Raw genomic sequence first — 72,089 nt, forward strand, 5'->3', positions numbered from 1 at the left:
GGAAGCAAGGATCTCCAAGTGGACTCAAGAACTGAAGTTTAACTGAAGAGGGAGAGGACACAAGGCAGCTTTAGGTCAGTCTCAAGCTGACTCATCCTTTCTCCAAATCTCCTATATATAGAGCTCTTCTATGAGGTCTAGAGGAGGCTGGAATTTTGTGCAAAGCAAGGAAGTGCTATTGGTTTACAGTTAGAGCTATTGGGTGATTGCTTTTATAGAGGAGAAGAGGAGATTTCTTGCTGCTGGGGAGGTGCTGCTGGATTGGAGCCATTTATGGTTGTAACCTTCTCAGAACCTTTTTCTTCTATCAATAAAGCTTTTGATGTTCTCCTATATACTTGTATTGCAATGATGTATTGTTTTTATCTGTATATTTGATTCATTCTAATCCATGCATCAGTTATGAGTACATGTTTCTTGTAGTTTCCCTCTCTTGTTTTTGCAGGATCTTTGTGTAGCTGGGCCGGCAAAGGGAGCAAGGAGCTGGGAACAAGAGGCAAAGAGAGAATACAGGATCGACAAAAGCGAAAGACATCGGTTGGTCAATCTTTTCTTCCTTCTCTGTACTTTCATAAAGGAAAAATATCAAAGCTTTACTTTCAGTTGTTGCTAAGGAACTATCACCCTTAGAGTAGGGATAGGGTCATTCCGAGTCGGATACTTTTCCCCACAACAGCGGAGCCGGATAGAATCATCAAGCCATGAGTTGGATGAGCACCAAAGGTGATAGGTCATGACATGGGCTTGAGGGTCTTCACCAGCTTTGCCATCAAATTTCGGGCAATCACCGGGTATCTTAGTTGGAACTGGTGGCCAATATGGATTGTGAAGAATGGGATCATTTGTCAACTTGGACACATCTGGGAGTTGCAATGTCGCTAAGAAAGGCAACTGAGGATTAAAGGACATTTGTGGCTGTGGAAGAGAGGTAGTACCAGGGTTCCAACCAGGTGGTGGTTGCCCCCATGGACTTTGTCCGGATGGACCTGGCCCATAAGGGTTCTGCCCATAGGGATTTTTCCCATAGGGGTTCTGTCCATATGGATTCTATCCATAAGGATTCTGTCCATAAGCAGACAGTTGACCCTGGGTCTGCCCCCCAGCACCCCATGGATTAGCAACTTGACCTGCAGGTGCAACATACTGTTGTTGATAATTCTGGTAAGGAGTGACCTGTATTTGTTGATCATTTTGATAAGGGGTAAATTGAGTTTGCCCCTGGGGTTGCTGGTAGCCATACGTTTGCTGAGCTCCATACTGAGCCTGATAAGAAGGTTACGCTTGGTAAGAAGGTTGGGGTCGTGGCCCACCTTGCATTTGATAACCAATTTGAGTCTGGGGCCCAGAAGGATGTCCTTGAACAGGTTGAGCTTGGATCATCTGGCTGGAAGGTTGGCCTGGTTGGATTTGGGATGGACCCGTTTGCCCAGAAGGATGAGCTTGCTAGGTACCAGGTTGTCCTTGAGCAACCGAGGGTTGTCCTTGCGGAACAGATGGTTGAGCGGGCTGGACGGCCGGTTGACCTTGAGGTTGGCCAGCCTGTCCAGAGGGATGACTAGGCTGGGCAGTGGGTTGGCCCTGCTGTGCAGAAGGCTGACCCGCTTGCCCAGAAGGATGAATAGACTGGGCAGTGGGTTGACCCTACTGTACGTAAGGCTGCCCCCCTTGCCCAAAAGGGTACCCCTGTTGGACTGCCGGTTGACCTTGTGGAATATAAGTTTGTCCAGTTTGTCCAGAGGGATAACCCTGCTGGATACCAGGTTGACCTTGTTGGATGTAAGGTTGTCCTGGTTGTCCAGACGGGTAACCTTGCTGGGTACCAGGTTGCCCCGGGTAACCAGAAGGTTGAGTCAGATAAGTAAAAGATGGACCACCAGCGGCCAAAGGTTGTCCCTGATAGGGTTGTCCTTGTAGGCCCCCAGGTTTTCCTGGGTGAGACTGGCCATAATATTGCTTCCCTTGGGGGGTTTGCACATAAGATGGCTGGCCTTGGTTAGGCGGTCCCTGAAGCTGCGTAGGCCTTACTTGGCCCCCATGGAAAGTGGTGGCGTTCCAAGTAACGGATAATGGTACCGAAACCTCAACAATAGGTTGAGTAGGCAAGGGTTGAGAAAGCTGAAGGTATTGACCAGCAGAATCGTAATAATAGAATGGACCTTGCGCATTCGGATCCTGAACAGCTTGTCCATAGGCATCATATGGCCCCCCTCCTGGGACGGGACCAGAAGAGGGTGGTGCACTTTGTGCAGGATGGATAACTTTAGGTGTGTGTGCCGGCTGGCCGCTACTCACTTGACCGTGAGGGGGACCAACACTAGTGTTCAACGCTGAAGACACTGTAACGGCACTAACAACCGGAGTTGAATGTGCTATACAAACAGTTGGATTTGTCGGAACTGAAGTGACAGGTGTAGTGTGGACTTGTGAAATAAAAGATCCCGTGGTGGGAGTGATGTGGGGGTCCCACATACTCGAAGCAGGGATCCTGGCACCTACCCTATCCCTCAATGACTGGTAGCGTGGGGGGAGCGGAGAAGTAGATGGAATGGGAGTGTCGATATTCGACAACACAGGTGTCTCGCTTACTCTAGGAGATGTCTCATCCATGTGAGAGGTAGACATTGGAGACGAAACACCAGGGGGGGTAAAAGGAATATCGTCCTCTTCAGGCTCCCAGAAGGGGTTCCAATTGATTTCATAATCCTCGTCGCCCAGGGCACGAGAGTTGATCGGTTGGATACTCGGGATAACAGGAAGAGTATCACTCACAACCGGTACCTCAGGAGCAACGGAAGACGGAGACCCTTGATCAGTTGGAACGGGAGTCGATGGTTCAGCCAGGATGATAAACTTCAAACAGGACCTAAGGGAATCTAACGATAAAGGACCCTACTCAAACTAACGCACACAAGATCTAACCAGGTAATGTTAATCGCGGCCAAATAAATTTTAAGACGCAAGGACACAACTTGACCTTTTCATGTTTTAGGAGTCAAGAAAAGGACAAAAAGGTGACTCTAGTCGCCTTCGAATGTTTTGTGAGCCCGAAGTGACAAATTGCTCAAGTGAGCCTTTTCTTTTAAGGAGTCCGAAAAGGACCAAAAGTGACTACTCTGGAGAGACTAGGCAAAGGGTTTACCAAACAAATTCGTAAAACTGCATATACACCTTGGCAGTCATATGAAAACCAAGGACTTCCCGTACGACAGTCAATCTTCCCGAATGCTGTGTTCGATGTGTTACGGCTTGTAAGGCGGCAGACACGGCTTCCTGTGGATAAAGGATGATAACCTAGTGGGGTCTCCCCTATATACGTGACGGTACGTGGGAGCTCAAGTCCGTGCTAGACCACTATCGAGTCACAAAAGGAGGAATCACCCAACCGTAGTGTGAAACAACAGTGACTAGGTTTAACGACGCCGGAGCACGTCTCTAGCCTAGACCTCTAATCAGTGAGCGTTATGTTCCAATGTGTTTTTAAGTTCATTCAGTTCATTTTATGGTTGATCTTTAGTTAAGTTTCAATTTCCAAGTCCTACCGTATGCAATCTCTCACAATTCCCTAAATGCAAACTATATGCCAAAGAATATCATTTTGTTTGATGAATACTAACTACGAGAGAGTTGAGAATTTTTTAAACAAAATGACCACAAACAATCAAGAACCACTCTAATGCAGCTAATGACAAATAAACGAAACTTTTTTTTTGTTTTAAATCACTAATCAATGAAAAGCTTCTAATTTCAATTAACTAATTCAACGCAAAAGAGATTGTTTGTTTTATTTTCAATGGCAAAGTGCACTAAACAAATTTTGAGAGATAGTAACACCGAGCAAAAGAGACAAATTTCACTCAATGAGAACACAATCGAATCCCCAAAACACGAAAACCGTCCTTCAGATCAAGAAGAGAACACAAAGACCTCTACGAGCTATGTAATCTAAGCCCAAACGAAGTCAAGCGACATCCAAGCGGAAAAAGGAGCAAATCACTTGAATATCAATAAAAGGCTTTGACAACTACTGATCAAGTGCAAAAAGGTAATCACAAAGTCGACTGGACGATCAAAGAACCCAAGACTCCTACGGAAGGCTCGATGCACAAAGCCACTAGATGCCCTAGGGCTAAAATGTGAAATCGATAGAAAGAGGCAAACACCCGAAGGATGGAGGGCTAAAACCAGTCAAACAAGGATCAAACACACTCCAGTAATTGAAAAAGACGTGGCAAGATACAAATCCAAGCTCAGAGGGCTTGAAAACAAGCAAACTGGAAAAGTTGACAGGCCTGGCGTGACTGTCAGGCTGCAACTCGCGCTTTTATGGGATTGGCGCGGGTTGTCTTTGAGCAACTTGTGCCAATTGGCGCGACTGTAAGGCTAAAAAGCGCGCTAATCGAGTTTGCTAAGTCAAAAACAAAAACAAGCAACCCAGGGCTTGAAAACAGTATCTAGGCAAACCAGGAAGCAAGAGACAGCAAGAAATCCAACCCAGAAAGCTATCTAAGCAATCAAAATAAGAGAAACCAAAGAGGCAAGACAAACTCCAAGTTGTTTAGTCCGTAAACCAAACCGGAGATTGACTGAAGTGGCATTGATCTACTTCGCTAATGCAGAGCAATAGCATTTCGAAGGCTACCTGGCCGTGCTTCAGGCTTCGTCTAAAGTTTACAAATCAAACAACAAGGTTCCCCAGTGGAGTCGCCAAATTTTTGTGGAGGTAAATCCTCTCTGCGGACAGAGACGATCCCTACTAGCCCAGACCGGGTCTAGCAACAATCACACAATGCTATCACACAAGTTCCTAATTGCAAATAACAAGTGGATGGTGAGAACCTACTTGGATTCCAACGCTAGTGTTCGTAGAAGAGATGTCGCCCTCGTTCCTTTGCCTCGGCCGGTCACGATCCCCACGATCTCTGTGATTGGGCACCTGCACATGCAAAGAACAACACGAATACAAGCATAAAATCTAGTAGATGCAATTATATATCAGTCAGAAAAGATATAACTCAACATCAAACATAAGACAATGAGAGTGGAACCATAATGATAGTCATCTATTATTAATAAATAACAAAGAAGAATACAACCATTGTTCTGACATCAAATCCTCCTTTGGCTGGGTAGTCAGCTACACAAGTCTTGCAAAGCTTGTTGGGATGAGGAACAAGCCTCTCTCTCTTTGGGTGACAAGAATCTCCTTACTTAGATTTGGCCTTATGGGTGCAAAGAAGGCTCTTGCAGCTTCAAACTCTCTATCACTATGCTGGAATTACTGACTAGAACTATTGTAACTAGAATTACTTGCTTTTATAGATAGAGAGGAAAGAGATAGGATCAACCACATTATTCATGGGATTGGCTTTATCACTTAGAAACTTCCATGAAATGTGGCAAACCACTTTCCCTTCTATGGAGATTCGAAGCCAAACCATCCTAGCTCAACATATATTCAGTTGGTGAATGGGTTGAAGAGAACCTTCGGGAGCTTGTTGGTTAAAAACTTTACTCAATTCGGTTGGCGCGAGTGCGACTCTGGGACAGAGCGCCAATGGCGCGCCCTTGTTAGAGGATTTCCCTCATTGGTGCGGGCAGTGAACTGTGGACCCGCGCTAGTGCAAAAAGAGCTGTTTTCATGGATATTTTGCAGGAGATGTCTTCAGGGCATATGAAGCTCATACTTAGAGGAATATGATGCAAATGGTTTCAGGTCATGTCACTTCTCACAGGTCTCGGAATGAGTCCTCCAGTGTGCGGGTGAGGGGTAACAGGGACAGTGACAAATTGCTGTGTAACACTTTTCACTGAATTAATGAAGAATAGCAGCTATAAAGGTCAAGTGTTAAAGATTTTGAATATAGATCCCTTGTTTGATATGGTTAATGTGGAAGATGACCAAACCGAGCTTATCTTTGGTCCGGAATTAGAAGGCTAATCTGAGGATAGTGATGTAGCTCCTTTTTACATCAGCCTTAGATTGCATGATTATGTCTTGCACAACGCCATGTTTGATTCAGGAGCATCTCATAACTTGATGCCAAAGGCAATTATGGAAAAATTGGTTTTAGACATCACTCGCAAGTATCATGATTTTTATTCCTTTGATTCTAGTAGGGTTAGATGTATTGGTCTCATTAAGGATTTGGTTGTGACTTTAGATTAGATTCCAACAAAGAATGTTCTCATGGATCTGGTTGTGGCCAACATTCCCCCTAGATTTGGCATGGTTTTATCTAGATCGTGGGGCGCAAAATTCAAAGGGACATTGCAATTAGATTTCTCCTATGCCACTATTCTCATGTTTGGTCAGTTGAGGAAATTATATCAGGAGAAAAAGATGAAGTATATGATCACAAGCAAGGAGAAACTTTTGAATCATCCAATTAATTATGTACATACAAATTTAGAATCTTTTGTTCTTTATTCTGACAGTGGTTTTAATGATGTGAATAGTCAATTAGTTGAAGTGGAAGATATTCTGGATATAACAGAAAATTTCAGAGCCGTACTTGATCAAGAGAGACAAAGGCTTGATAGTACCGCTGAACAGTCAACATTCTGCCAGCAGCAGAAAATTGATGGACAACAGCCAAAGGTAGAAGAGTAGGCAAAATTTAAGCACTTGGAAGACGAAGTAGGCTTGTGGAGTATGGAATTTGATGGAGCAGTAGGTAAGGATGGTGCGGGAATTGGTATTTGGATACACAGCCTGGTTTTCCTACCAAATAAAGTCTCGAGTAATGTAAGTGTCTGTTCATATAAATTGACATTTGATTGTTCCAATAATGAAGCTGAATATGAGGCACTAATTGCTAGGTTGAAAATCCTCAAGAAGTTGAATGCAAAGAGAATTTCAGTTTATGGCGACTCCGAATTAGTAATCAAACAAGTCAAGGGTGAATACCAAGCCAAACATCCTCGAATGCGGGCTTACCATAATGCAGTTTTAGATATTCTGAAGTTGTTTCCAGATTATACTTTGACATGTGTCCCTCATGTACAAAATGATATTGCAGATTCCCTTGCTATAGATGCAAGTAACTTAAAGATTTCGATGAATTCAAACAATAAGTTTGAAATTCATGTGAAGCATCGCCCAACTATCCCTGATAATCAAAGATATTGGCAAGTGTTTCAGGATGACAAAGAGATTGAAAAATTTCTACAAAATGAAGGCAAATATAAAGACACTTCTATCGATGGTGAGCAAGATGATGGCGAACCAGACATAGAGGTAAATCAGATGGAAGTCTTACAGCTGAAGGACAATGTCATTCCTAAAGGCCTAATACCTTTAGAGGAATTATTTGATCAAGATGATGTAGCCCGAAAACCAAGCTTGGTGCTGACCGAGAAGGGAGTTGAGGATGTGAATATCGGAACAACAGAAAATCCAAAGATGGTGAAGTTGTCAAAAGCATTACCTCCTCAGGTAAAAGAAAAATACATTAGTTTATTGTCTTCATTTTCTGATGTATTTGCATGGGACTATACAGATTTGAAGGAGTACGATAAAAGTATAATTCAGCATATCATTCCAATCAAGCCAAACCAAAAGCCATTCCGCCAGAAGTTGAGAAGGATAAATCCGAAGTTGTTGCCATCAATAGAAAAAGAGCTGAATCGACTGTACAAGGCTGGTACAATCGTTTCGATAAGATTTTCAAATTGGATCTCCAATTTGGTGCCCGTGCGGAAGAAGACAGGTGAGATTAGATTGTGCATTGATTTCAGAAATTTGAATAAGGTGTCCTTGAAAGATAATTATCCATTGCCAAAAATGGACCACATACTCCAAAGAGTAGTTGGGGCATCTTGTATGTCGCTGCTCGATGGGTATTCTGGCTACAATCAAATTTTGGTTCATGAGGATGATAGGGACAAAACCATATTCACAACTCCATGGGGGACATTTCATTATGCCAAGATGCCGTTCGGATTAAAGAATGCTGGTGAAACATTTCAGCGCGCCATGGACATCGCCTTCGCAAATGAAAAATATGTGTTTCTAGTAGTATATCGTGATGATTTGACTGTCTTTTCAAATTCAAATGAGGAGCATCTTTACCATCTAAAAATTGTTTTTCAGTGTTGTAGAAAATATGGAATATCACTCAATCCCAAAAAGAGCTTGTTTGCCATGGACAAGGGGAAGCTTCTCGGTCACATAATATCCAAGGAGGGCATCCGCATTGATCCTGCTCGAGTGGAAGCCATTCAAAAAATTGATTTTGCTTGTAGTAAAAAGGAGATCCAAGAATTTAACGGTAAGATGAACTTCTTACGTCGTTTTGTGCCAAATATAGCTGAACACTTGAGGGAAATTACAAACATGTTGAAAAAAGATAGTGTGGTTAAGTGGACCGAAGAAGCCATAAATTCTTTCAACCTGGTAAAGGTGGCTCTTTCTTCAGCGTCAATTTTAATCAGCCCGGATTATTCCCAGGATTTCATATTGTTTTCATTCGCTTCTGATCATACTACGGCAGCAATTCTAATGCAGAAAAGAGACCAGCTTGAAAAGGCAATTGCTTTTTTTAGTAGGACAATAAGAGACGCAGCGTTAAAATATAACATTATTGAGAAGCAAGCTATTGCCTTGGTGAAAGCTTTGAAAGAATTTCGGGTATATATTCTGCATTCTCATATTTTTGCTTATGTCCCTAATGCAGCCGTCAAAGATTTTTTGGTACAAACAGATCCTGAAGGGAAACGAGGCAAGTGGATCGCAACTTTATTAGAATATGACTTGGAGATTAAGCCAACAAAGTTAACCAAGGGGCAGGGTCTAGAGAAATTGATGGTGGAGTCTAATTTGCATGCCTTGGACATAAATCTGATTGCTGCTATGTCCAAAGAAGATGAAGATAATTCGCTTGTTCAGGTATCTGAAATTTTTCTCCATTCTCTTTGGTATTAAGATATTGTATATGTGCTTCAGCACCTTTCACTGCCACAAGGGATGGCTAAAAATAAAGGTAGAACTTTGAAACTAAAGGCTGCTAAAATTTTTATTATGAACAATGTACTTTATTGGAAATATATCGGAGGTATTTTGCTGAGTTGTTTGGTTGAGGAGGAATCAAAACAAGGTAATGGATGATTTTCACAAGGGAGACTGTGGAGGTCACCTATTTTGGAAGACGATGGCTAACAAAATTTTGAGAGCGTGGTATTATTGGCCTACCCTCTTTGCTGATGTGTATAAAACTATCACAAGCTGTCATGAATGCCAAATTTTTTAGGGAAGGAGAAAGTTGCAGCCTCTACCTCTCAAGCCAGTCAAAGTTAGTGCTCCATTTCAGCAGCGGGGCCTAGATTTTATTGGTGAGATTCATCCTACCTCTTCAGCTCAGCACAAGTGGATCTTAACAGCGACAGATTATTTCAAAAAATGGATTGAGGCGATTCCCACTCGACAGGCCACCGACTTGGTAATAATTCAGTTTCATGAAAATAATATTTTGTCACGTTTTGGCTGTCCTAACAAATTGATTACAGATAACACAACAACTTTCAAGTCCAAAAGGATGATTGAATTTTGTAGCAAATACAAAATTACCTTGGGGCATTCCACTACATACTATCCGCAAGGTAACGGATTGGTGGAATCTTCAAACAAATCATTGGTCAACATCATTAAAAAGCTGTTGGAAACAAACAAAAAGAGCTGGCATAAAAAAATGGTTAATGCACTATGGGTGGATATAGTAAGTCAGAAGAAGTCAATGGGCATGTCTCCCTTCGAGATTGTATATGGTGTTGACACGGTGTTTCCGACATCTCTCGCAGTCCTAGTTGTTAAACTTCTACATGAAGCTGGCAGTGAGGAAGATCATTTATAGCGAAGAATAAGCCAAATGATCCATTTACAACAGACAAGAGAGGAAGTTTTTCAGAATACCTTCAGGTTGCAAGAGAGAATTAAGAAGATTTATGATCGGAAGGCAAAGGCAGACAAATTTCAGATTGAAGACATAGTGCTAAAGTGGGATGCTATAAACGAGGACAAAGGCAAGCATGGCAAGTTCGAGAATCTGTGGAAGCGACCATATAGGATTGCTGCATATCGGGGTCAAAATGCCTTTCTACTGAAAGAAATGAACGGGGAAGATTGTCCAGGAGGGCCGGTCAATGGTCGGCTTCTGAAACGGTATTATCTCTGAGATATTTTCTGCTGTCACATATGTCAATGTACATATCATTTTATTTATCTCATTGCAAAGTGTGCACTGATGTCATTCATTCAGTTTGGGGCCCGAAGTGAAGGCTATAAATCTGAATGTCTGATCTCAGTTTTTGGGTTGTTTAGTGTCAGTTGTTTGAGTTTGTTTTGAGTCAGTTTTCAGTCTTTATAATTGAGCTAGTTTTGAGTCAACATATTGGTATTAGTTTGCGGAAGTTATTGATTTCTTTGCCCAATGGATAAGGCACTGATCTGCTTTCCAGAGATCTATGGTTTTTGGCATCTCCCTGGAGCTACCATCCCCATTGGAGCCAATGTTAGTGTCGGTATCTTCATCCCTCCATCAGTGATCAAATTTCTCTTTTTGCATGCATATTAGGTGTCTCATCTGATCAGCTGCATTCCATTAGGTCATGGATCAACTGCTGGTGGTAGTTCTTTGTCAATTTCCCTCATGCATATCATCTGCTGGCCTATTTTCACATGTACAGGTCATCTGCTGTCATTTTTATTTCATTCCATTTGCAAAAGTCATTTTAGGGTGTTTAGGTCTCATTAGGTTTAGGTTTTGCCACCATGGTCTTCAAAAACTCAATAAGAGGTTAGCAACCACATGAGGAGGTCAATAAGTTCATAAAATCACAAATTTCACTAATTATTTGCTCCACAAAGGGTTTTTACCTCAAAACTCTATTTTGAGGTGAAAACAAAGTTTTTCTATTTCATGTACAAATTTTATGTAATTTTAATGTTGTCATATGTAATAAAGCTTCAGCTACAGCCCTTCGGCACCTTGCCAACTCCAACACTCTAGTCACTGCAAAAAAACAAAAACATCCAAGCATCAGTTCATCAAATGATAAAAAGAAAGAGCCAAACTGCAAAAAACAAAGTTTTTAAAGCAAAGTGAAAAGGAACTTTAGAAAAATAGGTTTCTAAATGAAAAATTAAATTCAACATGGATATAAAGTTCTCCTTGGTGTTTGAAAACTTCATTTTGTGCAAAAGAGAGAGCAAGAGGAAGAAAATCACATTTTGAGGAGAAAGAGGGAAATTTACAGCAAAATTTCAAATTTTTGTCGGCACGACGCACCTGCCTGGCGCTACACACTGGGTGCAGGTTTTACAAAGGAAATTGAACGGGTGCTACACATAGAAAGTTCGCTATGCACCTGGGCGTTGGCATGGCACATCTGTTGGCTGAGTTACAAACACATTGCATTGATTTCTCAAGCCTCCAAATCTACAATTGACCTCTTTAAAAGTAAGTTCACCCTCTTATATGGTATAGCAATGGATTTTTTCATCCATTAAGGTGATTTGAATGTTGAAAAAATGAAACCCTAGTTGCCTCAAAGTTGTCTTGCCAATTGTCTAGGGTTTTTGTTGTTTTGCTGTTTTATCTCCCTTGTCATTATTTTGCCACATCCCATGCCCCTGCACTAATTTTCCCTTATCCCTTCCTCTATCCCTCTGCCATTAACACTCACCTTACTCCCTATCATCAAACCCTAAGCCCTATACATATTTCCTACCATTCCCTAAACCCTAATCCTCATTTCCTAAAACCTATACATTCCCTAAAACCCTATTAACCCTACTGCCATCATTAAAACCCTCATTCACAGTCCTACTATCAGTCAACCCTTTTATCCCCAAAAAGAAAACAACAATCACCCTATACTTGAGAAAATCTCTTCATATTCATCATTCTTCACCCCACATTTGCAAGTATGGAAACAAATTCAGCATATGAGAGGGATGATGAAACTGTCAGTGATTCTTCCCAAGAGGTTCATGCACCATGAAAACCACATAAGGGAGGAAAACACATTCGAGAGGAGCCCACCACTCTCACAGAGTTACTAGCTTGCCCTCTCGTAGTAACATGTTTTAAACATTAGTCTTGCTACCAGTTTTGTGAGATGGTTAAGAGGGTGAAATATCACCATGAACTTGCTAGGTTATTTGTTCTTCATCTTCACAATGGCTATGTGAACCTAGCTGTTGTCTCCTTCACTTTGACACCTGAAACTATTGTAGTAGCAACAGGCATTCCTAATGTGGGAGAACAGTGGAATAAAGGACAACATGTGGGCAAAGAGCATTATGAGCCTTACATCAAGGCTAGTTATCAAAGTAAAATCAGTAGGGTCTTTCCTTTCAGATACCTACAAGACACCTATGCTCCACTCATAAAACTTATTATTAAATATTTCACCTGTGAAGGGGGGTTTTCTCGTTTGTACACTTACCATGTTAGATTACTGATGCACTTTACAAAAGTGAGGATGATGAACCTCTCTTATTTCATATGTAGAAATATTTAGAAAATGACTACATATGTGCAAAGGAAACCTCTTCCTCAACAGTTTAATAGCATTTACCATTTTTCATTGATCAAAATTGCTGTGTTGCATCAGCTAAGCTTGCTGAATATTTCATGGGATACCTTCATTTCACATGAGGTTTTCAAAAGCCCTCAGGTGACCTCATCAGTGCTTTAAGAGGAAGGAGGGCCTTCAAATCAGCCAGAGGTTCATGAGACTGAAACAACATGTGTGCCAGTGTTTGTCACTTACGAAAAATGCACAAGGATACTATTTTCAGCTGCTAAACGAGTATTATCTCCACCAGGGGTGGAAGGGGTATCGTTTCCTTCACCATACCACAGGAAAATGCTATCTTCACGTGGAGTGAAAGGGGCTTTTCCTTCTTCTTTAGCTGTACAGGTACTGGATAAAGGAAAGCAATCATTGCTTGATGAAGGGCCTTCTGAAGGTTAGGACAGAGATTTTGTTTTGATTCAGGAGGAAGACACTGATTTGAGTTCCCAAAACTCAAGACTCAAGGAGGTCATTAAAGAGAAAGAAACTGACATCCATGCCTTATCACTTGACCTTGAGACAGCTAAGTGGATTATTAATTTCCTTGAGTAACAAAACAAACAATTGGAGGATAAACAAACAATCATGGAGCTGCAAACCATAAGGGAAAACAAGCAAGTAGCAAAAAGAAGGAAAGTCAAATTGACACCCCTTGAGCAAGAGATTAATGCTGACCGGGAATCATGGCTAGAGAGGGTAAATATTCACTTGGAGAAGTTGCTTGAGAAATCCAACAAGGAGAAGAAGATGTTGCGCCACATGGCTTATGACTATTTGGCTTGGAACAAAATTTGTAAAACAAGGATAAGAAGCCTAAAAGCCAAGTTAAAGAGAACTTTGAGGAGCAAGAAAGAGCAAGATAAGCTCAAGATCTTCGTTGAATATTCATTGGCCCAACATAGCACCTAACACAGATCACTCATGCCAAATTTCAAGAAATTTGGTGAAATTTTTGGCATTTTTGAAATTTTCAGGTAAAAAATAGGTTTTTCCGATGGGGACCTCCATTTGAAGAAAAATTTGCATTTTTGGATTCATCATGAAAAGTTATGTTTGCTTAGAAATGGCTGTGAAGTTTTAACAAGTTTTGGACCTCCAAAATGGCCAAAAACATCCAAAAAATGCCCTTGCTGCCACTTTTTGGTCACATAGGAAGCAGTCTTGGGAGATTGCATTTTCGGAGGGGCAAATGGACTCCAAATCAAAAAATTCAAGTTGTTCCAGAAAGTAGATGCATAGGGCTTTCCAATGAGCTATCCTGCACCTGATTTGGACTTCAAGAAACCTTCCAAAAGTGGCTTGGAAAAAACGCTACGCACAGGATGAAAAATTGCCAATTTTGCCTATTTGCTCAGAATTTTGGCTAGTTTTCTTCCAGTTTGACTTTTTCTCTCTTATGGTCAAATTCATGATGTGATATGATGTAAATAGATGTACTATGATGTAAAAATGAAAAAAATTGACTTAAGGAGGTAGATACATCAGTTGTAGGTGGTTTTGAGCTGTCATGAATTGATTTCCTATGTTTTAGAGGCAAGCTATTCCACTGCCTACTTTTGTGTTCTTAGTTTAGATCTTGTTTAAACAGCTCCTTGACTCATGGATTTGACCCCTGATGGATAGCACAGGTGGTTTGGATGTCTATATCATATGTTCTTTCAGTAATTTGTCAAAGTTGGACTCTTGTGGATGTTTTGAGCACTATTGTACATCACTTCTGCAGTTTGGCAAGGAAATAGACCAGGGTTTGCAACATTTTGTGGGATTCTTGTGGCAAGGTGAATTAGTATTGTTTTTTCCTTTGTGATTCAAGTTATCATATGTTTATGTGTGCCACTATCTCTCTCTTTTCTACTTAACTAAATGAATCAAGTTTAAAGGTGGAATTCGTTGATGTTTCAATGCTTTGCCTTAGGGTTTATTTAGCGTTACATGTTTTCTACTATTTGAAGAGGACTCATGACACCTTCATGCCCTTTCCAACTCTTCACCAGTCTTAAGACTCTCCATTACACCTAATTCTAGGTACTAAAACACTTTCCTACCTCGCCCCACAGAAACATCTGCAAAACTGAGTTCATTCCCTGGACCCAAAATTTCCTTCCACATCTGATCCAACAAACAACCATAAAATTCAATCAAACTCCTCTGAGCATATACCTAGCCTAAAACTAGCATTTACATCAGTCATCTCTTGCATTATTTTACATATTTCCTGATATTGACAAGGAGAGAGCCCTTTCCCGACCTGGTAGGGCTAGCTACCAGGTTAAGCGTGGTTTGATGTTACCCTAGACCTGCCTTTCTCAACCTGAGGTAGATTCAGGTAATAAAATATTGGCGACTCCACTGGGGAAATGAAAATTTTGTTTGTTTGTTATTGTTGTTTGTTTTATAAACTATAGACAGAGCTTAAAGTTAGCCAGGTAGCCTTCGAACTGCTCTTACTCTGCAAGTGCATAATAGATGAATGTTGCTTCAGTCAATCTCTGGTTTAGTTTATGAACTGAACATCTAGTTTCCAAACGTTCTAAATGCCCCAATACATTAAAAAATTGTAGACTTTTGGATGATGAGTTTAAAATTTGATAGGCTAACACATTTGTAATGTCTATTTGATTTTTGAGCATAATTCATCACACTGGCTTCCAGATGATACACCAGGGCCAATCCTGATCCTGATCCCCCTCCCGTGTATGAAAACCCAAATCTTATTCCAAGAATTCTCTGACAAGAAAGTTCTGTCATACCGATTTTCAGATCTCATTCATGTCCAGTTGTTTTTGAATACCTTAAAGATCTCGAGTTTGATGAATATTTTGAACTATCGTTGTTTGAAACTAAATTTGAAAGTGCAGTTGGTTCTACTGTTCTAAATACGGAGTTTGTCAAAGGTCTTGAAACTGAAAGGGTAAATAGATCAATTGATTATTACATTTTGAATCTTCAAACTTCCATTGTGGCTAAAAATATTCCCGAGTTCTTAGAATTTGCATCCGCTACTCTTGGTTCATTTGCTGTTGTATTTAGTTCATAAATTCTTATCGAAACTCCTTTGATCCCCACCATATTTGATCAGAGACCCACTATCTCTTTTTCCCCATCAACCCCTTCAACACCTCAAACATCTCACATTTCTTCCCCTCCTTCTACACCTCATACACCCATTACATCGACTGCTATTGTTGTTCCAACTCCTCCTACATCCCCAAGGCCAGTTTCAAATCCACCTAGAGCAATGGCTGCCCGATATGCACCTCTCGTTTTGCCACAAAACTTGGATGCTATGCCTACTGATTACCAAAGTAAAATTCCATTGTTTGATGCTACCCAAGGTATCACAGCGCAACAGCATGTTGATAGGATGAACGATTTCTTTGACCTTCATGAGATAGATGAAGAAAATGTGACCATGAGATTATTTGTGCAAACTTTTGGAGGCAAAGTGCGAAAGTGGTTCAGAGCATTGCCGGCTGGGACTATTAATTCATTGGTGGTTCTTCATAGGCAATTTCTGGATCGTTGGAAGGTAAAAAAAATCCACTCCAAATTCTCTCCGAGTATGAAAACATAAAGAGGAATGTTTGTGAGAGTGTCCAGGATTACTGCATTAGATTCAATACTGTTTATAAAGCAATTCCAGCTGATATAAAGCCACCAATGGGGCTGGCTTTGATAAAATTTCCCGATGGCTTTGATCCCGACATGGCATATCAATTGAGAGAAAGAGACCTGGCTACCTTGGAGGATATGCAGAAAATTGTAGTGAGTGTAGAGGCAAATTTGCTAGCTAAGAGAGCTAGAACCAAAACCGAGAAGAAGGTGACCATAAAGGAAGAAGCTTCTTCTTCAGATCATTTGCTTCGTAATATTGAAAAGATGTTTGATAAATTAACTATTGCAGATAAGCCCAAAACACAGATCAAAATCCAAATTTTCGTGGTCAGCAGCAACCATAGTTCACGATTAAACAACGGGAGTAAAGGGCGCAAGATCAATTAGCTCAGCAGCAAGTCAAAACGCCATTACAGCAGAACTATGTCCATGGCACTGAATTAGATGATGATGATAATCTGATTGGAGAGGAGAATCACTTTTTTACACCAAATGGTTTGCCAATTTATATCACGGAGGATGAGGAGTATTCAGTAAGTCTAGTTGTGCAAAAAGATGAAGATTTTATCTTAGCAAATGAAACAGTCATAGAAGAAGAATCTGATGAATATCAGAGGGGATACATGAATGAATTGACAGCACAGCAAAGACAGTATTCACTCAGGAGTAGGGATGTACCAATCAATCCAGTTCAAAAGCAAAAGGAAGCAACACCATCAAAGAATGATTCTCCAAATGTTCAGAAAAAAAGGAGAGGAGGCAGCAGATCCTACTTCCAGAAAAGCACAATCAGCAAATGACAAGTCAAATCAGCTAAGTGCAGCGAAGGAAAAGACCAAAAAGAATGATGCTCCGCTCAAAGAGGTAGAGAAAACTACAGCCTTTAGCTTAGAGAATGAGATTGCTAAGTTAAAAGTGTCGATACCTTTGACTGAATTAATGAAGAATAGCAGCTATAAAGGTCAATTGTCAAAGATTTTGAATATAGATCCCTTGTCTGATATGGTTAATGTGGAAGATGACCAACCCGAGCTTATCTTTGGTCTAGCACTAGAAGGCCAATCTGAGGATAGTGATGTAGCTCTTTTTTACATCAGCTTTAGATTGCATGATTATGTCTTGCACAACGCCATGTTTGGTTCAGGAGCATCTCATAACCTGATGCCAAAGGAAATTATGGAAAAATTGGGTTTAGACATCACTCGCAAGTATCATAATCTTTATTCCTTTGATTCCGGCAGGGTCAGATGTATTGGTCTAATTAAGGATTTGGTTGTGACTTTAGATCAGATTCCAGCAAAGAATGTTCTCATGGATGTGGTTATGGCCGACATTCCCCCTAGATTTGGTATGGTTTTATTTAGACTGTGGGCTGCAAAACTCAAAGGGACATTGCAGTTAGATTTCTCCTATGCCACTATTCCCATGTTTGGTCAGTTGAGGAAATTATATCGAGAGAAAAAGATGAAGTATATGATCACACGCAAGGAGAAACCTTCGAATCATCCAATTAATTATGTGCATACATATTTAGAATCTTTTGTTCTTTATTCTGACAGTGGTCTTAATGATGTGAATAGTCAATTAGTCGAAGTGGAAGATATTCCGGAGATAACAGAAAATTTCAAATCCGTACTTGATCAAGAGAGACAAAGGCTTGACAGTACTGCTGAACAGTCAACATTCTGCCAGCAACAGAAAATTAATGGATAGCAGCCAAAGGTAGAAGAGTAGGCAGAATTTTAGCACTTGGAAGACGAAGCAGGTTGTGGAGTATGGACTTTGATGGAGCAGTAGGTAAGGATGGTGCGGGAATTGGTATTTGGATACGTAGCCTGGTTTTCCTACCAAATAAAGTCCCGAGTAATGTAAGATTTTGTTCGTATAAATTGGCATTTGATTGTTCCAATAATGAAGCTAAATATGAGGCACTAATTGCTGGTTTGAAAATCCTCAAGAAGTTGAATGAAAAAAGAATTTCAGTTTATGGCAACTCTGAATTAGTAATCAAACAAGTTAAGGGTGAATACCAAGCCAAACATCCTCGAATGCGGGCTTATCGTAATGCAGTTTTAGATATTCTGAAGTTGTTTCCAGATTATACTTTGACATGTGTCCCTCGTGTACAAAATGTTATTGCAGATTCCCTTGCTACAGCTGCAAGTAACTTAAAGATCCTGATGAATTCAAACAATAAGTTTGAAATTCATGTGAAGCATCGCCAAGTTGTCCCTGATAAGCAAAGATATTGGCAGGTGTTTCAGGATGACAAAGAGATTGAAAAAATTCTACAAAATGAAGGAAAATATAAAGACACTTCTATCGACAATGAGCAAGATGATGGCGAACCAGACATAGAGGTAAATTAGATGGAAGTCTTACAACTGAAGGATAATGTCATTCCTAAAGGCCTAATACCTTTAGAGGAATGATTTGATCAAGATGATGTAGCCCGGAAACCAAGCTTGGTGCCGACTGAGAAGGGAGTTGAGGATGTGAATATCGGAACAACAGAAAATCCAAAGATGGTGAAGTTGTCAAAGGCATTACCTCCTAAGGTAAAAGAAAAATACATTAATTTATTGTCTTCATTTTCTGATGTATTTCCATGGGACTATATAGATTTGAAGGAGTACGACAAAAGTATAATTCAGCATATCATTCCAATCAAGCCAAACCAAAAGCCATTCCGCCAGAAGTTGAGAAGGATAAATCCGAAGTTGCTGCCATCAATAGAAAAAGAGGTGAATCAATTGTACAAGGTTGGTATAATCGTTCCGATAAGATTTTTAGATTGCATCTCCAATTTGGTGCCCGTGCAGAAGAAGACAGGTGAAATTAGATTGTGCATTGATTTCAGAAATTTGAATAAGGTGTCCTTGAAAGATAATTATCCATTGCCTAAAGTGGACCACATACTCCAAAAAGTAGTTGTGGCATCTCGTATGTCGCTGCTCGATGGGTATTCCGGCTACAATCAAGTTTTGGTTCATGAGGATGACAGGGACAAAAAAACATTCACCACTCCATGGGGGAAATTTCATTATGCTAAGATGTCGTTCGGATTAAAGAATGTTGGTGCAACATTTCAGCGCACCATGGACATCGCCTTCGCAAATGAAAAAGATGTGTTTCTAGTAGTATATCTTGATGATTTGACTGTCTTTTCAAATTCAGATGAGGAGCATATTTACCATCTGAAAATTGTTTTTCACCGTTGCAAAAAATATGGAATATCACTCAATCCCAAAAAGAGCTTGTTTGCCATGGACGAGGGGAAGATTCTTGGTAACATAATATCCAAGGAGGGCATCCGCATTGATCCTGCTCGAGTAGAATCCATTCAGAAAATTGATTTTCCTCGTAGTAAAAAGGAGATCCAAGCATTTAACATTAAGATGAACTTCTTACGTCGTTTTGTGCCAAATATAGCTGAACACTTGAGGGAAATTACAAACATGTTGAAGAAAGATAGTGTGGTTAAGTGAACCGAAGAAGCCATAAAGTGTTTCAACCTGGTAAAGTTGGCTCTTTCTTCAGCGCCAATTTTAATCAGCCTGGATTATTCCAAGGATTTCATATTGCTTTCATTCGCTTCTGATCATACTATGCCAGTAGTTCTAATGCATAAAAGAGACCAGCTTGAAAAAGCAATTGCTTTTTTCAGCAGGACAATAAGAGACGTAGCCTTAAAATATAACATTATTGAGAAGCAAGCTATTGCCTTGGTGAAAGCTTTGAAAGACTTTCGGGTATATATTTTTCATTCTCATATTCTTGCTTATGTCCCTAACGTAGCCGTCAAAGATGTTTTGGTACAAATAGATCCAAAAGGGAGACGAGGCAAGTGGATCGTAGCTTTGTTAGAATATGACTTGGAGATTAAGCCAACAAAGCTAATCATGCGGTAGGGTCTAGCAAAATTGATGGCGAAGTCTAATTTGTGTGCCTTGGACATAAATATGATTACTGCTATGTCCGAAGAAGATGAAGATAGTTCGCTTGTTTAGGTATTTGAAATTTTTCTCCATTCTCCTTGGTATTCAGATATTGTATACGTGCTTTAGCACCTTTCACCGCCACTAGGGATGGCTAAAAATAAAGGTAGAACTCTGAAACTAAAGGCTGCTAAATTTTGTATTATGAACAATGCACTTTATTGGAAAGATCCTGGAGGTATTTTGCTGAATTGTTTGGTTGAGGAGGAAGCAAAACAGGTCATGGATGATTTTCACAAGGGAGACTGTGGAGGTCACCTATTTTGGAAGATGACGGCTAACAAAATTTTGAGAGCGGGGTATTATTGGCCTACCCTCTTTGCTGATGTGTATAAAACTGTCACAAGCTATCATGAATGCCAAATTTTTCAGGGAAGGAGAAAATTGCAGCCTCTACCTCTCAAGCCAGTCAAAGTTAGTGCTCCATTTCCACAATGGGGCCTAGATTTTATTGGCAAGATTCATCCTACCTCTTTAGCTCAGCACAAGTGGATCTTAACAGTGACAGATTATTTCACAAAATGGATTGAGGCGATTCCTACTCGGCAGGCCACCGACTTGGTAATAATTCAGTTTCTTGAAAATAATATTTTGTCACATTTTGGGTGTCCTAACAAATTGATTACAGATAACACAACAACTTTCAAGTCCAAAAGGATGATTGACTTTTGTAGCAAATACAAAATTACCTTGGGACATTCCACTACATACTATCCGCAAGGTAACGGATTGGTGGAATCTTCAAACAAATCATTGTTCAACATCATTAAAAAGCTGCTGGAAACAAACAAAAAGAGCTCGCATAAAAAATTGGTTAATGCACTATGGGTGGATAGAGTAAGTCAGAAGAAGTCAATAGGCATGTCTCCCTTCGAGATTGTATATGGTGTTGACATGGTGTTTCCGACATCTCTCACAGTCCTAGTTGTTAAACTTCTACATGAAGCTGGCAGCGAGGAAGATCATTTACATCGAAGAATAAGCCAAATGATCCATTTATAGCAGACGAGAGAGGAAGTTTTTCAGAATACCTTCAGGTTGCAAGAGAGAATTAAGAAGATTTATGATCGGAAGGCAAAGGCAGAAAAATTTCAGATTGAAGACATAGTGCTAAAGTGGGACGCTAGAAACGAGGACAAAGGCAAGCATGGCAAGTTCGAGAATCTGTGGAAGGGACCATACAGAATTGCTGCATATCAGGGTCAAAATGCCTTTCTATTGAAAGAAATGAACGGGGAAGATTATCCAAGAGGGCCGGTCAATGGTCGGCTTCTGAAACAGTATTATCTCTGAGATATTTTCTGCTGTCACATATGTCATTGTACATATCATTTTATTTATCTCATTGCAAAGTGTGCACTGATGTCATTCATTGAGTTTGGGGTCCGAAGTGAAGGCTATAAAGCTGAATGTCAATCTCAGTTTTTGGGTTGTTTAGTGTCAGTTGTTTGAGTCTGTTTTGAGTTAGTTTTCAGTCTTTATAATTGAGCTAGTTTTGAGTCAACATATTGGTTTTAGTTTGCGGAAGTTATTGACTCCTTTGCCCAATGGATAAGGCATTGATCTGCTTTTCGGAGATCTATGGTTCTTGGCACCTCCTAGGAGCTACCATCCCCATTGGAGCCAATGTTAGTGTTGGTATCTTCATCCCTCCATCAGTGATCAAATTTCTCTTTTTGCATGCATATTAGGTGTCTCATCCAATCAGCTCCATTCCATTAGGTCATGGATCAACTGATGGTGGTAGTTCTTTGTCAATTTCCCTCATGCATATCATCTGCTGGCCTATTTTCACATGTAAAGGTCATCTGCTGTCATTTTTATCTCATTCCATTTGCAAAAGTCATTTTAGGGTTTTTAGGTCTCATTAGGTCTAGGGTTTGCCACCATGGTCTTCAAAAACTCAATAATAGGTCAGCATCCACATGAGGAGGTCAATAAGTTCATAAAATCACAAATTTCACTGATGATTTACTCCATAAAGGGTTTTTACCTCAAAACTCTGTTTTGAGGTGAAAACAGAGTTTTTCTATTTCATGTACAAATTTGATGTAATTTTAATGTTTTCATATGTAATAAGGCTTTAGCTACAGCCTTTGGTCACCTGCCAACTCCAGCACTCTAGCCACTACAAAGAAACAAAAACATCCAAGCATCAGTTCATCAAATGATAAAAAGAAAGAGCCAAACTGCCAAAAAACAGAGTTTTTAAAGCAAAGTGAAAAGGAACTTTAGAAAAATGGGCTTCTAAATGAAAAACTAAAGTCAACATGGATATAAAGTTCTCCTTGGTGTTTAAGAACTTCATTTTGTGCAAAAGAGAGAGAAAGAGGAAGAAAATCGCGTTTTGAGGAGAAAGAGGGAAATTTACAGCAAAATTTCAAATTTTTGCCCGCGTGACGCACCTGCTTGGCATTACGCACTGGGTGTAGGTTTTACAAAAGAAATTGAATGGGAGCTACGCACAGAAAGTGCGCTACGCACCTGGGCGTTTGCGTGACACATCTGTTGGCTGAGTTACAAAACACATTGCATTGATTTCTCAAGCCTCCAAATTTACAATTGACCTCTCTACAAGTAAGTTCACCCTCTCATGTGGTCTAGCAATGGATTTTTTCATCTATTAAGTTGATTTGAATGTTGAAAAAATGAAACCCTAGTTGCCTCAAAGTTGTCTTGCCAATTGTCTAGGGTTTTTGTTGTTTTGCTGTTTTATCTCCCTTGTCATTATTTTCCCACATCCCATGCCCCTGCACTAATTTTTCCTTATCCCTTCCTCTGTCCTTCTCCCATTAACACTCACCTTACCCCCTATCACCAGACCCTAAGCCCTATACAGATTTCCTACCATTCCCTAAACCCTAATCCTCATTTCATAAAACCTATACATTCCCTAAAACCCTATTAACCCTGTTGCCATCATTAAAACCCTCATTCACAGTCCTACTATCAGTCAACCCTTTTATCCCCAAAAAGAAAACAACAATCACCATATACTTGAGAAAATCTCTTCATATTCATCATTCTTCACTCCACATTTGCAAGTTTGGAAACATATTCAGCATATGAAAGGGATGATGAAATTGTCAGTGATTCTTCCCAAGAGGTTCATGCACCAAGAAAACCACATAAGGGCGGAAAACACATCCGGGAGTAGCGCACCACTCTCATAGAGTTACTAGCTTTCTCTCTTGCAGTAACATGTTTTAAACATCAGTCTTGCTACCAGTTTTGTGAGATGGTTGAGAGGGTGAAATATAATCATGAACTTGCTAGGTTATTTGTTCTTCATCTTCACAATGGCCATGTGAACCTAGCTGGTGTCTCCTTCACTTTGACACCTGAAACTATTGCAGCAGCAACAAGCATTCCTAATGTGGGAGAACAGTGGAATAAAGGACAACATGTGGGCAAAGAGCATTATGAGCCTTACATCAAGGCTAGTTATCAAAGGCAAATCAGTAGGGTCTTTCCTTTCATATACCTACAAGACACCTATGCTCCACTCTTGAAACTTATTATTAAATATTTCACCTGTGAAGGGAGGTTTTTTCGTTTGTACATTTACCATGTTAGATTGCTGATGCACTTTACAAGAGTGAGGATGATGAACCTCCCCTATTTCATATGCAGAAATATTGAGAAAATGGCTACATATGTGCAAAGGAAACCTCTTCCTCAGCAGTTTAGTAGCATTTACCATTTTTCATTGATCAAAACTGTTGTGTTGCATCAGCTAAGCTTGATGAATATTTCATGGGATATCTTCATTTCACATGAGGTTTTCAAAAGCCCTTAGGTGACCTCACCAGTGCTTCAAGAGGAAGGAGGGCCTTCAAATCAGCCAGAGGTTCATGAGACTGAAACAATAGGTGTGCCAGTGTTTTTCACTTATGAAAAAGGCACAAGGAGGCTATTTGCAGCTGCCAAACGAGTATTATCTCCACCAGGGGTGGAAGGGGTCTCATTTCCTTCACTAGACCACAGGCAAATGCTATCTTCACCTGGGGTGAAAGGGGCTTTGCCTTCTTCTTCAGCAATACAGGTACCAGATAAAGGAAAACAATCATTGCTTGATGAAGGGCCTTCTGAAGGTCAAGACAGAGATTTTGTTTTGATTCAGAAGGAGGACACTGATTTGAGTTCCCAAAACTCAAGACTCAAGGAGGTTATTAAAGAGAAAGAAGCTGATATCCATGCCTTATCACTTGACCTTGAGAGGGCTAAGTGGATTATTAATTTCCTTGAGCAACAAAACAAACAATTGGAGGATAAACAAGCAATCATGGAGCTGCAAACCATAAGGGAAAACAAGCAAGCAACAAAAGGAAGGAAAGTCAAATTGACACCCCTTGAGCAAGAGATTAATGCTGACCGGGAATCATGGCTAGAGAGGGTAAATATTCACTTGGAGAAGTTGCTTGAGAAAGCCAATAAGGAGAAGAAGATGTTGCGCCACATGGCTTATCACTATTTGGCCCGGAACAAAATTTGTAAAACAAGGATAAGAAGCCTAAAAGTCAAGTTAAGGAGAACTTTGAGGAGCAAGAAAGAGAAAGATAAGCTCAAGATCTTAGCTGAAGCTTCATTGGCCCAGCATAGCACCTAACACAGATCACTCATGCCAAATTTCAAGAAATTTGGTGAAATTTTTGGCATTTTTTAATTTTTCAGGTAAAAAACAGGTTTTTCCGGTAGGTGCGTAGCGCCACCGATGCTATGATTTTGATGGGAACCTCCATTTGAACAAAAATTTGCATTTTTGGATTCATCATGAAAGGTTATATGTGCTTAGAAATTGCTGTGAAGTTTTAACAAGTTTTGGACCTCCAAAAGGGCCAAAAACATCGTAAAAATGCCCTTTCTGCCACTTTTTGGCCACACAGGAAGCAGTCTTGGGAGATTGTATTTTTGGAGGGGCAAATAGACTCCAAATCAAAAAATTCAAGTTGTTCCAGAAAGTAGACTCATAGGGATTTCCAATGAGCTATCCGGCACCTAATTTGGACTTCAAGAATCCTTCCAAAAGTGGTCTGGAAAAAATGCTACGGACAGAAAAAATGGCGCTACGCACAGGATGAAAAATTGCCAATTTTGCCTGTTTGCTCAAAATTTCTCCTAGTTTTCTTCCAGTTTGACTTTTTCTCTCTTATGGTAAAATTCATGATGTGATATGATGTAAATAGATGTACTATGATGTAAATATGATAAAAATTGACTTAAGGAGGTAGATACATCAATTGTAGGTGGTTTTGAGCTATCATGAATTGGTTTCCTAAGTTTTAGAGGCAAGTTGTTCCACTGCCTACTTTTGTGTTCCTAGTTTAGATCTTGTTGAAACAACTCCTTGACTCATGGATTAGACCCCTGATGGATAAAATAGGTGGTTTGGATGTCTATATCATATGTTTTTCAGTCATTTGTCAAAGTTGGACTCGTGTGGATGCTTTGAGCACTATTGTACATTACTTTTGCAGTTTGGTAAGGAAATAGACCAGGGTTTGCAGCATTTTGTGGGATTCTTGTGGCAAGGTGAATTAGTATTGTTTTTTCCTCTGTAATTCAAGTTATCATATGTTTATGTGTGCCATTATCTCTCTCTTTTCTGCTTTTTCTAAATGAATCAAGTTTAAAGGTAGAATTCATTGATGTTTCAGTACTCTGCCTTAGGGTTTATTTAGCTTTACATGTTTTCTACTATTTGAAGATGACTCATGACACCTTCATGCCCTCTAAAACTCCTCACCAGTCTTAAGACTCTCCATTACACCTAATTCTAAGTACTAAAACACTTGCCTACCTTGCCCCATAGAAACCTCTACAAAACTGAGTTCATTCCCTGGACCCAAAATTGCCTTCCACATTTGATCCAACAAAAAACCATAAAATTCAATAAAACTCCTCTGAGCATATACCTAGCCTAAAATTAGTATTTACATCAGTCATCTCTTGCATTATTTTCCATATTTCCCGATATTGACAAGGAGAGAGCCCTCTCCTGACCTGATAGGGCTAGCTACCAGGTTAAGCATGGTTTGATGTTACCCTAGACCTGCCTTTCTCACCTTGAGGTAGATTTAGGCCCTAACACACCCAAAATAGGAAATGGTGACGGTCAACGAATGCCACCATATAAACACATCAATAGTGACGACCCTCAAAGGTCCATAACCATAAATCGTTGTTGTTGATATGAAATGGTGACAGTCGTTGTCCATCATTATAGTCATTATTCGTGATGGACATTGAATGTCACCACAATACCTATACTTCTAGAAATGTGGTGATGGTCAATGAACGTCAACATATATATGCACCAATAGTGAAGGCTATTAAAGATCCATCACAGATGGTGACGGTCACTATCCATCATTATAATCAATATTCGTGATGGACCTTGAATGTCACCATAACACCTATACTTTTTTGCGATGCCACCTTTGGTGACGTTTAGTTTTTGGTGACTGAGGCTATGGTCCATCACCATTGCTCATATGCAATGGTGACGATTGCTATCCATCGTTATAAATTATTATTGGTGACGAACTTTGAATGTCACTACAACACCTATACTTTTGGTGACGCCACCTTTAGTGACGTTCACTTTTTGGTGATGGAAGTTATAGTCCATCGCCATTGCTCATATGAAATGGCGATGGTCGTTATTCATCATTATAAATCATTATTGGTGATGGACTTTGTATGTCACTATAACACCTATACTTTTGGTGACGCCACCTATGGTGACGTTCAGTTTGTGGTGACGAATGCCCTTTTGACGGTCACCAATGAGCTTATGGTGACATTTTTCGCCCCTCACCAATGTCCTTTTTTCTTGTAGTGGCTGATACCAAGGTTGCATGATAAAGGAACACTCCAACCTCCACTGACTCAAAAGCTGTAAATGATGAGGTCTGAGCCGTGCGAAGAGGACCCAAATGTAAACATAATGCTCCAAAGCAGTATCACGACAGGAGATGACAAGGGCAAGCAACCCGAAGAGAGTGCTTGGGTTCACAAGGCTCCTACAAAGGAACCAGAGTTCAATTTGGAGCATGCGAAGGAGACATTCATGGAAGCTAAGAAGAGCTTGACGGAGGCCTCCACTTCAGGTAGTAAAGACAAACTAGAACCGGAGATGGACCCATCAATGCTCACTACCTTTCTAGAGTCATGCATGAAGTTGCTGCGCGACAGCAAGGCTGTCAAGGGACTGCAAGAACTCATCACTAGATGTGCTGGATCAGGGGAAACACGTGTAGTTCGAAAGCTTAGGAAGCACACAATGCGAACAATAAGGGAGATGACATTGACTACGCAAATCGGGGCATATGAAATGGATCAAGTGATTCTGGATTTAGGATCGGACGCGAACGTACTACCAAAACAGACATGGGAGCACATGGGCAGGCCCACGTTGAAATGGTCTCCTATTTAATTGAGAATGGCGAACCAAAAAAAGATCCTACTGATGGGAAGATTGTAGGGAATAATGGTAGATATCGAAAGTGCGAGTGCGCTTGTAGATTTCGAAGTGATAGAGATTGTCAATGACAACAATCCCTATCTTGCGCTACTAGGAATAGATTGGGCCACTGACATGAATGGAGTGATAAATCTAAAGAAGTGCAAGATGATTTTTGAGAAAAAGTCACTACGCATAGTGGTACCTTTAGACCCTGCGGAAGGATCACGCTACATAGAGCCAGTGCATGACGACGAAAGTGACGACAACCGAGACTGTATCTACAAAATCACCGTGCGGGAGCAGGACTGGGTGAATCCAATAGTGAATGGTAGGTTTTCATGGGAGCGTGAAAGCTCCTGCACCTCAGATTCAGATGAGGAAATAGAACAATGGCAGAACCGATTACACAAGGTAACCATGCTCAATTGCAACATGATGGTAAGATCATTGCGTTGCGTGACAACAGAGGTAAGGGATCTCCCTATATATGATGGGTTGAGCGAGGTGGATGATTTCCTGAACAAATTTGAAAGAGATATGCTAGAACAGCAGCAGTTCGATGCTCTGAAATGGGCATTGCGCACTACACCAGCAATATGGTGGGGTACGCATCACATAAGTTTTAAGGACTGACGAGGATGCAGAAGGATGATGAGCCTACGATTTGGGAAATCGCAGATACGACTAACATACAAGTATGATAGACGGGATGATCCACGTACACACCTCATGAGATGGACCAAGGTTTACGGGGAAGAGCCACAACTTGAATGGGTGCATTTTTTTTGTCATACCCTAGATGTCATACCCATGAATTGGTATACTGAAACGGAGCTCCGCCATCGCACGAGTGAATGGGATATTTTGCGCGAAGGATTCCTGTTAACCTTCACATTTGAAGATTGTTGGTGGGATACTGTTGACGATGCGCTACAAGCAGTAAAAGTAGCTATCTTCAAAATAACCCAAGAGCCAATGGAAGAGCTTCAGCCAGAATGGGTGACGCAGCTGAGCTGCGCGCTGGAGTGTTACAACGTAAATATTGAGGAGGATGATGAGGATCCACGAAAAATTAACATTCCAGAAATTGAAGGCTATCGCGAGGTTCTAGGACCATTGATTGAAGATCCTGACATCACCGCGCCATTAAAAACAAAGCAGGTAAACGTTGGGACGGAGGATGAACCAAAGTATGTAATGCTCGATGATTATTGGGATGATGCCACGGTGGATATAAGTCACTGAGTTACTCCGCGAATACCAAGACTTATTCCCGACCAAAATTACAGAGTTAAAAGGGATCGTTGGCGACTTAGGGATGATTAAGATCACCCTAAAACTTGATGTGAATCCGGTTAAGCGGAGGCCTTACCGCTTGAATATGAAGTTTAAGGAAAAGGTCCGCGTAGAATTAGACAAAATGCTCACAGCCGGAATTATTGAGCCGGTGGAAGAATCCGACTGGGTGATATCTATGGTAGTGCAGGAGAAAAAGCAGAAGGGAGAAATAAGAATATGCGTGTACCTTAGGAAGCTGAATGATGCCTGTGTACATGTCCCATTCCTGACATCATTCACATATGAAGTATTGGAAAATGTTGGCGGACAAGAAGCATACTCGTTCACGGATGGGTTCTCAGGGAACCATCAAATCAAAATCATACCGGAATACAGGAGCAAGATGACCTTCGCAACAGAATGGGGCTGCTTTCAATACACCATTATGTCGTTTGGGTTGAAGAATGCACCAGCCATCTTTTCACACATCGTTGTTTCCGCATTCAAAGAATACATCCACAAGTTCTTGGAGGTCTATCTAGATGATTGGACTATCTTCTGATTGGTTAAGCACCACGTAGCAAGCTTACGCTTGATGCTGGATACTTGCTGACAACACCAGATTGCATTGAACCTTAAGAAGTGCACATTCCTCGTTCCCTTTGGGAACCTGTTGGGACATGTGGTTTGCAAACAAGGACTGATGGCGGACCCCACGAAGATTGCAGTGATTCTAATTTGGAAGCACCGCAAAGTGTTAAACAATTGTGCGCTACCTTGGGACACACAAGGTACTACAGGAAGTTCATCAAAAGCTATGCCCAAATCACCGTGCCAATGGAAAAACTATTGAAAAAGGATGTCACGTTTTGCTAGAATGATGATTGCATGAAGAGCCTGGATGTCCTAAAGGGGAAATTGGCCTCCACTCCAATCTTGGTCTTCCCAAAATGGGATGTGGAGTTTCATGTCCATGTTGATGCGTTGTGTATTGCGTTGGGAGCAGTGCTCATACAAGAGGGTGGAGAAGGCTTGGACCACCCTATTGCATTTGCAAGTCAGAGATTGTCTAAAGCCGAGAAGAACTATTCCACAACCGAGCACGAGGGGTTAGTGATGGTGTATGCGCTCCAAAAATACCGGCACTATTTGCTAGGAGGACATTTCAAGATGTATACAGACCATTCCACGCTAAAATACTTGGTCAATAAGCCTGTGTTGGGGGGGCTCATATGTAGGTTGCTCTTATTGTTCGAAGAATATGACTTTGAGCTCGTGGTCAAACCTGGATGCTTGAACACAGGACTGGATCACTTGTCGCATATTGAGACGAGAGAGGAACCCACTAGTTTGGAGGAAGGATTACCTGATGCACAACTCTTTGTTGTGCGCGTCGCGAATGGGCACTTCGAAGATATAATCCACTTTCTGACAACAGGAACTACATCGAAGGAATACCCCATCCAACAAAAGAAAGAATTGGTGGTGCACGTGGTGGATTTTTCTGTCGTCGTAGGGCACCTATACAAAATGGGAAATGACGAGATATTGCGAAGATACGTACCTGAGTTTCAACAAAGTTAGATCCTCATGGAAGCACATGGGAGTGCTGCAGGAGGACACTATGCAGGATGCACAATAGCAAAAAAGATTCTTTGTGCAGGGTTGTGGTGGCCAACCCTTCACCAGGATTCAAAAGCACACTGTAAGGCCTGCGATATATGTCAAAGGACCAGAAAACCATTGCGGAGGGACGAGATGCCATTGAATCCACAAATGACACTGCAGCCATTCAAGAAATGGGCAATTGAATTTGTGGGACCTATCAAACCTCAGGGAAAGACGAGCGCGCGCTACATCATTACCGTGACGGAGTACTTGACATGATGGGTGGAAGCGCAGCTGGTCAAACACTGCACGATCGCTATGGCTGTGAAGTTTTTGTTTGAAAATGTGTTGACCCGATTTGGCTGTCCGGAAATCTTAATGGGTGATCGTGGAACACATTTCCTGAAAAAAACCATCAGCGCGCTTATAGAAGAGTTCCAGGTGTAGCATCAGAAAAGTACACCGTATCATCCACAAGCCAAAAGGATGGTAGAAGCATTCAACAAAATACTGGAGACTGCATTGACCAAAGTGTGAAAAGTGCAGCAAAGTGATTGGGACCTATGCGTACCTACAGTGCTATGGGCTTACAGGACAACATGCAAGAAACTGACGGGACAAACACCTTTTCGGTTAGTTTATGGCGTGGAAGTTGTCATGCCTATGGAATATATCCTACCTAGTCTGCGTATAGTAGCACTCACAGGGATGAGGGATCGTGAAGCTCTGGAGGAAAGGCTCGCACAATTGGAAGAACTTAAGGAGGAATGGTTCTTGGCTGGTTTTCATCAGCAGGGACAAAAGAAGTGTGAAAAGGCCTAGCACGATCGCCATATTAAGTTGCGCACCTTCAAGGTAAACGACTTAGTGCTACTATATGACAATAAGTTTGAAAAATTTCTAGGCAAATTCAAAATGCATTGGCTGGGACCATATGTGGTTAAGGAGGTCACAGATGGAGGCGCGGTCCAGCTAGTCAAACTAAATGGAAAACCCTTCCCAAGCAAAGTGAATGGCAGCCGCTTGAAGCCCTACATGGGTGGGCAGACTATCTAACTAGCCGATTGTTATAGACATTTTTGGGCACTGCAACCCCAATCATAAATGTCCATAAACCAAGGGCTCCTAAGTCCCTAAAAGTGTTGTTCCGACCCCTAAAAGAACAAGGTCAGCTGATTACATCATCTCCCAGAAGTTCTCCATGAAAAACTACTAAGAACTGGTCAAAAGTAGACCATCTCACCTGATCCATGGTCAAAGTGCGTTGCATCCCACCTAAATGCACACGGGAATTGCGATGCATACTGAAAAGCCCTTTTATGGGGTGCGATGGGCGAGAGTGGACAAATGGCAGGGTCAATTTGCGAGGTGGAAGATCATGGAATCTTCTAGAAACTTCTCCTATGACACTTGCCTCTTTGGATTCACCCAAGGATGAGTAATAGATCATCAATCTCCAAGTGGAATCAAGAACTATCAGGTAGAGGACACTAATCAAATCTCAGAGGCTGACTCACCCCCCTTGCAAACATCTATATATGGATCCCTCATCCCAGAGATCCGGAGGCGGAAATTTTGTATCTTGTAAGGAAGTGCTGCTGGTTTCTTGGTGTAACATCATAGCGTTGGGTGATCTAAGCTTTTCATGAGGTGAAGAAGGGCTTTCTTGCTGAGAGGATGACGCTGGGTCAGAACAATTGGTTGTAATCCTCTTTGCTATTCTTGATTATTAATAAAGCTATTCAAGTTTTCCTCCACATTCTTGTATGATTGATGATATATGCATTTGTGTGGTCAATATATATCTAGTCCTATATTGTTTATGATAGTAGATCTCCTTTCTTGGATAGTGTTATGCTACTTTGATTCCATAGGTTCTCTTTGAAGCTGGGTAGACAAGGAAGCGAGTGGCAAAGATCTATCAGAAGGGAGAGGAATCAAGCAAGGAACCAAGCGCAAGACAGAGGTTGGTCTCCTTTGTTCCCCTCTTATCTACTTCTCATAAAGGAAAACGAAAGTGGTTTTAGTTTGTTTGTTTCTAAAATAGCTACCAGTCTTAGTGGGACTAGCAGCTCTGCATAGACACTAGATTTCCCAATAACAAAATGGCGACTCCACTGAGGAGCGAATAGATTGTTTGTTTGTCTATATTTGTTTGCTTTATAAACTTACAGACGAAGCTTGAAGTCAAGCCAGCTAGCCTTCGAACTGCATTTGCTATGAAAGTGTAAAGTAGATCAATGTTTCTTCAGTCTATCTCCGGGTTTTGTTTATGAACTGAACAATCGATTTACAAGCTTTCTAATTGCCCTTGTGGTGGCTTTATTAACCTCCTTAGATCTACCCCTGTGATTTAATTACTGATTATCACTTGCTCGGCCTAAATCCCTGGACTGTGCTGCAAACTGTGATCAAGAACTGGATCAAAAGTCTCACAGTGTACCATCGCAACCTCTCTTCAAGGATATCAGTATGCATCGCACTTCCCATGTGCTGTAGGTGGGATGCATACTGGAATCCCTGTGTAACAGGTGCGCTGATCAGAAAGGGCTAATTTTGCCTCCAGACTTTGGTTTTTTCACTCTTTTCAGCTCTATTCAGGAGTTTTTCTTTCTGTAGTCAGTATACCTCTGTTGGAAACCCCCTTCCTTGCCATTATTCCACCTCCATTGTGCAAAGAACTATAATTTTTTTTATGTATTATGATCCATTTTCAGTTCTATTTTACAAAAAAGTAGCATAATTGAATTGTCGTTTCTTGATTTGGAAGTGTTGCAAGTGTCGTTTTCAGTCATAGAAGAGAATCCAATTGTTCTTGATAGTCGATTACAATGTTACTCTTGTATTTGATTTGAATTAATAGTTTTTCAAGTGTCGAAAGCAAGTGTTCAATTCCAAATAACAAAGTGTCGTCATTTTCTTCATTTTGTCTTGAAAAGAAACTTGTTAGTAATGTCGCTTTGAAAAATAATTCAGATTTGCGCTTAGATTTCTTTTTATCATTCACACATTAAGAAGGATGAAAACAAATACATGCATGTGCATTTGCATTTAGACTGTCTGTTGGTTTGATTTAGGACAGTGCATATAGTGTGTGCTCTCTGCTCTATGTTGAAAGAATATCGTCTCTCTTTCCTTTGTAGCTAGGATTTTCATTGCAAAAAGGAGATTAAACGATTGTTTATCATCTTAGTTTGCATTTTAGGAATTGTATATCTACATCACGCGGTGAACCTGAAAGGCAAATTTCTTAAGAAAGATCAACTGTAAAATAAATTTAATGAATCTAAAAACGCTTTGTAACCTAACGCACAACATTTAGAAGTCTAGGCTAGAGACGTATTCCGGCGTCGTAAAGCCTGGTAACTGTTGTTTTCATTGCTGGTTGGGTGATTCCTCCACTTTGAGACGACAAGTGCCAGTACGGACTTGTGCTCCCACGTACCGTCGAGTATATATTGGGAGACCACAATAGGCTATATCCTTTATAGGAAGCCGTGTCTACCGCCCTATCGATCACAATGCACTGAACACAGCATTCAGGAAGATTGACTGCTGTACCGTAAAAGGTATTATGCAGTTTTGCGATTGGTTTGGTAATCCCTCTATCTAGATTTCCAGAGTAGTCTCTTTCGTTCCTTTTCAGACTCCTTAAAGGAAAAGGTCCATCTGAGCACTTGTCACTTCAAGCTCATTAAAAATCGAAGGCGAATAGAGTCATCTTTTATTTTTTCTCGACTCTTAAAAATTGAAAAAACAAGTTGTGTCAAAGTGTCTAAGATTTATTTTAATCGGAATAAACATCACCTTTCCCATGTTGGTCTTAGGTTGAGAAAAATGGATTCCACCAACCAAGGATTTCCCCTTTGAGGAAATCCTAGTCCTTTCTCCTCTTGGGGAGATGTTGGTGCACCCCATATGGCCACATTGTCGCTTCCAGGATTGACAATCGGCTTGCCCGTATGGCTCTTCTCGACCTCTGTCGTTCAGAACACCGTGATTCCTGAACAATCAAGTCAGCAACTAAATGATACCAGGGTTACCCCCCAACCTTCTACTTCGTCCAATTCTCCCTCTCCTCCTTCCTCTTCACTTGATGAAGCTGGTAAAGCCAAAAATCAAGTAACTGAGAAGAAGAAGGAGAAGAAGAAGAAAGAGAAGAAGAAGAAGGAGCCAAAGGCGAAAAGGGGCAACCAGGCATCGTCTAGCGAAAATCCACACACTGCACCGTCCAGGCCTAAATCGCCATGTGTCATTTGCAAAGGAGACCACTATCATCGAGATTGTCCTTGCATCCCTCGGATCTTAAGGGATTGGTCTTCTCGTTTGCACAATCCGGTGTCATCAACCTCTGGCGATCATGTTGAGAATACACCGTCAACTAGTGAAAGTGAAGCTCCTGGACAAAAAGGAAAATGTAAATTTCCTTGTAAATTGTGTGAAGGCGATCACGCCATCCATCGTTGTCCCTTCTTAGACGAGGCTAAAAGAGTTTTGGACGACCGTCCGGTTTCACTGTTACCTCTTCCTCCTGGATATAAGAAACTCTTGCCGAGTCCATCACTAGTTGAAAATCTGGCTGACACGCCATTGTGGTCGGCTGAAGCGTCTATCATTGAAGATGAACCCTCTGAATCCACACCAGACGAAAGTCAAAAGGTCGAGGCGTAGTTGACCCGGTCTTGCCTTCAGAAGGTCCATCTTCAGATGATACAGTCACTGGAGAGAACAAGAACGACACCGTTCAAATTCTCTTCGTAAGCACAGACTCCGACGAACATGGGGGCAGTCTACTCGTTCCTTTACCGTAGGAAGGAAGTTCGTCAGAGTCGTATTCGGCCGTCTATTCGGTCCCACCTCCAAGCAACCTAGTTGTTTCCTTTGATTAGAATCTACTAGGCAGACCCCATTTACCGGCTAGTGTACCATTTCGAATCATTGCTCAAATATATAGAATGGTCATGGCTGGTACCATCATAGATGAAGGGGCTTCTGTGAGTATCCTTTCCTCAACTGCTTTGAAAGCGCTTGGTTCACCATCGCTTTTGCCTGAAATGAGAAATCTAACAAGCTTTGACAAAGGAACCAGTCGATCGTTAGGGATCCTTCCCAATGTGCCGATAACATTGAGAAGGAAAACCGTTCACATGAACGTAATGGTAGTCCAAGGACCCCTGGATTATAATCTACTCCTTGGATGCGACTATATTTATGGCATGGGAGCCATTGTCTCCTCACTCTTTAGAGTAATGTGTTTTCTGCATGAAGGAAGAGTGGTCAAGCTCGTAGACCAGCTTTCATTCCCCGGTTCACACATAGCAAATAGTCAAATACCATCCCTGAATGGTCTTTTCACGCAAGGAATGTCTCATCAATCCCCAGTCCGTCCACCTGATGAGCGTGAGTGATTGGGGAGGACATGACTGAAACCCAGGGGGCATGCACCCTGGTCTGTTTTGACAGGAAAACCTTAGGTATAGGCTAGGTTTCTGTGAAGGATATATGATCGGTTTACGAGATTAGACTGGAATAAGATTCCGTCGTCGGAGTTATGTGAGTGGAGCCATTTGCGCCACTCACCTTTCTTTATTTTGGTAGACATCGCCGAGGAAGTGTTTTGTCCGCAGTGCGGATAGAACAATCTTTGGTAACTTGGAAATTTTTTGCTATACCTGGGGGCACGCAAACCTTTTGGCATGCAAGCGAAGAGCGACCATTTATTTTTTAAATTTGTATGTCATATAACCCTTTAAACTTGTAGGATTGGTCATTTCCTAACTTGCATAAAGAAAGGATCCGGGGAAAAGCTTTGTAAGGTGCAAGCTCCATAAAAAATGGCATCTTAGATGAGACATCCTTATTATATGACTGGATCGAGCAGTTTTAATGCGGAATTCAAGCTCGTTAAAAAATAAACATAAGCAATGAGAAAACGTTCCCAGAGAGTTTAAGCTCATTAAAAAATGAACCAATTTCCGGTAAATAACCATTGTGAATGCATTATCATCAGCCTTTGAAGCCTTGGTCGTGTTCTCATCATCACCTCCACTCTATATTGGCCGATCATTCACCTCCATTTGATTGTTTACCCTTTTTGAGGAACAGCTGCGAAGAGTGATCCTGTTAGCCATCCTTGTGACACTGCCATGATTTGAAAATTCCAAACCTTACCTGGAATTAGTTGCTACCCGAATTTATCACTCGTTCCTCGAAAAACGAGTCTCCTTTAAGCTTTTTTCATCTTACTCGTAAAATATGAAAAAATTGCCGAGCAATTGGCCTCTCCAGCTCGTTAAAATGACCGGAAGTTCTATCCCTCCTTTAGATTTTAATCTTTTTGGACCTGAGGGATTATTACACAAAAAGATCGAGCGCTTGTTTCGTTCAGCTCGTTAAAATTACTGAAAATTCATCCCTTTTGTATTATTTTATACTTTTTCGGACTTAAGGGATTATATGACAAAAAAGGATTGTTGGAGTTTTCTTTACGTCCCTTTCAGACTCTATAAAATTGAAAAGGACCGAGTTATCTTTGTCATTAAACTCATTAAAACCGAATAGCGACAAACTTGTCCATACGGACAAGAACAAGTTTCACTATCGCTAGGCTTGTTAAAACATAGTGATGGGTTTGCCCGAAATGAAAATTATAGAACAAGCATATGTTATCCTCCTCAAGCTTGACAAAAATAAAGAGGTATTGGTTAGAAATGACTGGGAAAAAATTGGGAAGAAAACTTGAAGAAACTTTATTGGTAGCAAGTCGCTCTTGAACATGACACTTTCACTCCGCATTTGAGTCGGGTTGGGTTGTTCCATTCACTGGTCATATCACCATTGGTCCATCACACCATCCATATTTGGGGTTAATGCTACCAATCCATCATTTCAGTGTCGCCGATATGTTCAAGAGAAGTCACTCAGAGAATTCACCTGTGTCTCATCCGCTGCAATACATTTATGCTCCATTCTTTCATGACGGACACCATGAACCTTATGTCATCAGATCGTTTTCACCTCCATTAAAATCATTTGCTCCGTTCCATGTCATTGATGTGGGATTCACTAAGGCTCTCCTATGACATATCACTTCTTGTCGACATCAGCTCATTATCCAGGAAGTCGATCTAGGAACAACCCTTTCAGTACTTTGAAGCTTGCATTCCTCAATGGCAAGTTTCTCACTTCCAGTGACAGGTTTAAATCAATGGCCTTCGACCGAAAGATTTTGCGTGGTGTTCGACGCCAAGTCCCTTATTCACACTACGTGAATTGTATTGTAGTACCTTGAGGATCATCATCATTATTGGTGATTTCTCTCGCGCCTGTTAACATATTACATCATTGGCTGGTAATCAGGCGATGTCTTTCCATGTTCGACTCTAGAACATCTCTCACATGGATCGACTTGTACTCTGAGTGAAGATCGAACGAGATTGAAGACCCCGGATCTAGTTTCATCCATCTGGGTTGCGATATATATTCGGGAAAATGAAGACATCAAATGTACATCATTGCTGCACAGATAATCATCCAACCTAAGGGATGATGGCTCTACCAAAATCATCAGTCTGCACACAGACAATTGTCTGTCTTATGTACATGAAAATGAATTTATAAAGCTGAGCATGGGAATTCCCGCCTCAACTGGATCATGAAAATATTATGAAGATAATGTATTGTATTGTATCTTATTACAGGTCGCCTTACAGCTCGAAAAAACTTCGGATCCTCATGATAAAGCATTTCACCCGACATCAAAAGATTAATGACCTCATGCTTTAGGGGGCAACTGTTATAGAAATTTTTGGGCACTGCAACCCCAATCATAAATGTCCATAAACCAAGGGCTCCTAAGTCCCTAAAAGTGTTGTTCCGACCCCTAAAAGAACAAGGTCAGCTGATTACATCATCTCCCAGAAGTTCTCCAGGAAAAACTACTCAGAACTGGTCAAAACTGGACCATCTCACTTGCTCCTTGGTCAAAGTGCGTTGCATCCCACCTAAATGCACACGGGAAGTGCGATGCATACTGAAAATCCCTTCTATGGGGTGCGATGGGCGAGAGTGGACAAATGGCAGGGTCAATTTGGGAGGTGGAAGATCATGGAATCTTCTAGAAACTTCTCCTGTGATACTTGCCTCTTTTCATTCACCCAAGGATGAGTAAGATATCATCAATCTCCAAGTGGAATCAAGAACTATCAGGTAGAGGACACTAATCAAATCTCAGAGGCTGACTCACCCCCCTTGCAAACATCTATATATGGATCCCTCATCCCAGAGATCCGGAGGCGGGAATTTTGTATCTTGTAAGGAAGTGCTACTGGTTTCTTGGTGTAACATCATAGCGTTGGGTTATCTAAGCTTTTCATGAGGTGAATAAGGGCTTTCTTGCTGAGAGGATGACGCTGGGTCAGAACAAGTGGTTGTAATCCTCTTTGCTATTCTTGATTATTAATAAAGCTATTCAAGTTTTCCTCCACTTTCTTGTATGATTGATGATATATGCATTTGTGTGGTTAATATATATCTGGTCCTATATTGTTTATGATAGTAGATCTCCGTTCTTGGATAGTGATATGCTGCTTTGATTCCACAGGTGTTCTTTGAAGCTGGGTAGATGAGGAAGTGAGTAGCAAAGATCTATCAGAAGGGAGAGGAATCAAGCAAGGAACCAAGCGCAAGACAGAGGTTGGTCTCCTTTGTTCCCCTCTTATCTACTTCTCATAAATGAAAATGAAAGTGGTTTTAGTTTGTTTGTTTCTAAGATAGCTACCAGTCTTAGTGGGACTAATAGCTCTGCATAGACACTAGATTTCCCGATAACACCGACCAAAGCACAATCTTTGCGTTGTGAGGAGCCGAACAAAGGCGCGGGAGTATAACATATGCAACAGAGACCAGTAGAAATGTATGGAAACAATTCAGACATAGGGGTCTTAGAACAATGGATGCCGCAGATTTAGCAAGTAGCAGCTCAGTGCACTGTGGACCTCAGTACTATTCGAGAACAACTGGAGGGACTCTGTGCCAAGATCATCACGCTGACCGAGTGACTCGAGGGCGAGTCACGATGTTTGCGGTGGGGCCCTGTTGGGCATGGAATCCCCCCAAGGCATGTTTTGGGGCTCAAAGCCCAAGTTTTGATCTAATCTTGTTGTAAAGTCTCCGCGAATTGTAGGTGCGGAGCACGAAATGTATGATAGAGTCACAGGGTTGTCTACCCTAGTCTTGTAATGTAATGTCGGCTTACCCATGGTCCGTGGACCATGGGATTGTATAAATAGAGTGAGGTTCTAAGTGTAAAAGATAACTAACGAAGGAAGTAGAAGCGAAGAGTAAGAGTCTAAGTGTCTAAGTGTGTCTTGGGTCGTAGAGTAGGAGAAGACTCTTCCGCTGAGTGTGTAGAGGCCTAGTAGTCCGCAGCTGAGTGCGCGGACCCCTGCAGCTGAGTGCGCAGGGCAGAGTCAAGTCTGTAACCAAGGAAGAGAATAATAAAGAGAAGTTTTATGTTAATTATGTGTATCTGTTATTAGGTTATTACATGTTTGTTATAAATTGCAAATGTACTGTTTATTTACTCTGTGCACCTGTATGAATGATTTATATTGCTAAGTATACTTTACAGATGTAAGTAAGCTAAGTTAATTAACTAACAGCGGAATACTAGTACAGGCTTGGGTAATAACAACATTTGGCACCTGAGTAGGGCTGCGCAAAGGCAACATCTCAGGCTGCGAGGTACGGGTAATTGCGCGTAGCAACATGCATGCAGGGTCGAACCACGGACCACTTGAATTCATCAGACATCTCGAAGGTTCGGAAACCTAGTTCTAGCACCCCCCATACTACTTCAGGCGAGATCTCAGTCCGTGCTCCGAAAACTGTTGCCGAAAGGGCTAGTAGTACCAGGATTTGTTTGGCTAAATCACCTCTGAACTTGGGTCAGGCCCCAACAAGCCAACAATGACACACCCCAATTCAAATAAACGAGGTTGGGCCATCTCACACACCACCTCCAAGTTCGCAGAATGACTCCTTGTAAGACTATGAGGAAGAGGTGGCCAGGGTACTGGAAAACATGGGGATATTTGGTGAAGGAAGGGAACAATATGAGAATGTTGAAGGACAAAATTGTGCCCCCAACTAGTCTGCCTCTGCTGGCAGCCCTGGTCATGATCAAACCCTGTTGGTTATTGATATTTTGGAAGAATAGAGGGAACCAGTCCCTTGTGTGGAAAAGCCCCTTGAAGCAGAGGTGCATGCAGAGGAAAACATTAGAGAAGAAAAATCAAGCAGCAACTACCAATCCACTGGAAACCCCAGCTGAAGAAAATCCTATAGGTAAAACCCTGGGAGGTGAAAATCAACATGGAAATGCTAGTTTTATGAAGTCCCTTGAGGACGTGGCCCACTTAGAAGGAAACCCTGAAAGCGATAATTGCTCAGGAGACACCATTCCATTGGGGTCTCCTGAGAAAGAAATTCATGACGAAAGAGATCTGGAAGGTGAAGATCCATACGGTTCCCATAGAACCCCACCCTGATGTTGACACATTTCCACTTGAGCATGAACCTGAGGTATATGCAGCTATATTACCACCGGTCAGAAGTCTCACAACAAAGAAAACCTACAAGGACAGGCTTAGAAAGATGCTTAAAAGTATAGGTAGAAAAAGAGAACAATTAGGTAGTTAAGACAGTGGTTGAAGGAAGCAGTCAGGGTCAGAAAATTGAAAGCAAAAATGGAGACCACAGGGACCTAGACAGAACATTGTTCTGGAGAAGATGCTGAAACCCAGATTGAGACTCTTTTGGTTTATTCAAAGGAAACTCAAACAGAGCCATGTATTTTAGAAGACAATGAAATGCAGACTGAAGACCCCTGTGTTTGCCCATAGGAGACCCAAACGAACTTCCCTACTATGAACGTTGTCGTTCAAACTGATGTTGAAGAAAACATCCAAGTTGATTATTGCATGATTCAAGAAGCGGCCAAGGCTGTTGTTCAGACTGATCCTATGGAAACATAGGATGATGAGGCCCAAATAGAGGAGACACCTACCTACATTCCCCTAGTAAGGGAAGCAGTCATTAGGAAATTGTAGAATGAACTAATTAAGGTCCAACAGGAATTAACTCAACACAAAGAGGAAGTAGTGCCCCTACGTGTACATCAAGAATTAAGGAAGAAATTCGAGGCACTCACAGTCACTGAGGATGAGACCTTCGCTCAGTACAAGGCTGAGTAGAAGAAGGTTGAAAAATCACAGGTCAAATTACAGAAGGCTAAAGAGAAATTGGAGATTGTTTTCTCTCTTTATTCAGATACCTTGTCATGCCGAGCTCCTACTACCATCTATGCATTGTTCCTCCTAGAAAGATACCTCTTGCTGAAGATAAAAGCTATTAACGCTGGCAAGTTTGTGGAAATCAAGACCACCCTAGACTTCGTTAAGTGTTTTAGAGAACAGAATGAGCAGGTACAACACCTCTTGTGTGAACTTTACATGCACAATTTCTTTTTAGAATATGACAGAGATAACAACCCTGGCCCCTTCATAGGGGATATCCAATTCCAAGCCTTTCTTTCCTTTGCTACTAACCAAATCAAATGAGATAAAGCCCATAACATTTTTCAAAAGAGAGAATATGGCATCGATCTATGGGTTAGGGGAGAGCCTACAAAACCCCTACATCTCTCTGTCAGGCATAAACAATTTATGAAACATACCAATTTTGTGGGCCAATTAGGGCCGTTCCACACAGACATTATACAAGCAGGGAAGGAGTACTTACAGGAGATCAAAGAAGGAGCTTTGTCTACAGCTAGACAAAGGTGGGAAGCCTCCAACAATACTGTTAGGAATAAAGAACCATTTGGATATTGGAATTTTAAATTTGCCTCCTCTCGCTTCCATAAATACAGTAACATGGTCTTAACCATGGGGCCCGAGTGGATAAGGTGTTGGTATAGAAGCCCAATTATAAGGTATCCTCTAGATGGGTACCGCTATGATTATAACATATCAGATCATCACGTAAACTAGACCTTTGTAATGCTCAAGAAGAAAAATGGTATATCCTGCCTATTCCCTAACTCAACTGCACTTAAACCATTTGATTGCATGAGGAAATGCAACAAGGTAAGATGGGGAGTATGCTGGGCCAAGAAAAAGGTACATTTTCTCCTTGTAAATAGCTTTATTTAGCATTCGTTTTCACATGTTTATCTTCGTTTTATGGATAAAAGTAGAGGAAACAACAACTGAAGTTGGGTAAAAGAGATTAGTAACAAAGTAGATAAATCTAGGGATGGAAAACTAAATTTTACTATCTTTATGTGCAAAAGACGCAGATTGGACGATGGCTGTTCAATGGACAGAACAAAAACAACTAGTAAAGGAAAAAGACAGTGTCTGGGGCAAAGCAGGAAAGCGGAAGAACTAAAAGACCGATGCTATTTTATGATGAAATTAGATTGAGTGTTGCGAAATCCTCAGGATCCCCTGATCCTGAAGTTTCGCTTCTATCTATTTACTTTTCTAAATGTTATATAAGGCCGAAAGGCAAATTTAACAGGAGTTCAGAAATTCACAGTTTGTAACTATTCTTTTGGACATATAATACTTTCATCTTGGTGATGTTGTAACTCTATTACTTATTTTAATGAAGAAGACTGCATTTAATTCATAATCATATTCTGAGTATCTAATAGCAGGGACTTCTGGAGACTTTAGGTCAAGTCAAGAGAAGATCTATTGCTTCACCTCTATTATAATCATTTATGTTTATTCTTTACTATTTTTTAGTGTTAAGTTAATATCATTCTGATCATCGTGAGGGTTGACGATTCTGATTTACATTTGCTGTTTGTTCAAGATTCAAGATTTAGCTGTGTGTTACATATGCACGATGCTTTTTATTAAATTGGTTATGTTAGTTCCAACATGAGATTGTTGTTCATTCTAAGTAATGTTATCATAGATTTCAAAGATAGAATTGATTGCTTTCTGTGAGATGCTTATATTATCATTTGCTGTTCAATTGTCATTGTTCTCTTTCATGTTCAATGAGTTAGTTTCAAATCTAGTTAATATTGCCAAGTGTGATTCTTTCTATTTGTATTTAGATTCATTTTCTTTCAGAATAGGTTAAGTATAATTGCAAAGTGTGTTATGTATTTCTTTCAGAGTTATTTGGATTAAATTTAAAGAGATAGTCATTAGCAATTGCAACGATTCCAATTTCTTTCATTATTAGTTAACCTCTGAATTCACTGCATATATAGTGCTTACGCTCTTGAAATTAATATACTTGCCCTGGGTTGATTATTAATGTAGGAATTAAGATTGCCCGTAAAAAGACATCTTAGTGCACCAACAAATGGTAGAACCTCTTCTCCTTGATTTCATTGAGACTTCTTGGCTTGATGCTTGAACCTTGTAGATGTTCTTCCTTGATGAGTCACCTTATGAGTGTTCTTGAGATGCCCTTTCCTTGATGTATCACCTTAGCTTTGATTGCATGTTGAATAATCTAGGGCAATGGGGTATAGTAGGATTCTTCAAGACTTGATAACAATTTGTGAAGCACTTTTACAATTAATCTTGTTAGCTTAATATTCTTCTCCTTCTTATTAATGCATGTGTGTTTACTTCATCAAATTGCAACCAAAAACATAAGAACAAGAACAAAAGACGTTTTCTCCCTGCCAGGGCAAAACCTATCTCTCTTAGAGAGGAAAACCCTTTCGTAAATTTCTCTTATTGAAGATTCTTATTGATCAATGCCAAACCTAGACCCTTGACAAGACCATCCTCCAAGCACAAGTCAAGTCCTTCCTTCTTCCTACACTTTGTTTCCTGACACTTCGTCCTCCTTCTTTCGGTACTTCCTTCCCTGACACGTCATCCTCATTCTTCTTCTGGAAACTGGTGATATACCTTTTTATGCTTAGTTCTAGAAGAGATATTTCTCCTTGATCCTTAGTGAACTCTTTCACATAATATGATGCCTTCCTTCTCTTAATCAACCGAACTTCGTCTTGATGTGAAGTTGCAGACTTGAAATGCAGCCTTAGTTTTTCACACGTGTGGGAGGTTTCCCTTAGGTTTTGACCCTTTTATTCTTTGCTTGAGAGAGTCTCTTCTTCACTATAGTGGTAGTCCTTATAGTCCTTAGTTTCTAGCCCAAACAATGAGAGTGAGCAACTTTGATGTTGCCATTGTAGTGACCGCAAAACCCTCCTTTTCCTCACACATGTGACTATAATTCACCCTAAAACAATCCTTTAAACTTTGTTTATGTCTCCTCCTTCTTCGCTGCATTAGAGGCTCCTTAAAACTCAGCTTTTCCACCCTTTACTCGACTTCACTTGCTCGCTGATTTCAGAGGTGAGAGATGATGTTGTTGGAGGAGTGGAAAACCTCTATAGATAGAGGATTGTCCCTCCTTTAGGCCAACTTGAGGTCGACTAGAGGACAGTAGGTCAACTTAACTTCCTTTGCATCATTTTTTCTCCTTTAATGATGTCGTTGCATGGAGAGGACTTTGAATTTTCTTGGAGAGATATTCTTTGACTCTTATACAAATATAAACATGGTGTAACATGCCCTTAAGGGTCTTCAAAATTTTATTTTGACTCTTTGACTCACCTATAGCACTTTGAAATGTGATAGACCTATTTCAATGAGAAAGAAACTCATTGATAAATATAACAAAAATAACATGTCTTTTCTTGAATCAATACAAGTATCAGAAATACATTTATGAAGACCGACCCTAGTTACACTTTCTTCAACACATGATGGGCTAGTGCCTCATGTTTAACTCCCTTTACCTTGGTGCTCATTTCGTTTAGTGATTTTAACAAGAAGTATGATATGTTGGGGGATTTTGTAGGTTGTAGATGATATTGGTGCCTCGGCTAGTAGAGAAGAATAAATTGATTGGTATTCATATGAAATATACTTATGGTAGGCCACTTCATTCCAGGGTAAAATAAATATTTCTCTTTTTACTCCATTTTTATCCTCTAGGCATTCCTCATTCTCAAGGATGAACTTTATATTGGAAAGAATGGCCTATTATCTCTCTTGTTTATCCGAGGGAAATCCTAGTGGGAGTCCAAACACCCTATTAATGATCTCTTCATTTACAAATATTTATAGGCCTTTTACAACAATGACATGGTCATTTCCTCTGATGTTATAGAAACTCATAACAAACACCATAGAAACCTCATCGTCATGTCATGTTATCTTATTGAAGTATTTTATCTAGTGACTTATTTGAAAAATATCAACCATATTTGGATTTTGGTCAACTCTCGAGGGTTCAATTGGTTTTCTTTGAGCAAACTCTGCTCCCATTTTTTTTAGAAATATGTATAATGTTTTTGAATGCTTTATACTAGAAGAAAGATGATGTGATAGAGATTCCTGTAAATGAATGGGATGGAGAGTTTTTCCAAAGGTGTTTTTTTTCAAAATTATAGACAACAATAATTTCACTATAAAACTGGATGGAGGATATCAATACATTTTTTATGCAAAAATAAAACGATAGTTGAATGATTTATTGGAGTAAATATATAGGGAATTCAATTTTTGTGACTAAACTAGGAGGTCACCTGTCCCTGTTACTTCCATTCAATGCTTCATGTCTCATAGTTAGTTTTGATGATGATCATAGAGTGTGCAAATCTTGTATAAGAGGGAGGAATATTGTCGAATGTTTTCTTGTGAGCTGAGAGCTAGTTGAGGAACTTTTTTGAATGGAGGATCATAATTTTATATGGTTCCTTCCAAAAGTGTTGAGTTTGATGTTGGAACTAGCGCAAAACATATCATGATTGTTGTGTTAGTTCAATGGCCTCTAATCATCAAGTTCCCTATTGTGACCTATCCCACCTTAATTCAATCATCCCATTTCTCCTATATTTGAGTGAAGCGACGAATATTTATTGATTACAAGTCCACGGAATCATGTCATATCTTCCTTTCGCTAACACATGTGGACATCAAGCATCTCTTCGGTAATATTGAGTGAAAGAGTTGTAGTTTTAATCTATTTTTTTAATCCTTTTACTGCACTTGCAAACTTGCACAATGATATTTTTATGCAAATTAGTGAAGACTAATTTCAATACATGTGCCATACCTATGTGTGATTTATTGTATTTGGGTCATTGGAATGGCTATGTTGGGATGGAGTCCCCTGGGTTAGTTTTGGGGTTAAAAGCCCAAGTTTTGATGTAAATTTTGGTAAAAAGATGTAAAAAGTGTTGGAAATACTGAGAGGGGGGTGAATCAGTATTTCTTTTTCCCACTATTGTTTTACTAGTTAAAAACATATATATTCAGAATACAAGATGAACAACAAGAATAAATGCTTTTATTAATATAAACTGTGCAATAAAATAGATACAATATATAGATGGTTAAAATCAATTGCCAAGCTCCAACTTGGACTTTGGTGAGGCTCCAACCTCCAGAGCACCAACTCTATTTTGCCAAGACACCAATCTTGGACTTAGGAGAACAAACTTCCAAGGACTTCAATCCTTTCTATTTCTAAGGCATCAACCCTAAGGACTCCAATCCTTCTCACTTCTGAGGTACCAGCCCCAAGGACTCCAATCCTTCTCACTTCTGAGGTACTAGCCCCAAAGACTCCAATCCAATCTCGTCAAGATACTTTTGGTAATAATATTCTGCTCTCAAAATTCTTCTCTACTGAGTTCTGTCTGTTTACAGCTTCACTGTAGTCTCCATGCTACAACATCAATGACAACCAATCTTCTTATGGAGAAGTCTTTACTGTTGGCACAAGTGTGGCCCTATGGTACAGGTGTTGTCCTTGATGGCAACTCACTTTGGTGCAAGATCTCAGTTCAGGTGCTCAGAATGAAGGAAATCTTATACACGCAGGTACACCTTGCCGAAGTCACGTATACACGCGGGTTATTCGTTCAGAAGTCGCGTATGCGTATACACACACTTTTATGCTCATAAAAGCGCGTACATGGTGGAAAAATTATTTTTGGTCCGTGGTTGTTAGTCATTGGAACTTGAACCTATGGTTGTGGACCATGGTATCTCGTCAAAAGAGTTGACCCTAGGTTTTGGGCCCTTGGTATTGTTTATTATGGTTTTGGACCGTGGTATTGTGGAAGGCCTAAAACTATATAAGAGGAAGGAGATCATGTGGCAAGGGATCATCTAAATTATGATTGAATATCTAATAATGTACGAGATCTGAAATATTGGTGATTAGCATTGTGGAGCAGATCTGGATCTGAATGAAGGAGGAACCTTAGCGAAAAGAAGGATAAGTTCTATTGATGGGTCATAATCTCTTGGCTTGAATGATACTATCTTTGCATGATTTTGATATGTTATATCTGGCACATGCGTGATCTATAAATCTGATAATCTGGGTTAATCAGTGCCTGAATACTTGAAAGAGTGAATTATGTTTGTAGATATGTACGCAGGTTCAGTTCAGCTAAGGCATGTATATACGCAGGTTCAGTGAAGGAAAACAACGTATACGCAGGTTGTTCCATACGCAGAAGCATATGCATGCAGGTTTCAGGCCATTAAAGTAGCGTATACATTTTGAGTTGTGTTTTTTTGCTGCTTCTGTTTATTGCTGCAGTGTTTTGGGTTCAGTTTTGGTGTGTGGTACTGTTATTGTGATCTGGGTACAGTCGTCAGAGAGGTGTTTATGTTGATTTAGTTTTGGTGAAAAGGTGATTGGTTGATGCATAAATTCTTGATGGTTGATTGATGTTATTTGTGGATCCAGTTTGAAAATTTATGAAACGTGGTCCTTGAAAGAAAGAGAAGGTTGTAGCCTTCTGTAGGCCAGCACCTACGTACTAGTATCTTGGCTAGTGCAAGAGCTAAAGGGGGTTGTAGCTCCCTTCCAGGAGAAGCTGGAAAACGAGAGAGAGTTGTAGCTCTCTGCAGGTTGCAGCCTGTGTACTGGTAAAAGGACTGCACCAGTACATTTGTAAAAAGAAGTTTCTAATTAAAGAAAAGATAGAGACGAATTGCAGCAGGTGGTTTTCACCCACATTGGGTTTCCACCTTATATCTTGTGTTCTTGTGTGCGATTGTCTTTCTGCTCTTCTTTACTATTTCTGGTTACTGGTTATTTGCTTCTGAATCACAGATTAACAATCAACATCAGAAAGATCAAGTAAATTAAAAGTTTGCATTGTATACGCGGGTTTTCTTCTGCATTATTGCGTATATACGCGGGTTTAATTAACTGAAGTAGCGTATAGCAGTTGATTTTGAAAAAGGAATATTTGACATAATAATACTGATTCACCCCCCCTCTCAGTATTATTTCCAACAATTGGTATCAGAGCAGGTCCTTCTGAAGAAGCTTGATCGCTTGAAGGAAGATCCTTCATCATGAGCAACTACAAGAGGGAAGCATCAATCAGGCCACCGGTTTTTGATGGGACAAACTTCGTATATTGGAAGGTAAGAGTTACTACCTATCTTCAATCGTTGGGTACAGAACTCTGGGATATCATAGATACAGGATATACTTTTCCAGCAACAACTCCTACAGATCCGGCTGAGAAGAAGAAATATGAAACAAATGCAAAGGCGGTCAATACTCTATTGGGATGTTTATCTCAATCAGAATTCGTGAAAGTTATGCAGTTAAAATCAGCAAAAGAAATATGGGACAAGATTGTCCTAAGCTATGAAGGAGATGATCAGGTAAAACGAGCAAAACTTCAAACCCTCAGGATTCAGTATGAAAATCTCAAGATGTATAATGATGAAAGTGTGGCTAACTATTTTCTTCGTGTAGATGAGATTGTTAATTGTATGAAAAATTTGGGTGAAGAAATAAAAGAGGCTGTTGTGGTTGAAAAAGTTCTAAGATCTTTGTCCCCTAGGTTTGAATCTAAAGTTTCTGCAATAGAAGAAAAGGAGAATCTACAAAGCCTTAAAATGTCACAGCTGCACGGTATTCTAACTGCTTATGAAATGAGGAAAGGAGGACCATCAGACAGGAGAGAAGCTGCCTTCAAGGCTTCAGGCAAAGGTGAGTACTATGAGTCAGGACACATGTCAGAAGAAGAAGAAGAATCAAATTTTGTCAGAAATCTTCAACGGGGTACTCGACGGTTCCGAGGTAAGTTACCTTTCAAATGCTTTGCTTGTGGAAGAGTCGGTCACTATGCTGCCAAATGTCCTCACAAGGATAAGATTGACAAAGGGAAGGAACCTGTTAGATGGAACAAGAAACAAAATGCAAATAAGAAAAGCTATTACACTCATGAAGATAGTGATGGACTTTCAAATAGTGATGAAGATGAACGAGGTAATAAATATAAACTTTTAATGGCTTTTGAAGATGATGACTACGTGGATGCTATAGATGTAGAAGGTTTTTCTGAAGAGATGACTAGTCTCAAAATCTGCTTAGAAGAGAAAAGTGCAATTATTGATTCTCTACAATATCAACTGGCTGAAAGGGAAAAACATCTTGAAGAATTGGAATGTGAAATTGTTTGTCTTAGAAAGGATATTGAGAAAACAAAAGCTATTAATCTTAAATTTGTTAAAGGATCTAAAACTCTGGATGAGATTATCAATGTGCAGCGTTCTGCACTAATCAAGATAGGTCTGGGATATAATGGAGAAACATCTCAAGCTTCTACCTCCAAAAGTTATCTTGATGCAGCAAAAAGAAGCGAGCAAAGGCCTAATAGAAATCATCAGGTAAATCAGGGACAATTTACCTCAAGAACGAATAAAGACTATCAAGAAAATTGGGGACAAGCTACCTTAAGGACAAACAAAAGCTACAATCAGCCACAGGTAAAATCTTCCCAATTTTCCTCAAGAATGGATGTCAGTAGAAACTACAATCGATTGGATGATAGATTTGATATCCGCAGGAGTTTCTTCAATGGCCAATGTTTCTCTTGCCATAATTTTGGTCACAAAGCAGCTCAATGTGTTGCCTATAAGACAATCATGACTAGAGAAGCTCAAAAACAAAGGAATATGAATGGAATCACGAAAAGGACTTATAACAACTTTTCGGCCCTTGAAAATGAAGTTGAAAGTTCTATTTGTAATAACTTTGGTCATGAAGATTATGAATGCAGGAGCAGGTTTTGGAAGACAACTCAGAAGGAACATACCTCAAGTGCCAGAACATGGAGAACGAAGGAACCACAATCAGAAAGATGTGGGATAGCCTTCTATGCAGAAGGACAGGAAAATATATGGTATATCGACAGCGGATGTTCAAAGCATATGACAGGGGATAAAGAAAAACTTGAATCATATACTGCAGTAGAAAAGGGAAAGAAGGTGTCTTTTGGAAATGATACCCCTGCAGCCATAAAAGGAAAAGGAACTGCTCAGTTGAAAGAACAGGTCAAAGCTGGAAATGTTTTGTATGTTGATGGCTCGAAGCATAATCTACTAAGTGTTAGTCAGATGTGCGATCAAGGAACCGAGGTAATATTTCGATCAAATGGATGTAGTGTTCGTGATCTTGATACATGAGAAACAGTGATCAAAGGAAGAAGAACTCCAAATAATCTATACATATTTGAAGAAGGACAATAACAATGCTATTTAAGCAAGGATGATGAACACTGGTTATGGCACCGGAGGTTGGGGCATCTAAGATTTTCACAAATAAGGAAAGCATGCCAATACCAGGCAGTTCGTGGTCTTCCAGATATCAAAATTCCAGACAACACCATATGCAAATCATGTCAGTTTGGTAAGCAAACCAGAACTAACTTTCCTAAGAAGGAAGGATCAGCTAGTAGGCCTCTTGAGCTAGTCCATACAGATGTATGTGGTCCATTTAGGACAAGGTCACCTCGAGGAGAAGAATACCTTATACTATTCATTGACGACTTCTCCAGGTTTGTTTGGTTAGGACTTATGAAGCATAAAGACGAAGCATTCAAAAAATTCAAATCCTTCAAAGCCTTGGCTGAAAATGAATCAGATTACAAAATTAAGTGCCTCAGGTCCGACAGAGGTGGGGAATTTACCTCAAATGAATTTTTTGATTTCTGTGAAGAACATGGAATAAGAAGGGAATTCTCTACAGCTAGGACTCCTCAGCAAAATGGAGTGGCGGAAAGGATGAATAGAACAGTCCAACAAATGGCTCGTGCTATGCTTGATGAGTCTGGAACTCCCGCAACCTTCTGGGGTGAAGCTGCATACGCAGCGGTTGTTATTCTCAACAAAACAAATGTCCGAGTGAACAACACTCAAACTCCTCATGAGCTCTGGTATGGTGAAACTCCTTTGGTAAAGCATTTCAAAATTTTTGGGAGCAAATGCTATATTAAGAATACTGATGAGTAGCTTGGCAAACTTGAACCTAGAGCAGATGAAGGCATTCTCCTTAGTTATTCTCCCTATAGCAAAGCATATAAGTGTTACAATAAAAGGCTTGGAAGAATTGTTGACAACATTGATGTAGTGGTTGATGAAAAAGGATACATCCCTAGGGAAGTGAATCATGAAAATATCAATGAGGATGAAGACTACTCTCTAAATCAGACAGATGATGAAGAAGAACCCCAAGAGGCACCAGAGGAACAGATAAGGATAGAACAAAGGACTCCATCCAGGTACATTCAGAAGAATCATCCAGAATCTCAAATTTTGGGGCAGAAAGAAGCAGGTATAGAAACAAGAAGAACAATAGCAGAAGCTTCAAGCTATTTGGCATTGCTCTCTTCCACTGAACCGCAAAATGTAAAAGAAGCATGCAAAGATGAGTGTTGGGTTAAGGCAATGGATGAAGAGCTTGAGCAGATAAAAAAGAATAACACATGGGAGTTGGTTCCTAGACCAAAAGTAAAAAATGTCATAGGAACAAAATGGATCTTCAAAAATAAGTTGAATGAAAATGGGGAAGTGATAAGAAACAAGGCCAGACTTGTTTGTAAAGGGTATGCTCAACAGGAAGGAATAGACTTTGAAGAAACTTTTGCTCCCGTTGCTAGACTTGAGGCCATCATAATGTTCCTTGCTTTCTTTAGCTCCTAGAAGTTCAAAGTATTTCAAATGGACGTAAAATTAGCCTTTCTGAATGGAGACTTAGAAGAAGAAGTGTACATAGAGCAACCAGATGGCTTTATCCTTGGGAATGATCCAAATCTTGTATGCAGACTTAAAAAGGCTCTCTATGGGCTTAAACAAGCTCCAAGGGCTTGGTACTATCATTTGGATAAATATCTTCATCAACAAGGTTTTTCAAAAGGATCGGCAGATAGCAATCTCTATATAAAAATTGAAAATAACAAATTGCTAATACTTGTTGTGTATGTAGATGATATTATCTTTGGAAGCAATGAAGAAGCTATGAGTCAAAGCTTTGCCTTGGTGATGCAGAAAGAATTCGAAATGTCCTTGCTTGGAGAACTAACATACTTTCTTGGATTGCAAATCCAACAAAATGAAGGCGGTATCTTCTTGTCTCAAACCAAGTACCTCAAGCAGATTCTGAAGAAGTATGGCATGGAAGATTCAAAACCAGTATGTACCCCCATGGTTACAGGATGCAGCCTCAGTGCAAATGATGAATCAGCAGCAGTGCATCAACCAACCTATAGATCTATGATTGGAAGTCTTCTTTATTTGATAGGTACCCGACCAGACATCATGCATGCAGTGGGAATAGTTGGAAGATTTCAGGCAAATCCAAAGGAAACTCATCTTTAGGTAGTCAAGAGAATCTTCAAGTACCTTCAAGGAACTCAAAACTATGGCTTATGGTACCCTAGAGATACAAATCTCACACTTCATGCTTACACAGATGCATATTGGGCTGGAAGCGTGGATGATAGGAAGAGCACAAGTGGTGGTGCATTGTTTATGGGTTCCAGATTAGTATCTTGGTTCAGCAAGAAACAGAGTTCGATTGCTTTATCTACAGCTGAAGCGGAATATGTGGCTGCTGCATCTTGTTGCACTCAACTTATTTGGATGATGCAAACCTTGCAGGATTTTCAAATCACATGTACTCCACTTGTCTCTATCTTATGTGATAATACAAGTGCAATAAGCATTTCAAAGAATCCTGTCATGCATTCAAAGACCAAGCACATACCTATCAAATATCACTTTCTTCGGGAACAAGTGCTTGAGCAAAAAGTCAAGTTGGAGTATGTTCCTTCTAAGGAACAAATTGCCGATATCCTCACCAAACCACTACCCAAGGAAACTTTTGAATATCTCAGACAGAAGCTGGGAGTAGTTGATGCTTCATCCTGCTGTTGAAGCTTGTCTGTATCAAAGAAAAGTTGGTGTACGCGAGTTGGATGAGGGGAATCCGCGTACATACGCCGATTTATGCAGGTGCAGTCGCGTATCTGGAGAAAATCAGCAAGGACAGACTCTGGTTGAAGAGAGTCTGATATGGGTCTATCAGAGACCATCAGGCACGGGTTCAGGGGGAGCAGATAATCTTCTAATAATGCATTGTTGGCATTACCTTAGAAGCTCTTGGTTCTAGTACTCAAGCTGTTTTTGGTTCAGGTGGATCAGCTGCAGAAAGGAGATCAGAAGGAGAACATGGTTGCTGATATATACAGTGATTGTCAGAAGCTGCTGATAGTAGTTATTGGTCATTTGCATAAGTCTTGATATTTCGTCTCTATGTCATGTATATTATTTTATCAAGGTCATGTAACAGCCTATTTTGGTTTCCCCACTATGCCTGGGATGATTGATGTGATTGGTTATCATATGTAAAATTCTGATGTATCCCCACTTGGTTGGGTGATGGTTGTATGTATTGAGTCTTTTGGTGATAGGAAGTGTTGGCATTATGATGCATGTGTTGTACTTGATGGCAACCCTCTCATAGAAGAATATATCACTTATGTATAATTGGGTGAATCTTCAGAAGAGATATCAGATGTGACTGATGGAGGACAGCTCAAAGGAATCAGATGATGAATCTTCAGAAGAGATATCAGATGTGACTGATGGAGGACAGCTCAAAGGAATCAGATGATAGTTCTATGTGTGACAAGTTAGCTTTGCCATCAAGTCCAAAGGGGGAGATTGTTGGCATTATGAGATAAGTGTTGTCCTTGATAGCAAACCTCACTGATGACAAATCATAGTACAGAAGGTCAGCAGCAAGGAATTGATGATCAGACTATAAGAAGAAGAGAAAGTTCATACACGCAGGTTCGTTAAGCCCAAGTCGCGTGTACACGCAGGTTGGATTCAGCAAAAGCGCGTGTATGTGGAAAAGTACCTTTGGTCCATGGCGGTTATTCCTTGGAAGTTGTGCCTATGGTTTTGGACCTTGGCGTCTCGGCGGACGTGTTGATCCCTAGTTTTGAAGTTGATGGTATTGGATTTCTATGGTTTTGGCTCTTGGTATTGAACAAGGCCTAAGGCTATATAAAGGGAAGGAAATCATTAGGCAAGTGGATCTGAAATGTCTTGAATATCTGATGAAGCATTAGATCCAGCATGCAGGTTATGGGTTGATGATGCATTGCTTGATCTGAGCTAAGGAGAGATCTCATCGGTTGATGGGGGGCAAGATCTAAGGAGAGATCGGGATCAAATGGTTTGAAATGAACTATCTTTATGATGCTTATTCTAGATCTACATACTGACGCATGTATTGTTCTATAAGTATTATGAGTATGATTGATGTCTGGTACAGCTGCAAGTTATGAGAAATTATTTTTAGATCTGTACGCGGGTTGTCTTTGGCGAAAGCGCGTATACACGCGGGTTTGATTCATCGAAGTAGCGTATACATTGTAAAGCTTGATACTTGAAGTTGCAGATGGGTCTGATGGTTATTACAGAGTTCAGTGTCTGCTCTGTGTTCTGGTGACGGTGTTGTTAACAGGGTTTCAGTGATTCAGAGTTTGATGATTGTTTTGAGCTTCAATGATAGTTATGGGTCCAGTATGAAAATTGGATGAAATGTGGCCTTTCAGATTATGTGTTGTGCTTCAGTGTATCCAGTCTGAAAATTGATGAAACGTGGTACCTGAAGGAGAGAAGATTGTAGGCAAGCACCTACGTACTAGTATCTAAGCTAGTACAAAAGCTAAGGGAGATCTTTGGAGCATTGTAGCAGGTAGCAGCCTGTGTACTAGTAAATGGATCGGCTAGTACAAAAGCAAAGGGGGTTGTAGCTCCCGTACTGGTATAAGACTGCACCAGTACAAATATTGTAAAAGTATTTTCTTATTAAGAAGAAGATTGAGATGACTTGCAGCAGGTGGTTTTCACCCACATTGGGTTTCCATCTTATATCTTTGTGTTCATGTGTGTGGCTTTTGTGTGATGATCTGTTCTGCTATACTGCACCTGTTTACTGTTAATATGGTTAATAATGTTCTGATGCATTTACTGAAGATAAGCTAACTGAATCATAAGATTTCTGGATATACGCGAGTTTCTTTAGACACAGTCGCGTGTACACGCGGGTTCACTTAACTGAAGTAGCGTATATGTTTTTTAGCATTGAAAAAGTTTTAATGATCTGATAATACTGATTCACCCCCCCTCTCAGTATTATTTCCAACAATTGGTATCAGAGCAGGTCCTTTGGTAGAAGCTTGATCGCTTGAAGGAGATCCGTGGAACAATGGGAAAGAAGCTTAAGAAGAAAGCTCATAAGAAGAAGAAGACATCTCAAAAGATCTATGACAGTGGGAGAGTCGATTGGGGATTAGGTATAAGAAGTTCTTCAGATTCAGAATCAGATTCAGAATCATTATCAGGTATGAATGTGTTATCTTCTGAGGTTCCTGCTATATTTCCTTGTGAAAGTGATGGAAGTGATAGTGAAACTACTGAACATGCTTTTATGGGTGAGCAAGAAAAGTATCAAATAGAGGCAGTATTTAGAAGGCTTGTAGACAAAGTTAAAGATCAACAAGATCTATTGAACAAAAGGGAATGTGCTTTCAAAGAAGAAGTTACCAAACTAAAGGCCCAAATAGAAGAAGGAAACAAGGTAAGAAAGCTTCTCAAGGACAAGGAAGACCAATGTCAAAAATTGCAGCATGAAGTGACATCATTAAGAAAAGAAGTCAACGAAAGAAGCACAACCATCAAGAAACTCAAAGATAGATCCAGCTACTATGAAAATCTTGAAGCTACAATCCTCTCACTAAAAGGAGATCTTGAAGAATCAAAGAAGCAGAATACAGATCTACTCCAAGCTATTGCAAAACAAGAAAACGAAGTCACCAGCTTAAAATCTCAACTAGAATGTGCCTTCCGAGTTCGTCAAATGCAGCAGGATCTGAATGAAGAACAAGAAAAGGAGATTCTCAAACTAAGGCATCAGTTGGAAGAAGGAAGGAAAGATGGAGAAGACATGAAGAAACAATGTCTAGAAAAGGAGGAACAACTTCAAGTTGAGGTAAATATCTTGAAAGGTAAAATAGAAGAAAAGGATAAGCTGTTACGATTTCAAGATAGCTCTAAAGTCTTGGATGATATTCTTAGTAGTCAAAGGTCTCCTGCTATCAAGACTGGTCTTGGTTTTCATGAATCTGTTGAAGGTGAATCTAGTTCACAAGGTGAGGCAAGGAACTCTAAAGAGAAATCTAAAATGATCAACAAGGAGGTGAAAGGTCAACCCCATCAACAATCAAGGAAAGGGACTCCTCAAAAAGAATCTTTTACTCCTCCTATGAATAATGTTGAATGTTATGTATGTCATAATCTTGGACATGTTGCAGCTAGATGTAGAAGAAGAAGGGTTCAAGACCATCATGCAGAAAGATCATCACACTCAAGGTACTTTAATGGATATTGCTTTGCTTGCAATATGTTTGGTCACAAAGCTGCTGATTGCTACAGGAGGAATATGAAACATGTAAGATGTTATGCATGTAACAAGCTTGGAAATATAGCAAAGGAATGCAGGAACAAAGGATGGACATCACATCAAAAGGAGAAAACCTCATCACACTTGAAGATATGGAGGAAGAAGGAAGTACAGTCAGCACAATGTACTGAGACACAGCACAGCACAAACATACCAGACTCAGGGGGAGCTGAAGGTGTAAAACTTCAGTGTTCTAATTCTCATACGCAAGTTTCATGAAGTATAGCCGCGTATATACGCTTGTTTATGTGGATGAATACGCGTATATGGAGTTTTGAAGGAAATCAGCAGGGACAGATGTTGGTTGCAGAAAGTCTGATATGGGTCCGACAGAGATCATCTGGCACAGATTCAGGGGGAGCAGATAATCTTCCAATGATGCATTGTTGGCATTATCTTAAAGCTTTTGGTCCTAGTTCACATTTGTTGTTGGTTTCAAGTGGAACAAAGGCGAAATTGGTTGCTGATCTGAATGGTGATTATCAGATGCTGATAGTAACTTTCATAAATCTTGGTCTTTCGTCTCTATGTCATATATCTCTTTTGTGGTATCTCTTTCATGGTGTCGAGGTCATGTAACGGCCTATTTTGGTTTCCCCACTATGCCTGGGATGATTGATGCAATATGATTGGTTGTCATATGTCAACTTTTGATGTATCCCCACTTGGTTGGGTGGATGAGTCAATTTTTGTATATCCTCACTTAGTTGAGAGATGGATGTATGTATGAGTCTTTGGTGATAGGAAGGTCTTTTATGATGTATAGAGTCATGTTCTTCTTGAAGAACATCTTTTGCAGATCTTGCCTACAGTCAGGAAGAGCATGTACAACACACTTCAGCGGTACAGAGATTCAGCATGTACTCAGGGGGAGCATGGACAGATTGGTACACCTTGGCATATACAAAGGGGGAGACTATTCAGAGATTTCAGCAGGTACTCAGGGGGAGTATGGACAGTGGAATGATTCAGCAAAGGAAGAGAATATCTTGGTCCACCCTTTGCCCTTGATGTCAAAGGGGGAGAGTGATTTGGTGTTGTTGCCATCAAGTCCAAAGGGGGAGATTGTTGGCATTATGATGCATGTGTTGTACTTGATGGCAACCCTCTCATAGAAGAATATCTCACTTATGTATAACTGGGTGAATCTTCAGAAGAGATATCAGATGTGACTGATGGAGGACAGCTCAAAGGAATCAGATGATGAATCTTCAGAAGAGATATCAGATGTGACTGATGGAGGACAGCTCAAAGGAATCAGATGATAGTTCTATGTGTGACAAGTTAGCTTTGCCATCAAGTCCAAAGGGGGAGATTGTTGGCATTATGAGATAAGTGTTGTCCTTGATGGCAAACCTCACTGATGACAAATCATAGTACGGAAGGTCAGCAGCAAGGAATTGATGATCAGACTATAAGAAGAAGAGAAAGTTCATACACGCAGGTTCGTTAAGCCCAAGTCGCGTGTACACGCAGGTTGGATTCAACAAAAGCGCGTGTATGTGGAAAAGTACCTTTGGTCCATGGCGGTTATTCCTTGGAAGTTGTGCCTATGGTTTTGGACCTTGGCGTCTCGGCAGACGTGTTGATCCCTAGTTTTGAAATTGATGGTATTGGATTTCTATGGTTTTGGCTCTTGGTATTGAACAAGGCCTAAGGCTATATAAAGGGAAGGAAATCATTAGGCAAGTGGATCTGAAATGTCTTGAATATCTGATGAAGCATTAGATCCAGCATGCAGGTTATGGGTTGATGATGCATTGCTTGATCTGAGCTAAGGAGAGATCTCATCGGTTGATGGAGAGCAAGATCTAAGGAGAGATCGGGATCAAATGGTTTGAAATGAACTATCTTTATGATGCTTATTCTAGATCTACATACTGACGCATGTATTGTTCTATAAGTATTATGAGTATGATTGATGTCTGGTACAGCTGCAAGTTATGAGAAATTATTTTTAGATCTGTACGCGGGTTGTCTTTGGCGAAAGCGCGTATACACGCGGGTTTGATTCATCGAAGTAGCGTATACATTGTAAAGCTTGATACTTGAAGTTGCAGATGGGTCTGATGGTTATTACAGAGTTCAGTGTCTGCTCTGTGTTCTGGTGACGGTGTTGTTAACAGGGTTTCAATGATTCAGAGTTTGATGATTGTTTTGAGCTTCAATGATAGTTATGGGTCCAGTATGAAAATTGGATGAAATGTGGCCTTTCAGATTATGTGTTGTGCTTCAGTGTATCCAGTCTGAAAATTGATGAAACGTGGTACCTGAAGGAGAGAAGATTGTAGGCAAGCACCTACGTACTAGTATCTAAGCTAGTACAAAAGCTAAGGGAGATCTTTGGAGCATTGTAGCAGGTAGCAGCCTGTGTACTAGTAAATGGATCGGCTAGTACAAAAGCAAAGGGGGTTGTAGCTCCCGTACTGGTATAAGACTGCACCAGTACAAATATTGTAAAAGTATTTTCTTATTAAGAAGAAGATTGAGATGACTTGCAGTAGGTGGTTTTCACCCACATTGGGTTTCCACCTTATATCTTTGTGTTCATGTGTGTGGATTTTGTGTGATGATCTGTTCTGCTATACTGCACTTGTTTACTGTTAATATGGTTAATAATGTTCTGATGCATTTACTGAAGATAAGCTAACTGAATCATAAGATTTCTGGATATACGCGAGTTTCTTTAGACACAGTCGCGTGTACACGCGGGTTCACTTAACTGAAGTAGCGTATATGTTTTTGAGCATTGAAAAAGTTTTAATGATCTGATAATACTGATTCACCCCCCCTCTCAGTATTATTTCCAACAATTGGTATCAGAGCAGGTCCTTTGGTAGAAGCTTGATCGCTTGAAGGAGATCCGTGGAACAATGGGAAAGAAGCTTAAGAAGAAAGCTCATAAGAAGAAGAAGACATCTCAAAAGATCTATGACAGTGGGAGAGTCGATTGGGGATTAGGTATAAGAAGTTCTTCAGATTCAGAATCAGATTCAGAATCATTATCAGGTATGAATGTGTTATCTTCTGAGGTTCCTGCTATATTTCCTTGTGAAAGTGATGGAAGTGATAGTGAAACTACTGAACATGCTTTTATGGGTGAGCAAGAAAAGTATCAAATAGAGGCAGTATTTAGAAGGCTTGCAGACAAAGTTAAAGATCAACAAGATCTATTGAACAAAAGGGAATGTGCTTTCAAAGAAGAAGTTACCAAACTAAAGGCCCAAATAGAAGAAGGAAACAAGGTAAGAAAGCTTCTCAAGGACAAGGAAGACCAATGTCAAAAATTGCAGCATGAAGTGACATCATTAAGAAAAGAAGTCAACGAAAGAAGCACAACCATCAAGAAACTCAAAGATAGATCCAGCTACTATGAAAATCTTGAAGCTACAATCCTCTCACTAAAAGGAGATCTTGAAGAATCAAAGAAGCAGAATACAGATCTACTCCAAGCTATTGCAAAACAAGAAAACGAAGTCACCAGCTTAAAATCTCAACTAGAATGTGCCTTCCGAGTTCGTCAAATGCAGCAGGATCTGAATGAAGAACAAGAAAAGGAGATTCTCAAACTAAGGCATCAGTTGGAAGAAGGAAGGAAAGATGGAGAAGACATGAAGAAACAATGTCTAGAAAAGGAGGAACAACTTCAAGTTGAGGTAAATATCTTGAAAGGTAAAATAGAAGAAAAGGATAAGCTGTTACGATTTCAAGATAGCTCTAAAGTCTTGGATGATATTCTTAGTAGTCAAAGGTCTCCTGCTATCAAGACTGGTCTTGGTTTTCATGAATCTGTTGAAGGTGAATCTAGTTCACAAGGTGAGGCAAGGAACTCTAAAGAGAAATCTAAAATGATCAACAAGGAGGTGAAAGGTCAACCCCATCAACAATCAAGGAAAGGGACTCCTCAAAAAGAATCTTTTACTCCTCCTATGAATAGTGTTGAATGTTATGTATGTCATAATCTTGGACATGTTGCAGCTAGATGTAGAAGAAGAAGGGTTCAAGACCATCATGCAGAAAGATCATCACACTCAAGGTACTTTAATGGATATTGCTTTGCTTGCAATATGTTTGGTCACAAAGCTGCTGATTGCTACAGGAGGAATATGAAACATGTAAGATGTTATGCATGTAACAAGCTTGGACATATAGCAAAGGAATGCAGGAACAAAGGATGGACATCACATCAAAAGGAGAAAACCTCATCACACTTGAAGATATGGAGGAAGAAGGAAGTACAGTCAGCACAATGTACTGAGACACAGCACAGCACAAACATACCAGACTCAGGGGGAGCTGAAGGTGTAAAACTTCAGTGTTCTAATTCTCATACGCAAGTTTCATGAAGTATAGCCGCGTATATACGCTTGTTTATGTGGATGAATACGCGTATATGGAGTTTTGAAGGAAATCAGCAGGGACAGATGTTGGTTGCAGAAAGTCTGATATGGGTCCGACAGAGATCATCTGGCACAGATTCAGGGGGAGCAAATAATCTTCCAATGATGCATTATTGGCATTATCTTAAAGCTTTTGGTCCTAGTTCACATTTGTTGTTGGTTTCAAGTGGAACAAAGGCGAAATTGGTTGCTGATCTGAATGGTGATTATCAGATGCTGATAGTAACTTTCATAAATCTTGGTCTTTCGTCTCTATGTCATATATCTCTTTTGTGGTATCTCTTTCATGGTGTCGAGGTCATGTAACGGCCTATTTTGGTTTCCCCACTATGCCTGGGATGATTGATGCAATATGATTGGTTGTCATATGTCAACTTTTGATGTATCCCCACTTGGTTGGGTGGATGAGTCAATTTTTGTATATCCTCACTTAGTTGAGAGATGGATGTATGTATGAGTCTTTGGTGATAGGAAGGTCTTTTATGATGTATAGAGTCATGTTCTTCTTGAAGAACATCTTTTGCAGATCTTGCCTACAGTCAGGAAGAGCATGTACAACACACTTCAGCGTACAGAGATTCAGCATGTACTCAGGGGGAGCATGGACAGATTGGTACACCTTGGCATATACAAAGGGGGAGACTATTCAGAGATTTCAGCAGGTACTCAGGGGGAGTATGGACAGTGGAATGATTCAGCAAAGGAAGAGAATATCTTGGTCCACCCTTTGCCCTTGATGTCAAAGGGGGAGAGTGATTTGGTGTTGTTGCCATCAAGTCCAAAGGGGGAGATTGTTGGCATTATGATGCATGTGTTGTACTTGATGGCAACCCTCTCATAGAAGAATATCTCACTTATGTATAAGTGGGTGAATCTTCAGAAGAGATATCAGATGTGACTGATGGAGGACAGCTCAAAGGAATCAGATGATGAATCTTCAGAAGAGATATCAGATGTGACTGATGGAGGACAGCTCAAAGGAATCAGATGATAGTTCTATGTGTGACAAGTTAGCTTTGCCATCAAGTCCAAAGGGGGAGATTGTTGGCATTATGAGATAAGTGTTGTCCTTGATGGCAAACCTCACTGATGACAAATCATAGTACAGAAGGTCAGCAGCAAGGAATTGATGATCAGACTATAAGAAGAAGAGAAAGTTCATACACGCAGGTTCGTTAAGCCCAAGTCGCGTGTACACGCAGGTTGGATTCAGCAAAAGCGCGTGTATGTGGAAAAGTACCTTTGGTCCATGGCGGTTATTCCTTGGAAGTTGTGCCTATGGTTTTGGACCTTGGCGTCTCGGCAGACGTGTTGATCCCTAGTTTTGAAATTGATGGTATTGGATTTCTATGGTTTTGGCTCTTGGTATTGAACAAGGCCTAAGGCTATATAAAGGGAAGGAAATCATTAGGCAAGTGGATCTGAAATGTCTTGAATATCTTGTTATCACAAAATCACTACTGAGGGCTGCAACCAAGTAAGATTTCATGTAACTATTTCAACCTATCTTTAGACCAAAGATTAGCCTCTTTGATCAGAGAGGGCTCTCTCACAACTCTTGATAAAATCCTTCAAACACTAGATGGCTAACTCTTTATTTACTTATGAAAGCATAACTGGTTGGAAACACATCAAACTGGCTCTCATTGGGCTATGGAGTCTATAATATTAAGTAAACAAGGAAAACACAGTGATCTCATGGAAATCAAGGCTCTTAGCATTACATGTCAAACATACTCCACCAAAACATAGCTTGCTGAATACACAGGAAGTCAGAGCATATAATTATGAATTCTGAGTGATTGCATTACAACAAGACTATAAAAGAACATAAAGTATAAAACACCATCACTACATTTGAACATGACAATCCTTCGAGAATCTTGAGAAGAGAATAACTCTGTTTTACTATTACTGTCAAAAAAGGTCTTACAATGGCCCAAAACAACACTGTTTTTCTATAAAGTATCCAACCTTTTTTACATAAAAGTTATTCCTATATATAGCCAATCAAAACACTACTGCATGAGACTCCTCAACAAGCATGAAGGGAGCTCGGAATTTAGACATTAATGACCTTAACTATATCATAAACAAACTAATTGATTACAAGAGATATGGTGCTACGAAAACAGAGGACTCCATCACATTGGCACTTTAAGTCTTTCTCCTCGTATACTTTGCTGCGTTCTTGGAGCTTGCCACCTGTAGCATTACAATAATAACCAAACCCAAACTGAAAGCAGATTCAATGTATGGACAGCTCCGGATACCTGATGCATAGATGATTCATCAACCAATAAGAAAATGAAGCCTATATTCTCGGTTGCTGCCTCCCATCGATGTTCATGTATTAATGATCCAGTTTCAAGCCATTTAATCCTTGGATAGTCCCGTGTGACTGAAGAAAACTCATGATCTGGCCATCCCATAACTAGACAAGTGTATCACTTAACACCTCAGCAGCTCTATCATAACCCTAAAAACTCGGACATAAAGTGAAACTTTCAATAAGAGACAAAACTTCACCTTTTCTTCGAATATTTACACCTGGCATCCTTTTTTAAATATCTGACTGACCTTCTATAACCTCCATGCTGGCATTAAGTCATCTCTTTAAATATTTGCTGACCTCAGCATTCAAACTCAAGTTTTCAACATAACCAGTCATCTACAGCAGTTTCGTAGCGCGCTACGAAACTGCTGTAGGTCATCAAAATTAAATACATGAACCTTAAAGCAACAATAACTCAAGTCTGTGATTTCTTCAGTCATTCTATACAGGTGTAAAGACATCAAAAAGTCTCAAAAAGCTTTAAAAAGACGATGGCCAAAATATATCAAAATTTGGAAAACACATCCCTTCTTGAATCATTTAGCTAGTTTGTCTAGCTTCTCTTTCAGGCTGATGACTTCTTCCTTCAACTTCTTGTTCTCTGCTCTTAGACCTGCATTTATTTGTTTCATAGTCTTCGCCTGCTTCAGAGCTGGCACTGTCCATACATAGGCATCAGATACTGAGCTAGCTTGACTGATCAAACTTGTTTTACCTTTCATTACAGCTTTCTTATAGCTTGTATATCTTACTGCCTTTTCTTTAAAAACATTTTGAACCTGAGGTATTTCCTTACTTGCTTCAGCTTGTTTCTTAATGGCAATCACATTTCCACTTTGACTGATAACAACTTTATCATCCTTGTTCTTGTTTTTAGCTGCTTGGACTATTTCAGAGAAGATTTCAAGTGCCTCTGTCCTAGGCATCTCTGAAGGTGCTTTCTCTTTCTGAGCTTTTTCCACTTCTTTCATTTGCCTTCTAGTCATTGGTCTGCGTGGTTTAAAGGCATACTCTTCACTTGGTTCTTCAAACTTTAATCTTTTAGAAGCCTTTGACTTCTTAGAACTTTCAGGTGAGGACTGTGTTAGATCAATATGCATTGGTGATACCAATTGATCTTGCTCAAGTTCAAGTGGTTCAATTTGGATTGGATGATCTTGCTCTAATTCAATGGCTTCAAGTAAGTCATTTAAACTACCCTTTGAAATAGGACTTTCTTCTACAGGGGCTGACTTTCCTTTTTCTTTGCTTAGCTGGCCTCTAGTTCTCACCCTTGAAACCCTTTCAACTTCACTGGATTTAGTTTCATCTTTTCTTTTGTGAGTCTTCTGTTTTGATGACTGAGGTGTTTCCTTGGGAGATGACTTAGAGGTTTCCTTTTCAGATACTCTAGATGATTTTGAAGTTTTATCTACTGATGCTTCAGGTGTTTCTTTAACTGCTGGCTTAGGAGTTTTCTTCATTGATGCTTCAGGTGTTTCTTTAACTGTTACAGACCTCTCTGATTTCTTTGTTTTAGCTTTGGGCTTCTTATGGTCTGTTATTTCTCTCCTAATTTCAGCCAAAGTAGTTTCCTCACTCCTTTCTTCTCTTTCTCTTACAGGTAATGGAGTGAGGCACGTTTTACTTGGGAAACCGGCCATAAACACAAATGAATCCCAGTCTTTACCAATTTTATGTAGGCTATCCAACACCAGCAATTTAACCAGACCATGATGAAAAAGAGATGTTTCATAAGCATCTTTCTTTAACTGAATCTTATCACACATCTTGCTAATACTCCTGAACAAGTAAAAAGGTATGTCTATTGAACTCTTACCAGTGAAGTGTAACAGCAGCTTGAAGTGGTATGAGTAGACTTTGTTGTACCTACCCTCACATGTCAGGTACTTCTGGATACATGTCAATAGCATAGCATAATTCTCCTTTAGATAGCTCCTTGGGACAGCTTTAGTGAGATCTTCATCTACATAAGGTGCCTTCAAGAACTCTTTACACGGACCCATGTCAAACTTGAAATTCTTGAACCACTCTTGGCCACCCCTCGGGATTTCTGTGACAGTAGAAATGACTTCAGGGGACACCGGAAACTCCAACATGGCCACCTTCGAATTCAGTCCAGTGAAGTTCAATGCAAATGCCTTGGTCACTTCTGCATGTCCACCCTTTAATTTTTCACAGAATCGCCAACAACCAGCACTTCGAAATGCCTTTGCTACCTCCTCATTTCCGAGAGTTACATCTAACCCCTCCGGCTTTGTTCTCACACATTTACCCGAACGGTGTTCCTTTCTTTCCATGCTTCTTTAAGTATTTTTACACAAGGGAATGACGGTGTTTTGCAGCACGAAAACAATCTTTAGCTGTAGAGAGCAGGCTCGCTTGCAGTAGTCCGTTTAAAACAAAGCTCAGGCTTTTCATAGAGCAAAAACATTCATATGATATGAAGAACTCATTATGGAATGACCACCCCCTATAACGTCCTACAAACTGACACACAACTATATGACTTCGGACCTTATGGAAAAATAATGGCTAATCATGACATAGAAAGGGTGTGAAAAGACAATCATAACCGGATTTGTGACTCACTACTCTCAGATTAGACATTCAGAGAAAAACGCTGCAAAAAACCCTGAAACTCCGATTTCGTAGCGCGGGCAGTTCAAATTTAAGAGGATGCGCTACGAAATCGCTGACAAACAGAGCGCTACGAAAACACGCAAACATTATTTCGCAACAAAACTGACCAATCACACCCGCGCTGCGAAACTGCGCAAGTACCAAAGACATCATACCCGCGCTGCGAAACTGCGCAAAGTACCAATGACATGACATGACATAACTAACAATGATGGAGGGTGTCTAATGATCTTGCCTTTACACGAATTCTCATCCACAACTCTTGAATTTCAAATTTGAAATTGACATCAACTAACAAACCTATTTACAAAACCTCAATACTTTATAAAAACTTATGGACACTCTTATATACATGAACTATAGTTCCTAGTGATAACATATCTGATGAAGCATTAGATCCAGCATGCATGTTATGGGTTGATGATGCATTGCTTGATCTGAGCTAAGGAGAGATCTCATCGGTTGATGGAGAGCAAGATCTAAGGAGAGATCGGGATCAAATGGTTTGAAATGAACTATCTTTATGATGCTTATTCTAGATCTACATACTGACGCATGTATTGTTCTATAAGTATTATGCGTATGATTGATGTCTGGTACAGCTGCAAGTTATGAGAAATTATTTTTAGATCTGTACGCGGGTTGTCTTTGGCGAAAGCGCGTATACACGCGGGTTTGATTCATCGAAGTAGCGTATACATTGTAAAGCTTGATACTTGAAGTTGCAGATGGGTCTGATGGTTATTACAGAGTTCAGTGTCTGCTCTGTGTTCTGGTGACGGTGTTGTTAACAGGGTTTCAGTGATTCAGAGTTTGATGATTGTTTTGAGCTTCAATGATAGTTATGGGTCCAGTATGAAAATTGGATGAAATGTGGCCTTTCAGATTATGTGTTGTGCTTCAGTGTATCCAGTCTGAAAATTGATGAAACGTGGTACCTGAAGGAGAGAAGATTGTAGGCAAGCACCTACGTACTAGTATCTAAGCTAGTACAAAAGCTAAGGGAGATCTTTGGAGCATTGTAGCAGGTAGCAGCCTGTGTACTAGTAAATGGATCGGCTAGTACAAAAGCAAATGGGGTTGTAGCTCCCGTACTGGTATAAGACTGCACCAGTACAAATATTGTAAAAGTATTTTCTTATTAAGAAGAAGATTGAGATGACTTGCAGCAGGTGGTTTTCACCCACATTGGGTTTCCACCTTATATCTTTGTGTTCATGTGTGTGGCTTTTGTGTGATGATCTGTTCTGCTATACTGCACCTGTTTACTGTTAATATGGTTAATAAGGTTCTGATGCATTTACTGAAGATAAGCTAACTGAATCATAAGATTTCTGGATATACGCGAGTTTCTTTAGACACAGTCGCGTGTACACGCGGGTTCACTTAACTGAAGTAGCGTATATGTTTTTGAGCATTGAAAAAGTTTTAATGATCTAATAATACTGATTCACCCCCCCTCTCAGTATTATTTCCAACAGGAAGGTCTTTTATGATGTATATGGTTCTTCTTGAAGAACATCTTTTTGCAGATCTTGCCTACAATAGAGCATGTTTAGCACAGTAGAGCAGAGATATCAGCATGTACTCAGGGGGAGCACAGCCCTTTGACCTTGATGAAAAAGGGGGAGAATGACTTTGAGGATCGTGGGGTTGCCATCAAGTCCAAAGGGGGAGATTGTTGGCACAGGTGTGGCCCTATGGTACAGGTGTTGTCCTTGATGGCAACTCACTTTGGTGCAAGATCTCAGTTCAGGTGCTCAGAATGAAGGAAATCTTGTACACGCAGGTACACCTTGCCGAAGTCGTGTATACAGGCGGGTTATTCGTTCAGAAGTCGCATATGCGTATACACGCACTTTTATGCTCATAAAAGCGCGTACATGGTGGAAAACTTATTTTTGGCCCATGGTTGTTAGTCATTGGAACTTGAACCTATGGTTGTGGACCATGGTATCTCGTCAGAAGAGTTGACCCCAGGTTTTGGGCCCTTGGTATTGTTTATTATGGTTTTGGACCGTGGTATTGTGGAAGGCCTAAAACTATATAAGAGGAAGGAGATCATGTGGCAAGGGATCATCTGAATTATGATTGAATATCTGATAATGTACGAGATCTGAAATATTGGTGATTAGCATTGTGGAGCAGATCTGGATCTGAATGAAGGAGGAACCTTAGCGAAAAGAAGGATAAGTTCTATTGATGGGTCATAATCTCTTGGCTTGAATGATAATATCTTTGCATGATTTTGATATGTTATATCTGGCACATGCGTGATCTATAAATCTGATAATTTGGGTTAATCAGTGCCTGAATACTTGAAAGAGTGAATTATGTTTGTAGATCTGTATGCAGGTTCAGTTCAGCTAAGGCGCGTATATACGCAGGTTCAGTGAAGGAAAACAGCATATACGCAGGTTGTTCCATACGCAGAAGCGTATGCACGCAGGTTTCAGGCCATTAAAGTAGCGTATACATTTTGAGTTGTGTTTTTTTGCTGCTTCTGTTTATTGCTGCAGTGTTCTGGGTTCAGTTTTGGTGTGTGGTATTGTTACTGTGATTTGGCTACAGTCGTCAGAGAGGTGTTTATGTTGATTTAGTTTTGGTGAAAAGGTGATTGGTTGATGCAGAAATTCTTGATGGTTGATTGATGTTATTTGTGGATCCAGTCTGAAAATTTATGAAACGTGGTCCTTGAAAGAAAGAGAAGGTTGTAGCCTTCTGTAGGCCAGCACCTACATACTAGTATCTTGGCTAGTGCAAGAGCTAAAGGGGGTTGTAGCTCCCTTCCAGGAGAAGCTGGAAAACGAGAGAGAGTTGTAGCTCTCTGCAGGTTGCAGCCTGCGTACTGGTAAAAGGACTGCACCAGTACATTTGTAAAAAGAAGTTTCTAATTAAAGAAAAGATAGAGACGAATTGCAGCAGGTGGTTTTCACCCACATTGGGTTTCCACCTTATATCTTGTGTTCTTGTGTGCGATTGTCTTTCTGCTCTGCTTTACTATTTCTGGTTACTGGTTATTTGCTTCTGAATCATAGATTAACAATCAACATCAGAAAGATCAAGTAAATTAAAAGTTTGCATTGTATACGCGGGTTTTCTTCTGCATTATTGCATATATACGCGTGTTTAATTAACTGAAGTAGCGTATAGCAGTTTATTTTGAAAAAGGAATATTTGACATAATAATACTGATTCACCCCCCCTATCAGTATTATTTCCAACATTTACAATTCTCCATACTGTCCACACAGAGTCTCCAATAGTCTTTGTGCTCTCTGATAATGTCTTCACACAGCTTTAGTCAGTCTACAGTTAGCTGCACTAAACTTTGTATAAAGAACAACTTTCTGTTCAAGCTTATGTTCTCATTGTCACAGTGAATGCTTCAGCATGACTGTTTCTCTGCTGGCTATTTCTCCCCTTTGACTTCCTACTGTTCTGTTGGTCGTTCATCCCTCTTTCTGTTCTGCTGCACCCTCTTTCTGTTTTGTTGGACCCTCACATGGCCTCTATTTCCTCCAGAATATTGCAGCAACTTTCAGCAGTTGCAGCAGGCTTCACCAACGCTTACCAGCAACTTCGTACAATGCTTAACCACCTCTGCTGCTTCTGCTACCATACATTCTGGTTCTTCACAACACCAACAGCTACAACAATAACAGAAACAACAGTTCTCTGTTTTTACTGTTTTATACATTCTCATGCCTTTGTCTATTCGTTTCCGCTTACTCAATGGCTCTTTGGCTTCCTCCTCGCTCGCTTGAGCTTTGGCTTCCTCAACACGCTCGACCTTCTGGCTTCCCTCCTCCATTCACTTCAGATTCCTCATGTTTACGATGTGCTAAAAATATAATGTCATCACGGAGGTGTTTCAGCAACGTCAAAATATAATGTCGTCACGGAGGTGTTTCAACAACGCCAAAATTGGTGTTTCAGCAACGCCAAAACTGGTGTATTGGCAACTTTTTTACAAGTATCGGTGTTTCAGAAAATTTTCTCCAACTTTTTAATATGTGTCCGCCAATAGTGTTAAAGCATATGTATATGGGTTTTCTCCTTCGATAATGTATTCTACTCATACAATATAAATTCTTCCTTTTTCACTCCGTCAGTGTATTTGCATATGAGTCTAAGTCTTCCGCCTCCGATAGCTATGTTTACATTAAATGCATATACAGGTCTTTGCCGCCATATGCATGTTTATGCCAGGGATAGTGTTACAACACTCTGTGTGCTCCTCTTGGCTCCTCTTGTGTGCTCCTCTTGGCTCCTCTAGCTTTGTCTGCTTCCTCTATGGCTCCGATGGTGGTGCTTCGTGCTCTGTTAGCTCCTCTCATCTCCATCTGCTCCCCTGGTGGCTCTGTCTTCGTCCTCTGTTTGCTGTTAAACGCATCCATCTGCTCCTCTGGTGGATCTGTCTACGTCCTTTGTTTGTTGTTAAATGCATCCATTGCTCCTTCGATGGCTCCTGATGACTATGATATGCCTCCTTGCTATATGGTTCCTCCTATAGCTCCTCTTAGTCCAATGTGGCTCCTCTGGCTTGGCAGTGTCTTTCAAAGACCTCCTTGCATATATGAATGCCTCTCTTGCTCTGATATCCTGTAATATTCTTTGATATGCCTCCTTAGGTAACTCCTCTTTGCTTATGGCTTGGCTATCCTGATGGCCTTGCTCCTGTCTCTTCATGAATCTGCTCTGCTTCCCCTTGGCTTCATGTCATCCTTTAGTATCCAGAATATTGCCATATTGACATCAATGACAACCTAGGTCAACAATCTCCCCCTTTGTTATTGATGGCAATATTCTTCTTCTCTTCGCCTTTGACATCAATGGCAAAGGAGTGCTCTGGGACTTCCCCTATCAAACTGCTTCTTTTCTTCCTGAATGGTAGATCTTCATGGGTCTGTGACTCCCCCTGTCATAGTGCTCTTCTTCTTTTTACTCAAGATAGAAGGATTGATATTTTATCATCAATTTGCACATTATTCCCTCTTCATGTCTCAGAACTGCTTTATCATGGCTTCAACAATGCTTAAGAATGCTCTACTTTAATGCTTTCATTTAGATTGCAAACGGCCATACACCAAGTGTCCAAGTCCAGGCTTTCATGCTTCAATCCATATTGATGTCTCCACAGGTAATATTGTTGTCCTTTCATAGTCCGAATCAAGAGAAAATGCCCCTGAGATTGTCTTTCTTGCTATCTTTCTTCAGATCTGAGTTCCTTTGTGTCTCTGTGCTTCTTCTTAAGT

The sequence above is a fragment of the Pinus tabuliformis genome, chromosome 5_1 (assembly GCF_031772625.1).
Source record: "Pinus tabuliformis cultivar Carrire ecotype Pingquan chromosome 5_1, CPIR1, whole genome shotgun sequence".
In the NCBI taxonomy this organism is placed as follows: Eukaryota; Viridiplantae; Streptophyta; class Pinopsida; order Pinales; family Pinaceae; genus Pinus; species Pinus tabuliformis.